Source organism: Salarias fasciatus, chromosome 8, assembly GCF_902148845.1.
Source record: "Salarias fasciatus chromosome 8, fSalaFa1.1, whole genome shotgun sequence".
In the NCBI taxonomy this organism is placed as follows: domain Eukaryota; kingdom Metazoa; phylum Chordata; class Actinopteri; order Blenniiformes; family Blenniidae; genus Salarias; species Salarias fasciatus.
This window is the reverse complement of record NC_043752.1, coordinates 10,111,895-10,168,252: the sequence shown is the minus strand read 5'-3', so window position 1 is coordinate 10,168,252 and position 56,358 is coordinate 10,111,895. Positions and strand designations below refer to the sequence as shown.

The following is a 56,358-nucleotide window of genomic DNA, read 5'->3' as shown; positions in this document are numbered from 1 at the left end:
GCACAAAGAATGGAAGCGCCATTAGATTATCATACGATGTGGTCTGTAAAATGTGTTGTGCTGCCTTCTTCTGTGCAGTATTTATTCGACTTGTTCAGAGCAAATGTATTTGATGGCCTTAAAATTCCGTCATGTGGTTTACACATAGTGTCATTGTGTGCAGCTTAAATAAACCATTACATTTTCCCCTGTGTATATTTGTATATGTGCATAATCAATGTGTGAGAAAAAAAAATCATATACAATAACCTGCATGCACCCAACACTCTATGGACATCAGGCCTGTGGCGAGGCTTCCTTCTGAAATCTATGACAGGTTTGATGTCGGTGTCGATTTGTTGTGCAGCAAAACCTGGTGGAGCATGAAAATCCAGCAAACATCAAGCATGTCAAACATAAGCAGCCACATATTCAGTACAGATTCAAAGTAAGATATAAAAAAATTGTTAATAAAATAATGTCTTTACAGAATATGTAATAAAATCCTCTTCTGAGATTAATAAAGGATTTTCAACTTTCAGTAGCCCCACTGGTCCACCCTGCCACGGAGCAGGAGTGAAATTTTAATGCACAGACGCACACTCATCACTGGAGCGGCTGCTGCTTCGCACTGCTCAGAGGCAGGTGTCTCTGCCTTGGCCATGCAGTTTGATGCAATATTGCGTTGGTCAATGAAATGTCTTTGATATGCCAGCGCCATGAGATGACCCGATGTCCAGGGAACCAGCAGAGTCTCCACTGGGGGCTTTACGTAGAGAGAGGAACTGATGAAACACTTCTGAAAAGTAAAGTTTACTCTGAAGTTAGCAATTAGTCTAATTAATCATGTAATGCAAGTGATAGCATAATGGCTATGAGTAGCATGTTGGAGATAGGATGCAGGAAGAGACATGGACAGCTCTTGTCAAAATAAGGGTTTACTGCTTTAAACCTGAACATTCATCAGTAAAATGTTGTCTTTCCTTCATCCGTGTATGCCAAAGAACTATTTTCCAGTTTGACAGAGCACTCATCACTCAAGGTGGAGATTGATTCCCTGGAAAGTTCGAGCTTCGATGACTTTTCCTCACTCATTGCATTGAATGGGTTTGTGCATTCATGGTTCCCAGTGATTAATTGAGCAAATAACTGTGAACAAGTGAGCATTGTTGGATGTATTAAAAACAGCCTCATGGTCTTGAAATTTCAAGAAGTGAATGATAGGGTTCCACTCTGATATTGTCATGGTTCTTGCCAGAGCACTCTTTCTTTTCGTATTACAAGCATTATTGGCAAGGACTTTGTAAACTGTCAGCTAAGGTATGGGAAACACTCTGATCTCCCGTCTTGGTCCACCGCTCCACAGTACCTCTTCCATTATAATATTAGTGTGATAAAATATTATTCATATGGTATTTCTTGAAAATTCTATGCACTTTTGAAGGTGCATGATGCATTATGTTTGCACTTTGTCGTGATTTATTTAAAAAAAGTATCCTAGGCCAGTCACGGTGCAAAAAACCCCACACACATATATTCCAGAAAAAACGTAAAATCTTCAAGTCTATCCATTCTTGGTTCTTGAAGTCTTCCATCGTAGTTCCTCCTCAGAAAAAATCAGGCAGAGGTCAGGAATGCAAAGGAGGACTTTATTCCCAAAACATCCTGGCAGCCAGGCCGACAAAGAACTGACGCGCCGATCGCTCTCCGCTCCATCTATTTATACTATTTCTTGGGAGTTTGTTGCTTCTCAATTGATTCTTCGTCAAAGACACAATTGTTCAAAACCATTCGTTGAGTCCTTCGTTGAGTCTTCATCAAGACACAATCACTCAAAACCATTCGTTGCTTCTCAGTTAACTCTTCCCCCCTCCCTACAAAGGTCAATGTCCGTGACCACCTTGGAGGCCCTCTCAGCCTCCATCAAGTCTCCATCAAGTCTCCATCAGTCTTCCCAAATGCCAGGTGTTGTGCAACAAATCATAGTGTCACATTGTCATGTCCAATGAGCCTCATTTGCACCAGAGGGAGACAGAGAGACAATGACCTGTAGTCTTAGATTTAAAAAAACAAACTGTCCAGCTGCCAAGAGGCTGCCGGAAAAATGAAAAATGGCAGGCTGGCGAACAGAAAAAGGATTACATGTCTTTTCTACGCCTGTGTCCACTGCATACTATACTAACAGAGACATGCATTACATGAACAATAGTAAATAACATAATATAATAAGCATGATGTAAAGGAATATTATAAAATTATTCTACAACTTCAACAGCTGAAAAACAACACAGATGGTTAATCATGTTGGTGAAGCCTTTCCTGAGTATTGTCAGAGACTTTAATGGAGCTCTGTTAGTGACTGAAGCATTTTATGCTGTTTGTGTGTGGTTTTTGTTGTTGTTGTTGTTATTGTTGTTGGGGTTTTTTTTTCAATTAGTTTTACTAGAAAATGAGGAGTCACCACTTAAAAGGCCTTGCTTTCCCCACATCCTGGCTTCACCAAACCTCAAAAGAAACATGCACAAATCTGCTAGATCCATTCGGACTGCAGTGTTTCAGCTTAAACCTGTTTTTAAGACATTGGCATGAATGTCAAAACACATCAAAACATTTTTAATTATTTTCAAAATACACTGGGTATCCACCCCCAACACTGAACAGAACAAGCAGTATAGTAGAAGGAAGGATGGATATATGGGTGGCCTTTATCAGGGTGTCAACACATTCGGTTATTGGGCATCACAAAATGCCAAAATTAAAATAGAAACAAAATTTCAAAGGAATCTTTTTTAATGTAACTAAATTAATGAATTTTGCATTGTTTTCTGCTTTTAACTGGTGTGCATCATATTGGATCCTGCTTACAGTTAATACAGAACCACCAGTTTACCCCACATGTATGTAAAAAACCCGTGCCAGCACAAGGAGGTGATGTGAACTCCACACAGCAATATTTACTTCCCACCATGTTTTTCTTTATTCCGTCCTTGCTTGTTTATTACATGTTAACGCTGTTTGTAGTGCGATCCATTCCACTCTGCATTATGCATACAGCTTGTGTGTATCCTGTATTAGCGGCCATTAGTGGTCTCACTGATGGTTGAAAGTTGCTTTGCTCAATTGCACTTTTTCATTAAACAATAAAGGGATTGGTCAGGACTGTTGTCCAGCCTCCTCCTAGTGAGAGGACTGTGATTTCACCATCAGAACATCTCCATGACAGGACAGAGAGAACAGGCAGAGGACTGATCAGTGATTTATTCTGACATGGAGCTTCCTTCATCATTAGTCATTCTGCTTCTCCTCACAGGTAGGTTAAGTTCTACCAATCTCTTTTCTCTTGAGACTGCAGTTTAGTTTGATGAAATGCCCGGGAATGCAATGCAGGTTGAGGTAAAGTGAATTTGTGGTTCAGCATGAAACCATGTTTTAATTGTTAGTAACGACATGTTTGAATGTTCACAATGTGGAATGTGGGTAGTGCAAAATATAATCAATAAAGGGACCGTCAAGAGTAGCAGAGAAAAAAAAACACACACAAAAACAAAACAAAAAAAAAAACAAAAAACAAATCTATGGTAGAACTCATTCAAAGTCTCTGTTTTGTGAATTGATTTACAGTAGTTTTCACCTTTTCTCCAAGAATTGGAGCTCAAAACTCTAATATCAATCGGAATCAGCTCATAAAATAAACAACAGTGTCTTTTAGTTGACTTCATGTAGATATTTTCTAAAACTCAATTAAGCCTTTCATCCAAATACCATATAGTGAAGCAATTCTACAATGATCCTTGTGTATTACCAGTGGTAGTGCAGTGGTGTTTCAGTAAGGGCCAGCAGGAACAAAATACCCCCCACCCACCCGCGGATAACCGAAAAAGTATTGCTTTGCACACTTATGCCCTGCAATATGTACACAATCTGAAATCAATATCACTCCAGTACTTAATAATACTTACACCAACATGACAGCTGACCTACAAGCACAAGGCATGGATACATCACCAGATCATCTTCTCTCGCTCCCCACTCTACAATGTACAAATCATAATGATACAACAACAATGGAGAGAGAGTTTTTGACCAGGAGCATCATCAAAAGCATATAATAGCTCACAGCAGCATCAGTCTGATCTAGAGGGAAATCCATCTAATGATCCTTGTTGATCAATCGATCTTTCACATCCTCGTAAAATGCCGCACAAAGCCTTGTTGTTTTAAGTTAGCACATTCATTTTAGGATATCTATCTGCTTAAAATGTCAATTTTTTGACTCTGAGTGGCCATAGACAAAAAAAAAAAGTTTATTCCTAATTTATTGACTTTCAGCTTTTTCCTTTTAATTCCTTTTAAGAACTACCCACATACATTGTCATTAATTTTAATTTTTAATCTGTTGGCCTCTGCATCTGAATCAACCTCGGTTCATCCTGTTCTGCTGTATTCTTAGTTGTAAACTCCACCTTCTATATCCACTGTACTCAAGCCGGAGCTGATATCAGAGAGAGGACATACTGTGAGGAGGTTGCCAGTCCACAACATCACCCACAGGAAACTTAGTTTCCCCAGCTAAACTAGCATACATGCCTCTGGCTTGTAAAAGGTCTAACTCATGCATGGACAGCGTGAGCATACAAAATTGACATGGCCAAACCAAATTTTGTTTTTCATTGCTGTGAGACAAGATGTGCTAACCGCTATTGCCAATAAAAGGCTTTGCTCTGCAGTTAAGTTATGAGGACAAATTAAAGAGAGAAAAAAAAAAAAAACAAAATAGTAATAACGCCGATAAAATCCATGGGCAGAGAGACAAAATCAAATGTTAACCTTGTGTCAGTAAGCGGACTGAACCAGAGTGACACGCTCAACCTAAATCATCACACTCCGATTGCTGACTTGATCACAGATTTGAAAAGCAGAAAGGGCAACACTTTATCATACAACATTTTAAGCTAAAATTATTTATGCATGGAAATGTATTAATGCAAAAACAAACAACTTGTGTACTCCATCAGGTGGAAGTGGCTCAGCATTTCAGGGGCTTGAAGAGGTTCCAGGCTTCAGTGGGAATGATGAAGAAATGTCAGGTATGAAAGAAACACTCCAAAACACACAGGGAAAGATATCCACATGAAAATGTTTGGTCAATAAAGCAGCTTGTATCTCCTGTAACTTCATGCCGAACTCCTCATTCTGTTCAAGAGGCTTTATTGTATATCAATGTTATCAAATCTGCCAACTGTATCACATTCAGCCGAAGACAGATGTCCATCCAGCAGAGAATGAATATTTATCATTTTCAATTCTATTTATTTCTTTTGTTTGTAAAGGTGTCACAGACACCAGCAGAACCAACGCAATGGTGCTGGGTTGTATAAGAAGCTATTTCTCATTGAATAGATAGATGGACAGATAGATAGATAGATAGATAGAACTTAGTGGTTGAGCACTGATGTCGCATCACTAGCGGATGCTGACATGTCTGTGAGACATGGCAGAGAAGCCAAGAAATAAAAAGTATTTAATCATGTTACTTAGCAGTGGCTCTTCACTGCAGTGCATTGAAAAAATGAGGAGAGGCATTCATTTGATTGGTCAAGATAACACTCAGATGGCTTAAACCCACTTTCTCGCCTTCTCTCCTCATTTATTGACACTTTTCCCAGTAGAAGGAACTGAAGTGTGGCTGCCCTACGCTGCCCTGGACTGTGCTGTGCGTACAAATTGCAAAATGCTCTGAACACGCCCCTTTTGGGAAGCACAGTTGCTCTGCACCGCACCTGTGCCTGGTCTATGAAAATAGAGCCTGCTATACTACTATAAAACTTACTTTAATCAACATTTCACTAATGATCTCTTTTTAACATTCTTAATGAACTTACAGCATTGATTCTATGACGTCTGTCAGCAGATGTGGGTGGAGTACATTCAGAGCACGAAACCATGTCTGGCTTTGTTTTCTTAACAACCAGGATGAACATTAACAGGAAGTGAAGTCATCAGCAACCAAATATCAAAATACATCATTCTTACACTTTCACAGTTACACTTTAAAAGATATACCGATACTCCATTTTAACGTACACAATTGGCAAAAAGTTGTTTAAAGGAGAGATTTGTACAAATGAGGAATGTCTTTGAGGCAACATAATGTATGCATTTAAATATTGTTGTATACATGTGCAAATAGCAAACTTGTGTACTCCATCAGGTGGAAGTGGCTCAGCATTTCAGGGGCTTGAAGAGGTTCCAGGCTTCAGTGGGAATGATGAAGAAATGTCAGGTATGAAAGAAAACACTCCAAAATACACAGGAAAGATATCCACATGAAAATTTTTGGTCAAGAAGCAGCTTGTATTTCCTGTAACTTCATGCCGAACTCCTCATTCTGTTCAAAGTCTTTATTGTATATCAGTGTTATCAAATCTGCCAACCATATCACATTCAGCCGAAGACAGATGTCCATCCCAGCAGAGAATGAATATTTATCCTTTTCAACTCTGTTTTATTCTTTTGTTTGTAGAAGGTGTCACAGACACCAGCAGAACCAACGCAATGGTGCTGGGTTGTATAAGAAGCTATTTCTCATTGAATAGACAGACAGACAGACAGACAGATAGATAGATAGATAGAACTTGTGGTTGAGCACTGATGTCGCATCACTAGCAGATGCTGACATATCTGTGAGACATAGCAGAGAAGCCAAGAAATAAAAAGCATTTAATCATGTTAACTTAGCAGTGCTCTTTACTGGAGTGCATTTAAAAATGAGGAGAGGCATTCATTTGATTGGTCAAGATAACACTCAGATGTTAACCCATCTGAATGTTAACCCACTTTCTTGCCTTCTCTCCTCCCTTTTTAACACTTCTCCCAGTAGAGGAACTGAAGTGTGGCTGCCCTACGCTGCCCTGGACTGTGCTGTGCGTAAAAATTGCAAAATGCTCTGAACACGCCCCTTTTGGGAAGCGCAGTTGCTCTGCACCACACCTGTGCCTGGTCTATGAAAATAGAGCCTGCTATACTACTATAAAACTTACTTTAATCAACATTTCACTAATGATCTCTTTTTAACATTCTTAATGAACTTACAGCATTGATTCTATGACGTCTGTCAGCAGATGTGGGTGGAGTACATTCAGAGCACGAAACCATGTCTGGCTTTGTTTTCTTAACAACCAGGATGAACATTAACAGGAAGTGAAGTCATCAGCAACCAAATATCAAAATACATCATTCTTACACTTTCACAGTTACACTTTAAAAGATATACCGATACTCCATTTTAACGTACACAATTGGCAAAAAGTTGTTTAAAGGAGAGATTTGAGGAATGTCTTTGAGGCAACATAATGTATGCTTAAAAATAGTGTTGTATACATGTGCAAATAACAAACTTGTGTACTTCATCAGGTGGAAGTGGCTCAGCATTTCAGGGGCTTGAAGAGGATCCAGGCTTCAGTGGGAATGATGAAGAAATGTCAGGTATGAAATAAAAAACTCCAAAATACACAGGAGAGAGATCCATGAGAATTTTGTCATACAATGGAAATTTCTGTTAATGAGCAGCTTGTATTTCCTTAAACTTCAAGCATAAATTCAGAAATCTATTCTATTATATACAAGTATATATTTACTTCAAATTCAAGCAGAACTCCACAGTTTATCCAAAGACTTCAATGCATTTCATTGTTATCAAGTAATATGCTGCATCTGCAACAATCTATTTTTGTATTCTGATCTTGCCTTTATACTTGAAAACAAATGAAGTGATCACAGTGCATATTGTGCATACATTTGAATAATACTTAAGGCAAAGTTGATGTTTGTGTTTGTTGTCCAGGTAAACCCAGCAGGTTAAAGCCACCTGTTGATCCACTACCATCGATTAGACTTAATTATGAAGCAAAACTGTGCTTGAACAGAGCTCAATATGTATTTTTCAATGGTTATTTTCCATCCATGTTTTTATTTGTTTATTTAACTTAACTTTGTTTGTCACAGATATATATCCACCCCAGTGGCGTTAAACTTGTCTTCTTTGGTTTGTAGGAAGGGAACACATTTATGGACCATATGAGGACACGATGTACATACCCTTCAAGGGTAAGAAAGAAAAAGACACATTTGAAAATACATGTGACTGTACATTTTCATTGATGGTAATTATTATCAGTGAGCAGCTAGTATTTACTTTAAATTCAAGTAGAACTCCATAATTTGTTCAGACTTCAATGCTGCAAATATGCTGCATCTGCAAACAAATGAAGTGAATCATTACTTGTTTATGCATGTGAATAATACTTTAGAAAATGTGGATGCATGTGTTTTTGTCCAGATCAACCCACCCCACCAAACATCTGACGTCAGGAAGACGTGCAGATCAGGTCATTTTTACGTCGGTCAGTCACCATATCTAAACGTCCACAGAACGTACAGAATGGATCCAAGACTCAGACGTCATTATTGGACCTTTTTTGACGTCATAATGACGTTCAGGATTTGGACGTCATCCAAAGACCAAATCTTGACGTCAGCAGAACGCCCACAATAGGTCCAAGATTCAGACGTCATCATTGGACCTCATTTAGACGTAATCCTGCCGTTCACATTTGCACCTGATCTGGACATCTGTGAAGGACCAACTCTACACTTCAGCAGAACGTACAAAATAGGTCCAAGATCCAGACGTCATTATTGGACCTCATTTAGACGTGATAGTTACGTTCACATTTGTACCTGATCTGGACATCTGTGAAGGACCAAATCTAGACGTCAGCAGAACGTGCAAAATAGGTCCAAGATTCAGACCAAGATTTATTGGACCTTTTTTTGACGTCATAATGACCCAGCTGGCATTCACCAACCTTAAACATTGACATTAGTTGAAATAATGTCAGTTGATGAAAAACGTTAATGCAATGTCAAAAAAAAGGTTGACACTACATGGTTGAAGTTGTGTCATTAACTCACTGTGGAATCAACATTGAAATATCACCATTTTTAGATGTATATGTAATCGTCAGAGTTTTTAAAATCATGACTTCTAAAAATTTTGGTGAAATATGTCAGTTGAAAAACGTTATTTCAACATCGAGACAGCGTTGATAAATTCATCATTGGAAAGGTGTTTATGTGAATGTTAATCCCCAACTTGTATTTATTTTTCTTTGAGTCTGTTTGTTTTCATTGTCTCGTAAAGATAGAATTATGTCTGATATAAGAGTCGCCCAAGTGGTTAAATTTAGTACGTAATTTCATCAGATTGTGAACTTTGGTGAAACACAAAACAAACATTTTTAAAACCACCACTTTGTCTCGTGTGTATTGCACTGTAATTCAGGATAAGTAGTTTTCTGCAAACTAGTGGTCACCCTCCCATTTACAGATGAAATACACAGTAAACTTATAGCTTAACAGGTAAGGCTGAGGATTGCTAAACAGTAAGTCCTAAGTTTGAATCCTGTGTTTCACCCATCTGTAATGAAATGCTGAGACGACTGAAAGAATATGCCTGAGCCTCAGACTACAAGCCCAGTGGTTAGAGTGTGGTCAATTTAATTTATAATTTTCTGCACTTTTGCTGCTATACTCCTGAAGACGTTGGGAAAAAGACGTCATGTGGGGTTACAGTCTGCACCTTCAGTGGACCAGTACTGGACGTACAAAAATGACCCTAAAAAGACGTTGTTTCAACGTGTCTTTGCGCAGTGGGACCTGGTTAAAGCCACCTGGTGACACACTGCCATTCAATTAGACTTTAAAGGATAAGTATGGTTTATACAGTTTTCACATTGTTTATAGAATGAAGTACAACAATATACTCACCCAGAAGGCTTTTCTGATCCGAACAGTGCATTGGAAGAAATTTAGATCCAAAATCAAGCGGCGCACGTCCGTATACTGCTAGCAGATGGGGCATCGGTAACGCAGCTCCTAAAACGGCTTTAATCGTCCAAAAACTCATTAGTTTCACCAATATTTCATTATGGTCCGCTCACGCCGCTCCTCCACGACAGCCCGGTGTCGCGAGATGTGTCATATATGCAGATATATGTTCGATTTGAATTTACTACTTGCCGTGCACACATATCTAGACACCTACATCTAGATATCTATGTCTATATGTGTAGGCGGTAGTGTGACGAGAACTACAGAAGCCGCCGTGTTACTGTGTGTGTGTTTCCTAGCGCATGTTTCTGATACCTGCTCTTGGAATAAACATCCTCACACTGCCGAACGCCTCTGGACTTCTTTCAAGCATATTACAGAGATAAATGTTTTGGTTGTTTTGTTGACCTCTGAACTGAAAGCTTTTTTTTCGGCTGCCGCCCGCATGTGTAGTATGGCTCATTGTTTCCGGGGCAACCTGAGGCTACACACGGTGCTTTTTTTTCCAGTTTAGTGTAAAATGGACAAATATCTGTCGGATGAAGATGTTGTGGATGAGCACTTTGAATGATTTTATCTTTAGCAAAAGAGAAACACACAACAACACTGCGGCTTCCGTAGCTCCCGCTTACGTCACACTACCACCTAGACATATAGACAGATATCTAGATGTAGGTGTCAAGATACGCGTGCTCATGCAAATTCAAATCGAACATATATCTGCATATATGACACATCTCACGACACCAGGTTGTCGTGGAGGAGTGGCGTGAGTGGACCATGATGAAATATTGGTGAAACTAATGAGTTTTTGGACGATTAAAGCCGTTTTAGGAGCGGTGTTACCGGTACCCCGTCTGCTAGCAGTATACGGATATGCGCCGCTCAATTTTGGATCTAAATGTCTCCCGAAGCACTGTTCGGATCAGAAAAGTCTTGTGGGTGAGTATATTGTTGTACTTCATTCTATAAACAACGTGAAAACTGTATAAACCGTACTTATGCTTTAATAGATATGTTCCGTCGTAGAAATGAAAGAAAAATCCTGTTGGTCAAATATGGACCGTGACCCAAATGTGGGCTTCTGGCCCATTTGCAAGATTAAAAATCAGCACAGTGTCAGCTGATCACTCTCCCAGTATGTGGTGATAATGCCTTGTAATGTCAGGTGCTGACATTACAGGACAGGAGATTTTTTATGAAAGATTAGGAAGGCAGTCACAGATACATCCAAGAGGCACAGGTTGTGGAATCCAAGATGGCGGCGCCAAGGGCACTGACAAAAATCGGGTGCTGCCATATTGAAATTGGCCAAAGTGGAAGCCTACTCACCTTAAAATGACATAGGTGGAAGCTCACTACCGGAAGTTGCATACATAGATATCCTATAGAACACTAGATGCCTCCATCTCCACCAGACTCCACGACGTCCACAGAGGTCGGCCATCTTAGTACGAGAAAGCTGTCAGAGTTTGTGTGGAACGCAACCTAAGGTTGGTGATCTGTGCAGACAGCCTGTATAAGGCAATAGACAGATACACGGATTGGCCTGTTATTTTAGGTTTTTAATGCTTCACGGCTAGGGTGGCTAGGGTAAACGCCTTGTCCGGCGTCCGGCGGAGCTTCAAGCAGAACGCACATTTGTCCTCCTTTTTAGAGTTGCACCTGAATGCAACACTGCATCTCGTCCAATGGTGTAAGACTTTAGTTTAAAAAAAGAAACGGGGTTAAAAATGATTGGCTAATAGCAGTGTCACTCAATTCTCTGGTTTCTCATTGGTTGAAAAAATGTAAACAAGCCGCCCCTGTTCCCATGTCTCATTGAATATCAACATGCCGAAAAGACAGACGTCATTCAAAGTGGTCAGAAGAGCATGCATTTATTAGCAAGAGCAGCAAAGGCAATTTACATGCTTATTGCACACTTTGTCAATGTGATGTTGACATTACCACCCAAGGAAAGGCGGACACTGAAAGGCACGCAGGCACAGAGAAGCACCAATGCAACAGAGGGGCTACAGGTGCCTCCTCCCTCCAGTTATTTTTTTCGGGAAGCAACATCACCTGAAGATGATAAGATATCTTCTGCACAACTTTGTGAAGTCTATCATGCACACTTGTTGTTTCCATAAAAAAAAGCTTGTCATCAAGCTCTGCAGAAGCCTGATAACAATCCTGATCATTTGAATCAGGCGTGTTGGAAAAGGGAAACATCCAAAACATGCAGGATAGCGTTCCCTGAGGACTAGGGTTGGGAAATCCTGTTTTAGATGATGTCTCTGTTAATTTTTTAAAATAATGTCAGTATGTAGAAGAAGAAATAGATTTATTTTTTTTTTTGGGGGGGGGGGGGGGGGAAACAACAACCTGAGGACAGTTGCGTAATTATGCTATTTCTATTCTGTGACCTCCCACCAACAGTGGCGCTGCGGTGGTGTTTCGGAATAAAAATGGCGGAACAACTTGGCAACGATCATGTTCCACCGGTAGTGGGCTGTTGTGCTTTTCAGGACCCCGCCATATTGGTAGAGAAATTCGGTGCAAAATCCAATATGGCGGTGCTCATAATGCCGCCATATTGGATTCCACACCTGCGGCCTCTCGATACAACACAGAATATAACATTGGAATTTTCTTATATTGAAGACAAAGGGAGGACTAACACTTTGTTTTGTACAGTGAGGTGTGAGCACTCTATCTCCAGTTCCTGGTACGTGCCATAAGTGATGCTGCCATAAGTTGAGCCTCCTCTCAGATTTTGCAGTTCCATTTAAACTGTGTTTAGCTCCTTAGCTGATTGTTTAATCTCAGGGGAAAAAAACCCAATGGCTTGTTGCTGTGTAACTTTGATCACTTTTTATGTCTTCTATCCTGTGTTCTTTGTCTCTGTCAGGTGTAAGACACAACTTGGTTTCTGGCACTACACTGAAAGATGTATTTGTGGGGAGAGGTAAATATAATCTATTCAAACGTAATAAAATGTACTTGGATTATTGTATAAAGGCAAAGAATTCTAGGCTGGCTAATGCCGCCTGAATCACAAGTGAGATTCAGGCTGGCAACCACTTGTTCACTTTCTTGTAGGGGAGGAGCAGTTTAAAATGTTCCACAGCTGTTGATTGGGGGCTGTGCATGTCTTTCAGTCTGGGACTGTTGGAACCCAGAGCCAATCGTGTCAGTTCTATTTTTTTTTTCCTTGTCCTGTTCGGCAGCTGGGGCATGCAATATTGTATGATTGTAGCCTTTCACTATCCGAACAGATTTTAATGTTAGCAGATTAATGTTAACAGATTTTAATTGTGTCAGTTCTAGCCGCTGACGTAACCGTAGAGCGACAGCAAAACCAGGAAGAAGAAGAAGCATTGCTGTGTTTACTTCTTTCGCAATGGCGCCGGACGAATATTGCCGTTTGTGTAAAGTAAACATGAGGGAAAGTGGACCCCGCGTTTATGCACACTCCACAGATATGTTTGTGACCAAAACAACGCCTAACATATCAGAGAGCTTAGCGATGATGGACCTGATAGTCGCCCCAGAACCGGAGCAGTCACACAGATGCTGCCAGCGTTTCGGCTCCACACTCGGTTGGCAGTCGCTTACTGCGCGTCATCGTCTAACTGTCCCTCCCCGTCCTGTGATTGGGTCCCAGACTTCAGGACAAATTCTCCTCTTGGTCACCAGACTGCCCTGAAAATCAAAATGAAATGAGGGCGCAGGCAGGATAGGAATTCCCAGGCTAAAAGAATTCTAAAGTGATGGGTAAATTTTACACGTACTACCTATTTGTTAACAGTAAAAACTGTTTCATGGAAAAATAGAGTAAACTATACCCCAAAGCTATGAGTCGTGTGCTTCAAACTGCTCACGCGTCAGACTGCTCATTTCAGTGAGCGGGACAGGAAGCTCATGGGACTTGGACTGCAGTCTTCCTCTTGCAACGGCTGCCGTTGAACTGCAGAAGTGAAGGTAGGCTATTTATATGGGGCTATTGATGTGTGTTGCGTGAATGCAAATGGTGATTTAAAAAATTATGAGGTATTCCCCTTCCCCTTCCCAAAGACTGAATCTGTTTCTTGCGTCACCGTGGCTGTTTTACCATCTCACTGCATGGAGAAAACAAACTGATAACTGATCCCAATATAAAGCAAAGAACTGCCAGTAAGTAGGATTTACAATGAAGTGTGGTCGCATTGTGGTTTTTACAAGATTAGTCAGCATGCATGACTGTGTCTGCCGCTCGTTTAGAAAGCAACAAGTTACAGTGCATCAGCTGGTTGGAAAAAACACCAAAATGTTGCCAACATCTGAAATGCCTTCCACGTGAATTTGCTTACCTGTTAGCTTCGTTAGTATGGCATCCGCGCTACAAATTACCTGCGTATTTGTGTACTTCGTAGGAGTGTCCCTGTTGTTAAAGTTTAGCATTCCTTCTCAGAGTTTGCTGTTTACAATTGGGTCTCGATAGACTCATGTGAACAGAGACATTCTACATGTAAACATGACGTACCACACATCTTTTCCAGTGATGGAAACAAGACGCTCTGGGTTTGGACCAGAGTGACAACAAACATGCTGTAAACAGAGCCGGCCTGAGCTTGTTAGGCATTCTAGACGAGCCCGAGACGAGCCCTGGCTGTAAAATGAACAAAGTATCACTCTATCCCAACAGTACGTGTGAAAACACCCGCTGTGACTGTACTTATTATGGGGTCAAGTCAAACATTTCAGAATATCAATGAGTACACCATCTTTTCAAAAAATTGTATCTCCCTACAGACACAGAAAAAAAAGGGATGCAGTTATCTGCTGCCTCACCTCGGTGAAAGACGAGAAGATCTTTTCCATGACTGCCAGGTATGCCATATTGATAACAGATGATAAACTCAAGAGATCCTCATCCTTTCCTCTGCTGTCCTGTCTTTTCCTCTCTTCTCCTTTCCTCGACTCTTGCCATGAAGCTTTGCTATCCATTGTCCCTTGTTGTCCCTCGCTGGACCCTCCACAGTGTCCCCTGTCATGTGTTCTCTCTGGATTCATATATGTGTAATGTGTTATTCTTAGTTGCAGCTATGACAGCGCTTGGTTTGCTCCATCAAGCTGTATGGTTCATCGACGTCTAGTGATTTTTTGTTGAGTCTTGTTCTGGTTCCTCTTGTAAATCATGGCTCCGTCCTCAATGTCAGTTGACTGTTGGCTCTTGTGATAATCCTCTGTGTTGTTCTCCTTCGATTAGTGATGGAGAGATGAAGCTTCATGAACCACTGTCTTTATTTTCTGAAGCCACTCGATGGTTGTAAGATTGAGGCTGAAGGACTGGCTATGAAATGTGCTCTGAAACATTAGTCGAACAGATAGCACCGTCTCATGGCTTCAGAAAATAAAGACACTGGTTCATGAGCTCACCTCTCCTTCACTACCTTAGATGTTCCATCCTTAAATGTGATTCATAATAAATTTCTACTGCAACGGAACAGGATCTTAAATAAATACCTAAATATGTTTTACTGTTTGTTTTGTTTTTAACATGTAGGAATGTGAGACAAAGCGATGAAGGTGATCGTGATGCCCAATGTCATGGCTGAGCAAGATCTATCAAAAGGAGTCCGTTGAGATTTGATTTCCCCTTCTATACTCTGCTCTTCCACTCGCGATTTCTTTTTCTTTTTTCTCATCCTGTCTCAGAGTGACATCAAACACAGAAACTAAAGAATATTGGCGTTATCTGTTATCCAAATTTCGATACCTGTAAATGTACAGGCCCGACCTTGTAGAGATTGCATGTGCTCATAAGTCAGTTACCAGGATTGGCAAGTGAAGCTGTTAGCTCAGTAAGTTGTATGTCTGTATACAGTATGTCTGTATTCTTGCTTGTGTTGTACGTCGGACAAAAGCGTCTGCTAAATGAAATTGTAGAATTGTAGAAGTTATAAAATGGGTTCGTTCCCTAAAATGCTGTGTGAAGATGTTGCATTGCACTTTATTACGTGTTTATGATTATTTGGTAGATCAATGCTACATGTAAATCAAGCAGTTCTACCTGAACTGCAGATTTGATCAGTAACTGTTGTGTAGAGTTTAAGAGTTTGGATACAAGAAAATCATGTGATTGGACGTCCCTTGAAGCTCTTCCTTCTCTCCTCACTTCTCTTTTCTCTCTGATGTCCTAACTACTTCTTTTTCTTATTGAGCAATCTGAGTGTCCTAAAACTGGAAGATATGTTTATTGTCTTGAAACAGCATTTGAAGCTGTTAGTTTAGTGAGCTATAAAACAGGTTTATTACTTCAAATGTGTGAATCTGTTGTATTGCACTTTACTCTGTGATTTTAATGATTTCATGGATTAAAAACATTGTGGTGATGACCATCTGAAAGTCTTTTTTGGGGTAAATCTTACCTTATCTGAATAAGTGATGGTTACTAAAATTAACTTTTATTAGTAATTATCAGGTATAACCTACTAGCATTCAAGAGATAATTTCACCCAATTTTATTAAGTAGCTGTTGAATATATACATAAATGTGGGGTAAATTTAACACAATATATTTAAGTATTTCATAGCTTCTGATTTCAGTTATTTTTTACTCAATGTATAGGATTAAATCTTCCCCCAATAAAGTCGATGCAAATTGTTACCTCAGATTTCTTGGGTAGATTCTATAGGTTAATTATTACAGTGCATAATGAAAGCTGTCTTGACTGCAACAGAAACAGGTACAAAAACCCCTTCACTGGGTTGTGATTGTGTGTATGAATGGGTGAATGTAAATTGCAAAGTAAAGCACTTTGGGCTCTGCTCAAGCACTATAAAAAGTGCTATACAAGTATAGTCCATTTACCATTATTTATATTACATAACTGCCAACAAACTAGTTTTCTACATGCATTTTCTATGTATTGTGAAAAAAAAAAATTTAGCTGACATGCACACTTGCCATCCAGTTTTCTATGCTATATTTGCAACATTAAAAAAACGTTAAATATAAAAAATAAAATTACTTTGCTGTATTTCACTAAATAACTTTGCTGTATTTCACTGAAACTTCTAATCAAGAAGTATCACACAGTTCAAGCATTCAAATAAGTCTCTCTGAATGGCTGAATACCAAGTCTTACTGTAAGTGCATATTATTCTACAATAGTTCAAACTTAAAAGAACAATGTTTTAATACTTTTTGTTGGGAACGACATGAAACAATAGTCTAATAAAAGTAGATATTTTTCCTGTGCAAATTGAAAATATGTCTTCGTTTATTATTATTATTATTATTATTATTATTATTATTATTATCCATCCATCCATCCATCCATCCATCCATCCATCCATCCATCTTCCACCGTTTATCCAGGACCGGGTTGCGGGAGCAGTAGTCTCAGCAGAGATGCCCAGACTTCCCTGTCCCCAGACACTTCCTCTCGCTCTTCCAGGAGGATCCCAAGGCGTTCCCAGGCCAGCCGAGAGACATAGACTCTCCAGCGTGTCGTGGGTCTTCCGTGGGGTCTCCTCCCGGTGGGACATGCCTGGAAAACCTCCCCAGGGAGGCATCCAGGAGGCATCCTAAAAAGGTGCCCAAGCGAACCTCAGCTGGTTCCTCTCGATGTAGAGGAGTAGCAGCTCTACTCCGAGCTCCTCCCTGGTGACTGAGCTCCTCACCCTATCTCTAAGGGAGTGCCCAGCCACCCTACGGAGGTAGCTCATTTAGTCACTTGTATCCGGATCTTGTCCTTTCGGTCATAACCCACAGCTCATGACCATAGATGAGGGTGGGAACGTAGATTGAACGTAGAATCGAGAGCTTCGCCTTTGGGCTCAGCTCCCTCTTCACCACAATGGACCGATACCACGACCGTATCACTGCAGCCGCTGCACCGATCCGCCTGTCAATCTCACGCTCCATCCGTTCCTCACTCGTGAACAAGACCCCAAGATACTTAAACTCCTCCATTTGGGCCAGAGTCTCTCCACTGACCTGGAGAGGACAAGCCACCCTGTTCCGGTCGAGGACCATGGCCTCGGATTTGGAGGTGCTGATCCTCATCCCTGTCGCTTCTCACTCGGCTGCGAACCGCCCCAGTGCATGCTGTAGGTCCGGGTTCGATGAAGCCAACAGGACAACATCATCTGCAAAAAGCAGAGATGAAATCCTGTGGTTCCCGAACCAGACCCCCTCCGGCCCCTGGCTGCACCTAGAAATTCTGTCCATAAAGATCATAAACAGAACCGGTGACAAAGGGCAGCCCTGCCGGAGTCCAACATGCACCGGGAACAGGTCCGACTTACTGCCGGCAATGCGGACCAGACTCCTACTCCGGTCATGCAAAGAGCGGACGGCCCTTAACAAGGGGCCCCGGACTCCGTATTCCCAGAGCACCCCCCACAAGACACCACGAGGGACGCGGTCGAACGCCTTCTCCAAGTCCACAAAACACATGTGGACTGGTTGGGCAAACTCCCACGAACCCTCGAGCCCCTATGGAAGGTATAGAGCTGGTCCACTGTTCCACGACCAGGATGAAAACCGCATTGTTCCTCCTGAATCTGAGGTTCGGCTATCGGTCGAATCCTCCTCTCCAGTATCCTGGAATAGACTTTCCCAGGGAGGCTGAGGAGTGTGATCCCCCTATAGTTGGAGCACACCCTCCGATCCCCCTTTTTAAACAGGGGGACCATCACCCCGGTCTGCCAATCCAGAGGCACCATCCCTGACCGCCACGCGATGTTGTAGAGACGTGTCAACCAAGACAGTTGCTGCACATCCAAAGACTTAAGGTATTCGGGTCGAATCTCATCCACGCCCGGTGCCTTGCCACCGAGGAGCTTACCAACCACCTCGGTGACTTCAGCTTGGGTGATGGACGAGTCCACCTCTGAGACGTCAGCCTCTGCTTCCTCCACGGAAGATGTGGTGACGGGATTGAGGAGGTCCTCGAAGTATTCCTTCCACCGTCCTATGATATCCCCAGTTGAGGTCAGCAACTCCCCACCTCCACTATAAACAGTATTAGTGGAGACCTGCTTTCCCCTCCTGAGGCGCCGGACGGTTTGCCAGAATTTCTTCGAGGTTGACCGGTAGTCCTCCTCCATGGCCTCCCTGAACTCCTCCCAGACCCGAGTTTTTGCCTCCACAACCACTTGGGCTGCAGTTCGCTTGGCCTGCCGGTACCTGTCAGCTGCTTCAGGAGTCCCATGAGCCAACAGGGCTCGATAGGACTCCTTCAGCTTGACGGCAGCCCTTACTTCCGGTGTCCACAACCGGGTTCGGGGGTTGCCGCCACGACAGGCACCGGAGACCTTACGACCACAGCTCCGGGCAGCTGCTTCGACAATGGAGGTGGAGAACATGGTCCACCAGCCTCCCTCAGGACATGAGAGAAGCTCTCCCGGAGGTGGGAGTTGAAAACCATGCTGACAGAGTGTTCCACCAGACGTTCCCAACAGACCCTCACAACACGTTTGGGTCTGCCAAGTCTGTCTGGTTTCCTCCTCCACCAGCAAATCCAACTCACCACCAGGTGGTGATCGGTCAACAGCTTGGCTCCTCTCTTCACCCAAGTGTCCAAAACTCGCGGCCGGAGGTCACATGACATGACAACAAAGTCGATCATCAACCTCTGACCAAGGGTGTCCTGGTGCCAAGTGCACTTATGGACACCCCTGTGCTCAAACATGGTGTCCGTTGTGGACAACTGTGATTAGCACAAAAGTCCAATAACAGAACACCACTCGGATTCAGATCAGAGAGGCCGTGCTTCCCAGTCACGTCCCTCCAAGTCTCACTGTCGCTCCCTATTCCCTCGGCGGGTGGTGGGTCCACCGGAGGGTCAGCCCACGTCGCCCTTCAGGCTGAGCCCAGCCGGGCCCCGAATATTATTATTATTATTATTATTATTATTATTATTATTATTATTATTATTGCTGTTGTTGTTGTTGTTAGTATCATGTCATTAGTATGCTTTGGTTTCCTGAAATTCGTATTACTTGATTGTTGGAACATCATGTTTTAAATGCAATTCAATATTAAAACTTTTCCAAATTATAAATAATTCTGGTTTATTTTCTGTCCAGAATTTTTTCCAAGGGTTGTGCTAAGGCGTCATGATCGCTGTCGTTATCAGGATGTTTTGAACTACCTGAATCTGAGCAAAAGCAATGATCTGTTCAGTATGAGCCGGCCCGTTGAAAACCACAAATCGACAACAAAAGTGACACTGATTGTGGCAATCTCCGCCATCCTTGATGTGGTAAGTTTTCCATTTGTGTGAAAGTTTACTTTGAAAAGGCAAATGTGAGTTTTGAATTTGTGTTTGAAAACTCAATGTTTGTCAGGGCTTTGTTGTGGAAAGGTGATGTTTTTGCCATTGTGGGTCTGTTTGGCTGCCCCCTTATTCTGAAACCCGCAACGTAGAAAATGCTACTCCTGCTGTAAATAGGTTTGAAATCAGATTCTTAAAAGAAAAAAAAAAAGCACTATGGGCATCGATTCCACACAAAAATTGTTTGTAATTCATTTCAAACAGGACTGATAGTGGTTCTTTATTTGGTGACTTTTTTCTGTATTTTCTTCACATTACACACAGCAGAGTTAAAGTTATTACTTCCTATGTAAATCCAATAAAACCTCACCAAAATCTTTTTTGTTTAATTTCACACATTTGCTTTTTTTTCTACCATTCCATTAAAAAAGTACAGTCTACACACAGGTTTTTCATTACTTGACAAAGTAATTCCACAAAGTCAACATCATGATCACAGTAAGTTAAAACTGCAACCTTTCGTTAGTATCAGTATTATGAACAACACATACAAACTATTTTGCAGAAGTGCTTCTACTTGTTGCAAGAAGGCATCAGTTATTGGTTCTCACTGTTTTCGTTTTCAACTTTCAGTTGGTGGCACATCAGCTGGAGTCTGCAACTTGACTTTGTTTACATCGAGTATAAGAAAATAATCTATCTTCAACTTTGCAGTGACTTGCTGTGGCACTGATTTAACCTGCAACTAAAATTCTTTTATGACTTTCAACACATTTTGAATTGATAAAATGTTTCTGAAATATTTAACATTTGTTTTGGTTTTTTTGACAGAGAGAAACAGATCAGACTTTTGTTCCTTACATTTGGATTCATATGGTGAGTTTCCCTGAATATAAACAAGTAGTTACAATTTCTTCCACAGTCCCTCCTCTCTTTTATCTCAAAACCAAAAACCCATCGTGAACCCCCAATTGACCCTCTTTTTTTCCTGTGCAGATTTGGAAAAATGAATACATTCACTGGAATCCAGCAGATTTTTGCGAGATTGAGCATGTGTTGGTTCCCACTGATGTTTTATGGAAACCAGACATAATTATTGAAGAGATGTAAGTTTACAAACACTCCACAAAAGTGATGCTTAGTTTCTGTATAATTTAAAAAAAAATAGCAATTGCTGATGCAGAGATGAAGCTCAGCATGAGTTTGTGGATAAATTGTTCCGTGTGATTGTGTCGTCATGCAGGATAGAGAAGGACAAAGCTCCTCCGAGTGACTTCCTCAAAATAAGATCAAATGGTAATGTTGAGTATCGGAACGACCAGGTGGTGATCAGCAGCTGTAAGATGAGAGTTTATAAATTCCCCTTCGACGTTCAGAGCTGCAACCTCTCCATCAAGTCTCTCATGCACTCTGGTGAGTTCGTCACACGTCTGATTCTCCTGTCCTGCATTCATCTTCATCATTCATGTTCCTTTCTTCCTAATCTGCCTAAATTGTCTCTGATGCACCTTCTCAGATGAGGAATTATATTTTTCATTTGACTCAAACTCAACGGTGCTCACCGAGTTGTCCCGCATGGTGATGCAGACCCAGTACGAGTGGCTGTTCATCAAGATGACAGTCACCTCCAAAACTGATAATATTAGCATCGATATGAATCAAACCTCCGTCATTCACACTGTAAGTATTACATGAAGTAATTCCCATGCTGCGTTATGTCGTTGTTGTTTAAAAAAATATCTCACCATGTTTATTTCACATGTGATCAGCAATCGCAATAAAGATTTGGAAATTGTGTCCACTAGTCAGAAATATTGGCAGAAAGTTCTCGTTATCAGGGTGTCTCAGCTGTTTCCAACAAATTCTTTTTGAATGTGTGTGTCTGTCCCGATTTATTTCACATTCAAGCATAGAGGAAAAAACTGAGTACCTGGTTGTTATGAGGTGGTAATGCTAACCATTACAGATTGAGTGAGTGGGATCCTGGTGCTTTAATGAGTTTCAGTGTAAAGATTAGCAGTGTACAGTACAGGTCGTAGAAAAACGCAATAACTTGCTATGATGATAATCCGTTATTGTTCACTATTTTAAATACCAGAAGATGAAATATTAATGTTTCAAAATTTTATTGAATTGCTTTGATACATTCTAGAATCAGCACAATTTCTGCAATCACCAAAATCAATAATGTGACACACAGTCTCTGGTCTCTGAAACTCATTCCAGATCTACATGAGGAGGAGGTCTCTCCTCTACATTGCCAACTTTCTGATGCCGATCGTCTTCTTCTTGTGTCTGGACTTGAGCTCTTTTCTGATCTCAGAAAGTGGAGGAGAGAAACTCGGTTTTAAAGTCACTGTGCTGCTCGCCGTCACAGTGATGCAACTCATTCTCAATGAAATTCTGCCGTGCTCATCAGAGAGGATCCCACTGATAGGTAAAAAGAAATACTAACAATGCTAACCAATACGGTTTGGCTCGTGGGGTCCAGCCCCCCCTCCCTGGCCAGACCACAAGATCATATCTGGCTTCACTCTGGGTCGCGGGCTGCTCCTTGGTGGGGCGGGGGTTCCTGGGCAGGGGGGGGGGGGGGGGGGGGGGGGGGGGGGGGGGTGCCTGGATGGGACTCCGGGGGACGGGGATCTCTGGTGGCCCTTTGCTTCGGGTTGGGCTGGGGTGTTGGGGTCGGCCCGCTGGCCCCGGGTACCTGTGGTGTGGATGCAGGTCGGCCCTGTGGGGGGTGCTTGTCTGGTGTGGGACTGGGGGGGGGGCCTGGGTGTCCTGGCGGCGGGCCTGCTGTGTCTTCTGGGCCCCCGCCGTGTGTGGGGTGCACCCTCTGTTCTTTTGTTTTTTTTGTTTTTTTTTGTTTTGGGGGGGGCAGGATTTTATCTGGGCGTGTCCCTGGTCCCCAGCGCTGGAGAGACCCCGACTGGGTCCTGGTGGCATTCCCTCCTGGCCCTCTTGGGGGCGCTGGGCCCCAGAGACATGACCAGCATTAGGGTGGATTTCCCCCGGGCTGGTGTCGCTGCTGCTCATTGGGTGTCGCCTGTGCCCCCGGCTGCCCCAGTGGGTCCTGGTTGGCCCCTGGCGCCCCGGGGGCGGGACGGGTGGGTTTTTTTTTTTTTTTTGGGGGGGGGGGGGGTGCGCAGCGGGCTCGCCCTGTTTCCTTGCCTCCCTTGGGGGCGGCCCTGGGGGATCTGGGGCAGGTGCCTGCATGCCTCCGGGCCTCCGGGGTGGCGGCCTTTCCCGGTTTCCCCCCTGGGTCGCGAGGCGTGGCATTACGGGGGCTCCGGTGGCGTGGATTGGTGTCGACTGGGTAACATCACATGCACGTCTATATGATCATTCCAGCCTCTGCTTAGACTCACTGTGCAGTATAGAACTTACCTGAACACACCGGTTGTTCCCCTTCAGCGCCCAGACACTGGTTGGTGTCCTCTATCATCGGTACCCTCAGCTCTATCATCTCCATCTAGTCAGTCCCCCCTCACCCTTTTCCCTCACCCTCACAACGTTTCACAACCCTCACGTGGTGTTACACTGCCCTCTATCATAGGTATGAGGGCTGGTGATGGTCACTAAATTGCAAAAAGAATAAAATTGCAAAGTGATCTTAGAAGTTGACAGCAGGTGTTGACTTCGAGATGAATGCAGACAAAAAAAAAAAAAAAAAGAAATACTAACAAACAAATAAAAAAATGGTTAGTAAAATTACACAATAACAAAGAGGTGTATTTTTACCAGATTGATGATGGTGTCTTCTCTTCTCAGCTGTCTACTGCATTGGGATTTTTACTCTCATGATGCTGAGTCTCCTGGAAACTATCTTGGTGATGCATCTGATGGAGAAAGACGCTGCTTCACCTCAAGACAGTGATACAAACAGAGACCATAAGCTGACGAAGCACAAACTTAGCAAATCCAGCATCCACCACTGTTTTAAAGGTGAGTTTAATCAAAGATTCAGCAAAACCTCTGGACATCACAAAATTGCTACTTTTGCAGTTTTGCAGTCATTTGTATCCTGAAAAACACCGGATGCACTGGATTCATATTTGTGTCCAATATCTCCTTCCAGAATTATGCAGTAACTGTTTGGCTATCAGGGGTGTACAAGTGGACCAAACACCGTGTGTGATCAAAGAGGTCAGAGTTATAATGCATATTTCACTTCTTTATGAACACAGTGACTTTGTTTTGATTTCATGACTGTAGAATTATGTGCAACAGGTGAGTGGTTTTCTACTTTTTTCATGGGGACTTTAATACCCTCTGTGTTTATGATGACCCTAAAATCTCACGCTGAACGATAGATGCATGATAAATGCATTCATTTTCCCCATGAAGACATTGCCAAACTCAGAGTGCCTTCAGTCTGTTCTCTGGTCTTGGGGTTATGGTCTCAGTCGCTACATGATTAGAGAAAGGTGTTAACTGGATATGTTCAAAACAAACACAAAGCACGCTTACCATTTGTCGTCCTTTTATTCTTTTGTCAGTGAGTAAAAAAATCTCAGACTGTTGAATGTAGCAGCTTAACAGTATCACGTGATTCCTGATCTTTTTTCTGCAGGATAGCACCAGCCAGCTGGTAGAGGTGTCCCTGGCTTTGGGAAAAGTGTCAGATGAGCTGGAGCAGATTGAGAAAACAATGTCAGCACTGAGTGAAGAGAAAGAAGAGAAGAAACCAGGCGACTGGACCAGGGTGGCTAAAAAAATCAACAAGGCCTTCATGATTTTCTATTTCTCAGCAGTCACTGTGTTTTTAGCTATTATCTTTACATTGTGGAGCCGTTCAGAGGAGGAACAGTGAAAACATTTTAAATATACTGACATAACTCAACCTTTAACATGAATCAATATGTCAAATCACTATAAATGAAATATTTTAATCTCTCAAGAAAGCTCTCCAACTTCTTACGCTCTAAGCAGAAGCGAGCCAGCTCTACGCTGGGCCAACAGGAGGCGGTGGACAAAAATTTCTACAGTAGCTGAATAATCTGCTCAAATGAAATAACAGGTTTAATCTCTTCTTCAGTCTTTCCCTTCATGCTCTGTCCAGCACTGCTTGCTCATACAGCACTCAGCAGAGATCGCCTGCTCCCCCTCCATTAGCTGAGCAGCCAATCAGTCCGTAAACGTTGACTACATGGAGAGGGCTTACTTTATTTTCAGACAGCAAAGTCATTTGAGAATTCGGTCATATTGCTGACTGCTATGTTATATTATTATTTTTTTGTACCTATGTAGAGAAATGTTATACTGTTCATTGTTGTATTCTGATGTGTAATATTGTTCTTTTTTTTTGGGGGGGGGGGGTTAATTTTACATTTTATGTGATTCCCCCCACTGCACTCTCCCACCCTATGGAAGTTTCAAACATCCAGTTCCTGTTTGAAGTGGAATAGGAATCTAAATTAATGGATTTGCTGTGCAAGGATTTAAAAAGTTGTTGTGTTTTTTGTTTTTTTTCAGACTATCCTAGCTATAGCATATGAAGTATGTCAATCATTTATCTGTATAATATCTGGCGTTTCCCAGCATGTTTTGTGTCTGCTGTATAGATGTACATTAATCCCTCAAATACCAAGATAAATGTGTATTAAAATGCATGTTGGACATAAATGTAAACGTTTAGTGGCATACTGGAAATGAGGTGGGTATTTTTAGATTATCTTGTTATACAGTCTGTTAAACGAGTTGTTAACCTCTACTGTGCAGAACTATATTCAAAGTGTACAGAGTAAGATATTTGATGGCATGAAAAATCTATCATCTGGTTATAAAACCTTAGTAGTGACACTGTGTGCAGCTTAAAGAAATCATCAATCTATGCCTTTGTGTATTTCTGCATTTGTGCAACCTTTAGGTTCACAAACATCAACAAAAGAGTGGAATGGAAAGCACTGCACAGTAATTCACATGGGGTTTGGGAGGAGCAGCTCGAATTGAGGAATCTGCTGCCCCCAGCAGTCGAGCATCCAGTATGATAGAATAAAACTAATTCATAGACAAATACCTACATCAGGTGTCTCCAATCCTTGGCGGAGGGTTGGTGTTTAGTTTAGTTTAGTTTAGTTTATTAAGATCCCCATTAGCCCCTGATATCTCAGTAGCTATTCTTCCTGGGGTCTTTTCAAATTCATTACGTACATTTTATTATAATATAGGCACACACATACACACACACACACACACACACACACACACACACACACACACACACACACACACACACACACAGTCCTGCATGTTTCTTCATCCATGTCCCGAGGGAGGCTGGGGACATTGAGTCCGACTGGACCATGTTCTCCACCTCCATTGTCGAAGCAGCTGCCCAGAGCTGTGGTCGTAAGGTCTCCGGTGCCTGTCGTGGCGGCAACCCCCGAACCCAGTTGTGGACACCGGAGGTGAGGGCTGCCGTCAAGCTGAAGAAGGAGTCCTATCGAGCCTTGCTGGCTCATGTGACTCCCGAAGCAGCTGATGGGTACCGGCAGGCCAAGCGAACTGCAGCCCGAGCGGTTGTAGAGGCAAAAACTCGGGTCTGGGAGGAGTTCGGGGAGGCCATGGTGGAGGACTATCGGTCAGCCTCGAAGAAATTCTGGAAAACCGTCCGGCGCCTCAGGAGGGGAAAGCAGGTCTCCACTAACACTGTTTATAGTGGAGGTGGGGAGTTGCTGACCTCAACTGGGGATATCATAGGACGGTGGAAGGAATACTTCGAGGACCTCCTCAATCCCGTCGCCACGTCTTCCGTGGAGGAAGCAGAGGCTGAGGTCTCAGAGGTGGACTCGTCCATCACCCAAGCTGAAGTCACTGAGGTGGTTGGCAAGCTCCTCGGTGGCAAGGCGTGGACGGGGTGGACGAGATTTGGCCTCAGTACCTTAAGTCTCTGGATGTGCAGGGACTGTCTTGGTTGACACGTCTCTGCAACATCGCGTGGCGGTCGGGGACGGTGCCTCTGGATTGGCAGACCGGGGTGGTGGTCCCCCTGTTTAAAAAGGGGGACCGGAGGGTGTGCTCCAACTATAGGGGGATTACACTCCTCAGCCTCCCCGGGAAAGTCTATTCCAGGGTACTGGAGAGGAGGAGCCGACCGATAGTCGAACCTCGGATCCAGGAGGAACAATGCGGTTTTCGTCCTGGTCGTGGAACAGTGGAACAGCTCTATACCCTCTATAGGGTGCTCGAGGGTTCGTGGGAGTTTGCCCAACCAGTCCACATGTGTTTTGTGGATTTGGAGAAGGCATTCGACCGTGTCCCTCGTGGTGTCTTGTGGGGGGTGCTCCGGGAATACGGAGTCCGGGGCCCCTTGTTAAGGGCCGTCCGGTCTTTGTATGACCCGAGTAGGAGTCTGGTCCGCATTGCCGGCAGTAAGTCAGACCTGTTCCCGGTGCATGTTGGACTCCGGCAGGGCTGCCCTTTGTCACCGGTTCTGTTCATAATCTTCATGGACAGAATTTCTAGGTGCAGCCAGGGGCCGGAGGGGGTCCGGTTCGGGAACCACAGGATTTCATCTCTGCTTTTTGCAGATGATGTTGTCCTGTTGGCTTCATCGAACCTGGACCTACAGCATGCACTGGGGCGGTTCGCAGCCGAGTGTGAAGTGGCAGGGATGAGGATCAGCACCTCCAAATCCCAGGCCATGGTCCTCGACCGGAGGAAGGTGGCTTGCCCCCTCCAGGTTGGTGGAGAGACCCTAGTCCAAGTGGAGGAGTTCAAGTATCTTGGGGTCTTGTTCACGAGTGGGGGACAGATGGAGCGTGAGATTGACAGGCGGATCGGTGCAGCGGCTGCAGTGATGCAGTCGTTGTATCGGTCCGTCGTGGTGAAGAAGGAGCTGAGCCGAAAGGCGAAGCTCTCGATTTACCGGTCAATCTACGTTCCCACCCTCACCTATGGTCATGAGCTTTGGGTCATGACCGAAAGGACAAGATCCCGGATACAAGCGGCCGAAATGAGTTTCCTTCGTAGGGTGGCTGGGCACTCCCTTAGAGATAGGGTGAGGAGCTCAGTCACCATGGGAGGAGCTCAGAGTAGAGCTGCTACTCCTCCACATCGAGAGGAACCAGCTGAGGTGGCTCGGACATCTGTTTAGGATGCCTCCTGGACGCCTCCCTAGGGAGGTGTTCCGGGCATGTCCCACTGGGAGGAGACCCCGGGGAAGACCAAGGACACGCTGGAGAGACCATGTCTCTCGGCTGGCCTGGGAACGCCTTGGGATCCTCCCAGAGGAGCTGGAGGAAGTGTCTGGGGACAGGGAAGTCTGGGCATCCCTGCTGAGACTGCTGCCCCCGGGACCCGGCCCCGGATAAGCGGTAGAAAATGGATGGATGGATGGATATACAGATTGAATAATTTTGACCCAATATGGAACCCTGCGGTACTCCACATGTAATGTATTTGTGTGTTGATTTGTACTTACCCATCTTTACAAACTGTTGTCTCTCTGTTAAGTAACTCTTTATCCACTCCCAAGCCACTCCTCATATACCATACCTGTCCAATTTTTCAAGTAAAATAGAGTGATTAATCGTGTCAAATGCCTTCTTCAATGAATATTCCAATTGTGAATTTTTTCTTATCGAAGGATTTTGAAATTTCCTGTACTGCATCAATAATGGCCATAGATGTAGATCTACCAGGTCCAAAACCATAATGGCCTTCATTCAACAATCCGTGTTTTTCTATAAACTGATCAAGTCTATTACTAAAGAGCTTCTCAAGCACCTTTGAAAATTGGGAGAGGAGAGAGACAGGACGATAGTTTGTAAAGATGTGTTTGTTACCTGTTTTAAAAATTGTAATTACCTTTGCAGTTTTCATTTTGTTAGGGAATTTCCCACTTTGCAGAGATATATTACAAATATAAGTAAATGGTTTTAAGATACTGTCCATGACTTTTTTAACAACTCTCATGTCTATATCAAACCAATCAGTAGAACATTTATGACACTTATTGACTGTTATTTGCTCTCCTCTTCGTTAACGCCAGACAACAAAACACTGTTAGGATTTCTTTCAATTAATGGGTGAGTGAATTCCTTCCTATCCTGGATTCTGGCTGCTGGGTCAGGCCCAACATTTACAAAGAACTCATTGAAATTATTTACAACACTTTGCATATTATAATTTTCATTACTATCTTCAATAAAATATTCTGGGTATGTATCACCTTTATACCTATTATCCTTGAGTAGTCCATTCATTATATTCCAGATTCCTTTGATGTTGTTTTTATTTCTATTTAGAATCTGTTCATAATACATTTTTTTACTACTCCTTAGAGCAACACTAAGGAACTTTCAGTTTTCGTTGATTTTGGCGGCGCCAGTGGACAAAAGCGGTAGTGTTTTGCTTGACCGAATACTACAGTTCCCATGAGGACTAGCGCGTGGCGTCATAAAATGCTGCTCCCGGTGGCATGCTGTCGGACTGAGCTCGCCTTCATTTGTTTCCAGTGGCTGTGTGAAGGACGGATAGCGACGAGGTAATGAATCTAATGGTGGCTGAACAATGTTATATCATGATGTGACGCATGCCGTAAAGCAGTCCGCACATTTGGAGTTTTTTAGTGTGCAGGGTTCCTACCACCCTCCTCACAGCTGCTCAGTCCAAGTGAAAGCAATACTGATGCCCTCAGCCCGTGACAGAGGGTCATTCAACTAGTTGTAAGTCGATGTATCATCACAAAAGATATTAAAATGTTTTATTAAGGTTGAAAAGTTCCTTAGTGTCGCTTTAAAATGTCAGTTATTTTATTTTTGTATGTTTTATATTTCCTTTCAGCTTCCTCTGATCTTACTTTCAAGAACTGTTTATGTATGTATATATATATATATATATATATATATATATATATATATATATATATATATATATATATACACACATTTTTTTTTTCTTTTTCTTACAAGCATTTTGCAGACCCTTGCTCATCCAGGGACGTTTTTCACGTTTGTTGTTTATTTTGTGTTTTTGGACAGGGCAATGTTTATTATATAAGTTACAAAATGTGTCCAAGAATAAGTTATAAGCACTGTCCACATCCTTTTCTCTCATCACAGTGTTCCAGTCTTGGATTTATAGGTCCTGTTTAAAGGCTTCAATACTTCTCACTGATAATATTCTTCTGTAAATGTGATTTAGTATTTCCCCTCTCTTCCTGTAGTCATCATTACAAACAGTAAAAACACGTAGATGGTTAAGTCACAAATCATTAATCCACTTAATCTGATTCTTTCAATGTCATTTGTGACAATATTGTTGATAAGAGTTGCACTCTGCGCTGTTATTCTGCTAAGCCTCGTTATTGCAGGAAATATTCCTATACTGCACATGTGACTGATAAAATCGTCAGTTATTTTATGTCTATTGTGATTAATTAAATCTATATTGAAATCACCAGTGATTATATATATAATATTTTTTGTGTGCTCAAAAACAGTTTTCCTATCCAATCCATAAATAATTCAATACTTGACCCTGGTGTTCTGTATAAGCAAGTAACTATAATTTTTTTTTTCCTTTCACAGTTTATCTCAATTGAAATACATTCCAGTAGTCCCTCAATGGCATAAGCCCTTTTGCAAACAATTTTATAATTTATTTCCTTATTTACATAAATCACTACTCCTCCTCCAATTTTATTATCTCTGTTTCTGTAGCTGAGCTCATATCCATCCAGTTTAAAATCTATACCCTTGTCTGGATTAAACCACGTTTCCGAAATTGTAACAATGCTGGAAGGGAATTTAAATTTTTGCAGGTATTCTTTAATGCTGCCAAAATGTTTGTACATGCTCCTACTATTGACGTGTATAATTGATAAATTACTTTCAGTATTCATAGAGTTATAATCGTCATCTGTTTAATATTTATTACCGTTGATATTTATATTTGAGTAAAAAGTGTTGTCTGGCTCAATGTCATTTTCTGGATCATGGTCTTTATGCTCTGTAACGTCAAAAGGATTCAACTCATAGAAATTATTGTCCAGCATTCGATCTCTCCAACGTTGATATTCAATTGTTGAGTTCATATGCGCCATGGCTTGAGAAGAAGTTCTTTACCTTGCTGGGTCAGACACCTGCATCATACTTGTCCAACTCCTCCAGACTCCTGATAATCAGAACCCTGGCATTCTCTGATGACCCATTCAGTTTGATGTATTTGCAGTTACTTCCCCATGTGTGTTGTACTTTGTTTTGTTTTTTCAAGAACCTTGCTTTGCGGGCTATTTCACCATTCCTTCTTGGCAGATGAACATTCATAAATACATAGGATCATTTTAGTTTTTTTCCTTGCTTTAACAGCTCTACCCAAATCTCATGATCACTGCTGGCATCATGTTGTCCTTTCTGCTGGGGAGAGGGTGGCAGGCCTCCAGGGAGAATACCCCCCCCCCCCCCCCCCCCCCCCCCCGGACTCTAGAAAAGCAGCAACCTGCTTTTCGGTGTTTAAAATCCTTAGCTGTCTCACTTCCTCCATCAGCTGAAGATTTTTGTTTTGCTGTCACTGTGGTCTCCTCCTTCAAAGTGACGAGCGTCTTTCTGATTTCTCCAGCATCCACGTCAGCTTTTGATTGTTTTTGCCAGTCTGTTATTGTCGCCACTGCCTCCGTAAGTGTATCGATCGCTTTTCTCAGGTCTTCGACGTCCTCCGAGGCAGGGTTTTTTTTTTCAGCGGCATTGTGTTTGTGAGTCACTTCACACGCACAGATCATAAAGTTCACAACAAAGTTAGCTTTTAGAGAGCGAGAGGGGGAGGGGGAGAGAGAGAGAGAGAGAAAATAGTGTGCTCTCCATGGTGCTGAAATGACACACCACACTCATTTCATAAGGACACATCCCCACGCAGGCACACATGCATGCACACATACACAGTTAACATAGTACTTTGCTTGACACACACACACACACACACACACACACACACACACACACACACACGCACGCACATACGAGTACGCTTGCACACAGTGACATCAGTCTGAATCTAGGAGTCCCACTGGATCATGACTTTTTTGTTCCCCAGCTCTTTCATGGGTGTGCTCTATCTAGACTGTGGGGTCTCCCGTCTGTACTTGACACAAATGTTTCTGTATACTATACCTGGTTATGGTGTTCCATGTGTGCCTTTCCTGCCAGCATCTTGCTGACCTCAAGGCTGCTTCATCGTGGTTGTCATTTGCCTGAGGTATTTGTAGCTGTCTTCCACATTGCTTACTTTGCCTTCAGGCAGTTCAACCTCTTCAGTAGTGATCATCTTCCCTCTTTGTGATACCATCCGCCCACACTTATCTAGTCTGAATGACATCCCGATGTCATCGCTGTATATCCTGGTGAGGGGAATTAGGGAGTCAATGTTCCCCTCACTCTTGGCATACAACTTGATGTCATCCATGTAGAGGAGGTGGCAGATGATTGTTTCACTGCGGAATCGGAACCTGTATCCACTCTTGGTGATGATCTGTTCAGGCCTATGCAGAACAGCAGTGGGGGAACAGGGCGTCTCCTTGGTATAGGCCACATTTGATGCTCACCTCTGCCACTGGCTCCGAGTTAGCTTCCAGAGTTGTCTTCCATAGCCTCACTGAGTTTCCCAGTGACGGGTCTCGGTTCCCTGTTGATCTTGTATAGTTTCAGGCATTCCGGTATCCATATGTGTGGCATGGAGTCATAGGCTTTCTTGCAATCAATCCAGACAGTGCACAGGTTGATGTTTTTGGTCTGACAGTCTTGTGCAATCGCCCTGTCGCCCAGTAACTGGTGCTTGCCACTTTGTACAAATTTCTGTAGTACTTTGTTCCTCTGCTCAGAGACAGAGGAAGCAGACATTAGAACAGCAGCTTTAAGACTGATGTTCACATTATTATATTGAAAAAACCTGAGAAAACATATTTTAGTGAAACTATTACATAACATAATGTCATCATTCAAACTAAATGTTTTCAGTTCAGTATTTAATTTTGATTTTTGTCTTCTTTTGTCATATAAACATTTTAAAGGTTTTTACAAGTATTAAAGGGGCTGTATCATGCTTTTTTAGCTAGTCCAAACCCTAGAAATGGCATTAACATGGTAATAGTTTATTTTTTAATAGTTTATATAATGGCAAAGGAAAAGTCATTTTGTGTGAAATAAAAGATTTTCTGGGGCTAATTCTGAAACCCGGAAGAGAAAACGCTCAGTTTCACTGAAAATCCCGCCTCTCCCCCTGTGGACTTTGACTGACAGCGTACTTCAACCAATCAGCACTTCGTTAGTGTCTCTAAGGGTTAGCTTTAGCTCTAGCTTCTCTACACGGAAATACACGCGAAAACATCTTTTCCTGTTAGAAACTCACCAAGCGCAGACCCTTCAGACTCTTGCTCTTGCTTGACTGTTGCTTTCAGACGATGGTTAAAGTTTATCTCTGTAATCAGAGTTAGAAAAAAGCAGCAACGCTGATTGCCGAGGGCCTGCGGGAGGGGGGCTCAGGGGAGCCATCTTCTCCGTGTGATGTGAACGTGGGAAAACAGAGCGTTTTCATGGGTACGGGAGGGGCTGCCTCTCTGAGCAGCACCACAACGAGGAAAGCTCAAACACGCAGGCGCGAAGGAAAAAAAACCCTTTGGGGGTGTTTTTGGTGAGTACATAACTATATAACAAGGTTAAAACATACAAAAAGTGAATTTTGCATGATACGGCCCCTTTAATACATTTTTTGGTTTACCCCCATATACCCCCCTATACAAGATATAATCAGACTTGTCCTTCAAGTTGCAAAGAGCTGTTTACCTGCAAGGCAGATGAAAAACATTTTCTGGCTTGAATGTATTGAGAGAGTAAGACTGAAAAAGAGAGCTGTTATTTTGTTGCGTTTTGGTTTTCAACAGATGTTCCTTTTTTTAGCAAAGCATATTGTGTAGTACAACAGTGGTATTCAACAATGTGAAGCCTTTGTTTCTTGCAAAAATCCAGTAAGATCATTTTTTAATGCAAAAAAATGTTGTGTGTCACATTTTAATCACTTCAATGCTTTTCAGACAGGATTTAATGAGAATTTGAGGCAGAAAATACATTTGTAAAATGCAATTACTTCAGAGCCCCGAACAATCGAACAATACATTTGTGTATATTATGTTGAGGCCACATCAAACTACCAGCCATATCTGTTTGTCTTGCTGTACTGTCATTGTGCACGTTTCCCGTTTTGTTTGAAAGTCTCCCATTGTCACGCTTTCTCATTGTAGCTGGATATTAACCCTTATCACCAGATCGAAACCTCGTGTGCATGGCTACTTATACTTCACCTCCTCTTTTCCCTGATCCAAAGTAAAGACAGCTCTTGTCTTGCCATCTGTGGTGTCCTGTCTTTTGAATGCTCACGTCAACCCAGGACATAAATGTCTGTCTGCACATCTGTTTCTATGTCTACATCTGTACACCTAATATGTGCAGATATTACACCAAATAAACATTGACAAATCAACATTTACACAGCACAGTTCAATAACTTTAATACAGTATTGACCAAATGAGTATATGGCATATCAAAGTCGCAGTAAATTTCATGCATACCGCTCCTACTTTTAGTTTAATGGATAATAAGTGCTTAGAGAATATTTAAATGCTGCAGAGGGACTTAAGTTGTCATTGTGAAAAACAGGGACATCAGACAACCACCTACTACACCTGCACAGAGATACAACATAGAATATCCTATGGGCTTTTGTGAGGAAATATCGTTGATGTGCAGGATGTGCAGGCTGAGGATATACGAGGATGTACCAGTATATATATATATATATATATATATATATATATATATATATATATATATATATATATATATATATATATATATACACACAATTAAATACCAGAACACCAGCAGAGACCCAACACATGCAGCCATTAGTCTAACACCCCACAAGATGACACAGTGAGTCCACATGCAGATGATGAAGAGTGCAGAGTGTAAAGATGAGTGTGCTCATACAAATGTCTATGTCCTCTCTGTTTATACATGAATTATATAGATATAAGAAATGTACCTATCTTTCTCTTTCTATCCCCTCAGCCCAACCGGAATAGCAGAAAGCCGCCACCTCTGAGCCTGGTTCTGCAAAGGTTTCTTCCTGTTAAAAGGGAGTGTTTCGTTTCCACAGTTGCTTATGTAACTGGCACTTTATAAATAAAACTGAATTGAACTGAATCGAAATGTTACTGTGATCATGCAAAAAAGACCTTTGACCTCTGAGAAGATCAGAAGTCGGCCAGAGAAGCCCCCCAGGCAGCAATCCCAGAGCACAGATCTCATACCACCCCAGGAAGACGTCCACACACTGGTCCAGAAGGGGTCAGAGGAAGGCTTCAGCCGAGACACCCAGCAGTCAGGGGGCCTGGTCCCAGGGAACCAAGACTGGTAGGCAGGCACCAACCCCGTTGGGCACTGGACATCCAGGGCAGGCAGAGCAGAGGGTCTAAGAGCCCAAGAGCTGACCCTGCTCACTCAGGTAGAGGGCCATGGCCATGAGAACCAGTCCCCACAGATGGCCACCATGTATGGGTCAGTGCACCTCACGGGTGCTGCAGCCATGAACCCTGGGAGCCAGGGTATCTCTGCCACCCTCCCTCCAGCTCACATCCCCCCTCTCCTCCCATCCTCCTCTACCCTCCCTCCCTACTCCCTCCACTCATCCCACTTCCCCAGTCCCCTCCCACACCCCCTCCACCCTGACCCAGATTTGTGTGTGTTGTATATTTTGCAGCATTTAATGACTAGGTGTAATTAAAACTGGGAGGCGAGCCACCAAAGAGTGCTGTAAATGAGACCACTTAGATGGCACCCTCCACCACACCTGGCATTATAAACATGCCGCCCAAAACCCTACATGTGTGTGAAAGAGAGCTGGGAAAGAAAGGGGTCCAGGGATAATGTCGAGAGGGAAGAGAACATCCATCCACAGAGATGTACCACTGGTGGAAGTAAGTACTTCCATTCCCCAGGAACCCCCAGCTGTCCCCCAGACCAGGGCACACAGAAACCGCAGCCAGAGAATCACTGACCCGAAAAAGCACCCACCCATCCCGTATCGAGATTGGGGAAGGCGAGGACAGACAGGGGGTAATGAAAGAACCCAGACCCAAGAACACCAAGGCCACCCATTAAAGAGCACAACATTCTCTCCTCACATATATACCTATCCAATAGTACACACAAGTACACACAAGTACACACACACACACACACACACACACACACACACACACGTTTGTACTTATATCGTTGTGAGGACACTCATTGACATAATGCATTTCCTAGCCCCTTACCCTAACCCTAACCATCAAAAATAAATGCCTAACCCTAACCTATGCCCTAAACCAGGGGTGGGGAACCCTGGTCCTGGAGGGCCGCAGCCCTGCATGTTTTCCATGTCTCCCTGCTTCAACACAGCTCCATCCGTCCCCCACTCGTGAACAAGACCCCAAGATACTTGAACTCCTCCACTTGCAATGAGGCTCGTTATCTGGCTTTCTGCTGGACTTGGCCATGAATCTTGATTCAATTCAGGTGTGTTGAAGCAGGGAGACATGGAAAACATGCAGGTTGGCGGCCCTCCAGGACCAGGATTCCCCAACCCTGCCCTAAACCTAACCTAAATGCAATTGTAACCCTAAATCAAAAACCAAGTCTTAACCCTCAAAAAGGCCAATAAAGGCCTTTTCAAAAGTGAGGACCGGCAAAAATGTCCTCACTTTGCAAAAATGTCCTCACTCTGTTGGTGAAATACGAATTTTGGTCCTTACTTTTGGGTATGTACAAGAACACACACACACACACGTTTGTACTTATATCGTTGTGAGGACACTCATTAACATAATGCATTTCCTAGCCCATTACGCTAACCCTAACCATCAAAAATAAATGCCTAACTGTAACCTATACCCTAAAGCTAACCTAAACCAAACTGTAACCCTAAATCAAAAACCAAGTCTTAACCCTCAAAAAGGTCAAGAAAGACCTGTCGAAAAGTGAGGACCGGCAAAAATGTCCTCACTTTGCAAAAATGTCCTCACTCTGTTGGTGAAAAAATGAATTTAGGTCCTTACTTTTGGGTATGTACAAGAACACACACACAGGATCCTGACTTGAAGTCATCCATTTCTTGTGCAATTAGGCAGCTCAACACAGGCAGACTACCTCAATCAACTCATATTACACATTAAAGCACTGACCATGGATGTGAAATCGGTCCTAATCGGAAGAAACAAAAGTGCTCATAACTCCATCAGAGGCTCTTTCATTCATGAGTGTGATTCCACAGGAAATACATAATCAATAGAAACAGAGAAGAAGCTGTAAAATAGAAAATGAAAAAGACTGTGTTGATTTTTTTCGCCACTTTGCGCCAGTATCCGGGCTTGCTGCCTTCCTTTTGGCTGTTGAGGAGCAGAGTCAATGTTTTCACCAGGTCCTTCATCATCTCATCTATACATTTTTCAGAGTCATTTGGTTCTCCAGACAGTTGGCGGCAGCGAACCTGCAAAAATGACGAACACTTTGGCTTCTGGTCCCACAGTGGTGTACAGATACAGTGCAATTTCACTGCTTGAGCGGCGTCAAAGTCCTTTACACTCACATTGTCCCATTTACACAATTAAAGCAACCAACAACATATACGGCTTATTCACAGCAAGAGCACCAACCAGTGCACCACCATGTGACCCTAATTAAATTATTTGCTGGTGTAAATTTATGTGGGTAATTGTCTATGTCAACAGGTCAACTCAATATCATCTGGCCTTTATAATCAAACCTTGGATATGATCAGTTTTCTGGGTGAAGTGCTCTGAGTGTTACCAGCCTTTATACTTTATCAATGGTCACATTCTTGGTTGAATCCCTTTCCATTTGAAAGGGGCTCACTCCAATTGCATGACATGCACAGATTTGCAAATTTACTACATGAAAACAGGATAAGATTCCAACCTTTTTCAGCTTCATAGATGACTGATCTGTGGATGCATCAGTGATGCATGCATCTTGAGTCAATTTCTTCCTCTCTGCAAAAACATATTGATTAGATGTGATTTCAAAGAAGCAGTTTGGTACTGAAGTAACTGATTTGTGGTTTGTGACAGCTGGACTATCCAGGATGTGGTTTCACCCATCGGCTGCTCTCATGTGGCAGCACTTTATTTTCATTTTAAAATGCATTTCCTTTTTCATTTTTTTTCAACTCCTCAGTTTCATGACTCTAAATTGTATGTCAGTGCAGGATGTGATCATAGAATTTACAGGAGAAAAATACAAAACACAAGGACAGATGACAACACAGTGCAAGAACTATCCTGACATATATTAAAAAGACAAACATACCAGCCCTATTATACAGTATGCTGATGGAGAGTTTGTGAGCTTCTGTGTGTAAACTAAACCAAAAACATCCACCGATACAGAGCAGTCCAGAGTAAAGCAGAGTCAATAAAAAGGAAAAACGTCAGTTAAAAAGGTGTAGTGTTGTCTTCAAATATTTTGTGAATTTTTTTTTTTTTTTTCAGGCACAGCGCACATGTTAGCATTCATCAGACAAACATTCACGGGAAAGAGTGTATTCGTCAGCGTCTGCGCACAAAAAAAAAGTTTGAAAAGCTGAGACAAACCAAAGGGGCAGGAAGGAAGCAGGTGTAGCATCTTTCCTAGATCCATTATTTCCAACCCAAATGGAAAAAGAATATCATGTGTTTTGCACTATGTTTTGGTGAAGTACCATGAATCATGAGGGACACATACATTTTGTATCATAAATCTGAATTGATTCTTACCTCTTTCACAGCTGCGTTGCTTGGTTTTGCTCCGTTTGTTCTCACAGTCCTCACTCAGGAGTTTATCACAGTCTTTGTCCTCCAATGGTGATGAGGAGTCTTTTTCAAGTAGATTTGCCACCACAATCGCCTCAAGCAGACTGAGCATCATTAGAGCAAAGATCCCAATGTAGTACACCGCTGACGGAATGATTTAAAGAACAAACAATAGTCGTCTCAGTTAGTTTAGATATCTAAAACTGTCATTTCAATGCTTTGTGTCTTTATGTTTTTACCTATAAGTGGGATCTTGTTTGATGAGGCTGGCAAAAACTCATGGAGAATAAGTTGCATCACTGTAATGGCGAGCATCAACGTGACCTTAAAGCTCAGCTTCTCGCCACCGGTGTCAGAGATCAGGAAGGAGGCCAGATCCAGGGCCAAGAAGAGGAGGACAGGCAGCAAGAAGTTGATGATGTAGAGGACAGCCCTCCTCTTCATGAAGATCTACGAAGTAACGACATGTTAGATGATGGAAATATTCCTTTGCTCTCCAGGATTACCTGAAATCCAGGTTTGTTGACTCCTCATTCAGAAATAATGACAGTGTTTTATAACCCACCAACATGAAAACAAAATCTTAAATGAGACAGACAGGATGATTCTATCTTTTCATGTCTCATTTCATGTAATCTGATCTGGTCTGGATTCTCAGCCTTTTCTTCTGGAATGTTGAGGTGTTAGTGTCTTAGTGTTACAATTACTCACAGTGTAAGTGACATCGTCCATGCCAGTGAGCTCATCAGTTGCATTCGTGACTGATATGCTGATGAACAACCATTCATACTGGATCTTCATCAGCATGCGTGAGAGATCATTTGCCTCATCCGTGTCAATCATGGGAATAAGTTTCATTTCTTCAGCTTAAGTGTGGAGTGCAAAGAAAAAAAGAATCCATTAGAAAAAATTTAGAGCACAAAATAACAGTTTAAAAAAACAGCTTTGAAGTTTTACATGTTCAACATAGCAGCTCTGCTTCATTCTGACAATTTTCTGTCAAACTGGTATTCAGTCTACCATCCGGATGCTAGAGCTCAACTGTGTGATATTGTGAGCACTGAAGTGACTAAAATCTGAAGAAAATCCAAAAATGTTTTTTAAATGGACCCTGATTATTATTTTTTTCACATTGAAAACAACACCAACATGGAGAAAGTAAATATTAAAATTAAAAATCACTAACTTAGGATTGAATCATATGGTGAGTCTCATGAAGCTTTAATAGGCATATCCAAGTCATTTTTTTTTTTACACAGTATCCATATTTTTTTTTATGAAGAAAATGAAATATCCTTTTTTAAATATTTTATTATCGTTTTTGTAGTTATTTCACAAACTGTCAGATAAATTCTAAAACTGCTGAAAAATTCTAAAACTATATGATAATTCCCAAACTGCACCTGGATTCTTTTCAGTTCCACTTGGAGCCTGTCCTTCAAAATTCTGTTTGCGTCTCTTTTTTCACAAGATAAAAGATTAATCAAATCAGGCTTTTTATGTTACTTGGGCAGTGTTGGTGAGAACGACCCAACACTAAACACAATGCAAAGCCTTTCGCAAACATTTCCACAGGCCTCACAGGAAGACGGCAGGAAACAGACTCACCATCATGAGTCTGAGATCTCAAGGTGAGCGTGCACATCTGAATGTCAAAGGGGAATTTATACACTTTCATTTTGCAGGTGGTGGTGAGGACCTGGAAATTCACAAGACGCACTGTGCCTTGGTAGAATATCGTGATGCGAGAACTTTGCAGGGTATTGTCTATTTCTGACCTGTAAAGATAAACAGACACATTAACAAGTATTGTTACTTCTGTGTAAGTAAAGATGCTGAGTGCTTTTGTCACTTCTGCCTTTAATACATCAGTTTTCTGGTCTGTGGGCATTAGTATTCGATGGTTACACTTACGCCTCTACTATAGTCAGATCTGGTTTCCATAACATTTCAGCAGGAAGTGTAACATGATCAATATTACAGAAGTCGTCACGGTCCCACTCAATGTAATCGTTTTGCCATTTCTACAAAAGAAAATAATCACGATGAAAATTTAATTTGCAAAAAAATGGGGACAACAACAGAGAGACAGAGAGGTGTAGGAACATGTTTGTGGTGCTCTTTTGGTACAAATGTGTTATTATTGTTTTTAAAAACTCACCAACTCCATCCTGACATAAGGAACAAACTGCTGCTCAGTCTCTTTCTGGTAAATAGAGAAAAAAATTGAGAGAGAACATGTCACCGCCAATGAGTGAGTTGACCTTTGACAGTGAAAAATAATGGAAACATTTCCTCTAAAAATGTGGTCATTGAGCTTCAGGGCGACCGAGAAGCTGCAATGTGGTTTTTGTTATCTGGGGGGAAACTTTGAGAACCTCTTCAGTATTTAAACACACAGACACACAAATAGATTAACAGCAGTAAGTGAAATTAACACCACCACATTTAAAAACTTATATCTGTTCCGAAGTTTTAAATGTTCTGCCCAACAAACAATTAAAAAATAAATAATGAAGAATAATGAAGGCTTTGACCACTCACCACATCCAGAATCGCTTGCAGCAGAAGCTCTACGCGCACCTCAGTGGTCTTTTTGTGGTTCTTTACAGGTCGAGTCACGAAGTACAGCTCATTGTTTTTGGACAAGTTTAAATGGTTTAACACTTGTTGATAGGTGCACCCTTCTGCAGAGGATATCAATTCCACAGGCACCACTACAAATCAAGCACAATTATGTCAGGCACAGAAGAGACCCAGAGTTGGCTTTTCAGTGAGTTTGCTGCTTACTACTCTGGTCTAATTCACTCCAATCAACACAACTCAAAAACCCTGTTCTCTCTTCTCAACAAAATCACAAAACCCCCTGACTCTCTCCCCCAGTACATGCAATCTACTGATTTCTGTAACTTCCTCATGTCCTTTTTTGTTTCCAAAATCTCTGATATCCACCAGCAATTGTCTACATGTGGTACTGCAGCCTCTGGAGTCTCTAGGATCCCCATCTTGCCCATCGTAACCCCACTTTCTAGCTTTGCCCTCCCCTCAATCCAAGTCATTTCTGAATTCATTCTTAAAGCCAAACCCTCCACCTCCAACATCATTCATTCCTCTCTTATTTCTGGCACTGTCCCTCACTCATTCAAAACCACTACTGTGACCCCTATTCTGAAAAAACCCGGCTTGGACTCATCGAATTTCAATAACTTTTGTCCTATTTCCAACTTACCCTTCCTCTCCAAAATCCTTGAAAAATCTGTAGCCTCTCAACTCCACAATCATCTCATCACCAATGACATCTACGAGCAGTTTCAATCAGGCTTCCGTCCCCTACACAGTACTGAAACAGCACTCCTCAAAATCACCAACAACCTCCTTTTAGCCTCAGACTCTGGTTTACTTTCCATTCTCATCCTCCTTGATCTCTCAGCAGCATTCGACACCATTTCTCATAGCACTCTGCTTCTCAGACTTTCATCCATTGGCATCTCCCAAATACCCCTCGCTTGGTTCACCTCCTATCTTTCTGACCGCACACAATTCATCCAACTCAAATCTCATAAGTCCAACACCTTCTCTGTCTCTGCCGGCGTGCCCCAGGGTTCTGTCCTGGGTCCCCTTCTCTTCATCATTTACATTCTCCCGTTTGGTCACATCTTCCGTCGACACAATATAAATGTCCACTGCTACGCGGATGACACCCAGCTCTACCTCTCTACCAAGCCATCTTCGTTATTTCCTCCAGCCTCCCTTTCCCTCTGCCTACAAGAAATTCACTCCTGGTTCACTCTCAATTTCCTGAAACTAAATAGTTCTAAAACCGAAGTCCTCCTTGTAGGCACCCCCTCCACTCTCTTCAAATCTAACAGTTTTTCCATTTCCATCCACAAATCGACTGTCCCTCCCTCCCCTCAGGTCAAGAGCTTGGGTGTCATCCTTGATAGTACACTCTCTTACCACTCCCACATCAACAACATTACTCGGTCTGCATACTTTCACCTGCGCAACATCTCTCGTCTCCGACCCCTCCTCACTTCTCAAACCACTGCCATCCTCGTCCACAGCCTTGTCACCTCCCGGATTGATTACTGCAATGCACTTCTCCTTGGTCTCCCCAACAAATCCCTCCAGAAACTGCAGCTCCTCCAAAACTCTGCAGCTCGCCTCATCACCCGGACTCCCGCCATTCACCACATCACCCCCATCTTACAACAACTCCACTGGCTTCCAATAAAACAGAAAATTAACTATAAGACACTTCTCCTTACATTCAAAGCACTCCATAACCTGCCCCACCTTACATATCTGACCTCCTCCACATCGCCACTCCTGTCCGTTCACTCCGCTCTTCCTCCAGCCTCCAGCTTTATGTTCCCCCTGCCCGCCTCGTCTCCATGGGGCACAGAGCATTCAGTCGCTCTGCTCCCCAGCTCTGGAACGCTCTCCCTCCCGACCTCCGCACCATTGACTTCCTGCCACTGTTTAAAACCCGACTCAAAACTCACCTCTTCAGACAGTCGTACTTCAACAATGGCTCATAGTCGCACTCACCATTCAATGTTGTTGCCTTTTGTTTATGTTGTTAAAACTGCTTTTAATTTTTTTCGGTGTTTTAATGTTCAGCGTCCTTGGGTGTTGTGAAAGGCGCTTTTAAATTGAATAAATTATTATTATTATTATTAGTTTATTCTTAAACCACTGCTGCAGGGGAACAAATCCAGTAGGGAACAAGTGAAAAACAGGGAACACAAGGGAAGAACACCAGGAACTGCTGGATGTCTGCAAGAACGAGCAAAACCATCTGGGAATGGCAAATAGGTGCAGGAGGAGGAGGAGCTGGCAAGGGACAGGTAAACAACAATTTATTCAACATTATCTGTTATTTTGCCACATGATGGGTTTACTCTTTTGTGACATTATATCATGTGACATCATGTTGAAGAAGTATCTATTAAAACATGTATGAAGTTGATTTTAGTTATTAGTAGATTATTGCAATAATGCTTCTTGGAAAATAAGCTTCATATTAATGGTGAACATGTTTGTATCCCTTGACATTGATGCATATTCTTCAGAAACATGCACGTCGAAAGGTTTTCCAAATCAAAACTATCCATGGGATTTCAACAGTCACCTCAAAACATAATCCTTTTGAAATCAGACCATCGTTGACACTATGCGCAATATTTAAAGGTAAATAAGAATAGTAAACAAATATCTCTGTTCTTGCATATTGTGAATCCATCTTTGCAACCCACGCTTACTCTGAATTCTGAATTCGTCTCTTCTTTCTACCTTGTAATTAATATTATAATCAGAGAACAAAACATTGGTATTATTTTGAATCCAGCATAAGGTTAGACTTTAAGACATGTTCCATAAAGGCCTGTAGCATTGCCACGGCAATCACAACATAACAACACAGAGGTAAAATCCATAATTAACATTGTCACATTATAAGGAGGAAGCACCTGTGGATGTAAACCATCACCAGTAAGGTAAAAAAAGAGAAGAAAGATTGAAAAAAAAAAAGTTTAAAAGGAGGTTCAACAAATAAAAGAGTGTCCAAACACTACAACCAACACAAATTAAACAGATAAAAAAATGCTTGTGGTGACTGAACGTCTGGATGTCCATCCATACAGGCTGGTTAATGACTGCAATGTTATGAATTGGGCAGCTTGATTTAAAAACAAAAATTTAACCAAGGATTATTGACTTTTTGTGTGGCATTATGTGTCATGTGTTTATCTCTGTTAACCACCCCTAACCAGGTTGTTGTGACTTGTTTAGATTACTCAATGATTTGCTAAATTTCAGAAAAATTCGGCTCCAAATACTCAGAATTCTAATCTTAAAAAAATAAACAACAGCTTAGACAGAAATGACTTGCTAAGTTCCATCATTGCCTATTCTTTCAACATATTGCACAGAATAAACATCATAAACATAAACATCAGTCATTACCGCTGAGGAGAAGCAGAGAGAGGAGACCAGTGAGCATCGTGAGAGCAAGTCAGAGACAATCCAGTCCAGGTGAAGCGTGTGCAGCAAGTGAGCACATTTATTCAGGCAAATTTACACTGCTGTAAAAATGCCACTTCCTCCCATTGGAAGTGGGATGGGCATTTCATGAATGGCTAATTACTTTCCTTTGTTTCCTTTCTTTTTGTTTGTATGTTCGATGATTTCTTCTCTCTGCGCCTGTTTGAAAATCATCCATAACGAGCGGATTTCTGCCAGTCCTTTTAAACGATTGGCAGCACCTGTTTTCCGTCTACAATTTATCAGCATTTTCCTGCATTTTGTTCATGATTTACATTCAGTGACAGATGAGAAAAAAAAAAAACATTTTGAGTGTTAATATTTTAATGTCCAAGCTGATGCACAACAGTTAAAAAGCAGTAACAGCAATTAATTATTAAATATCATTTAAGGTTAAGCATAAAGTGATATACTCAATTAGTTTTCAGTTAATGCAGACCTGCAGACTTTAGACTGTGAGAGCCATGTTTGCAGAGGAGGTTGTGAGTAATGAAGATAAGACAAATTAAGATGCTTTCGTTTTTGTTTGACTGTATACTTCGATGTACCAGTAAAGGAACTTAGGGAGTTGTGATTTAGGGGAGAGACCAAGAACAAACTGACCATTTGGACCAGTCATCTGGAGGGCAGAGGAACTACGATCATTAGCTGACGAAGTGAACCGATAAGAAGAGGAGCAAATGAAAAAGAAAAAAGGACAATAACACTATACATGATTCCCAGGAAGAAAAGGGGTCTTGAAGGGAGTCTCTCGGGTTCTCTGAGGGGAAGCCATGATGGCTCTCTGCTTTTGACTGTTGTTGTAGTTCTGTAGCTGAATAAATGTAATATATTGAATGTTGATCTGCTGCTGTCTAGCTTTACCAACTTTAAGAATGTTCAGGCATAAGAAAGAGAAGTCAAACACAATGTAACACATAATTCCAAATTTCTATGGAATTAGAGGGATTCCTGCTAAGCTCTGGTGAATTTTAGTGTGTTTTGTGATAACCAGTAGCTGTGTTGTCCCGGATAAAGTTGCTCAGCACATTTTTAGCATAATTTGAATTATGCACATGTTTTGCTACTGATACTCTATGTACAATGTGGACAGGCTTAAGCTGAAAGTGAGTGGATATGTGAAATTACTAAATGTTTACTTGTGAGGTTTGTTAAAGCCAGGATGTGGGAAATCCAGACATTTAAATGGGTGTTTCTTGATTTCCCAGCAGAACTAATTGAAAAGTAAAAAGCAAACACTATAAAATGCTGCAGGCACTGAGAGATTCATTAAAGCCTCTCCTACTGTTTGGAAAAGGCTTTACCAGCAATATCAACAATCAGTGTTGTTTTTCTTCTGCTGAATTGCAAATGTGACGCATCATGGAACATCAGATTGGACGAGCATTTCCAAACAAATCATATTTTTCCACAGTATAAATCTAATGGTCTTCCTATAGCCTCTAATGTTTTCCTTGATGTGATTGCTTTGGAAGAATATTCTCAAAGGAAATAACCTAAAGCATACAACAAATGAAGAAATCAGAGTTGTGGTCACCGTACAGATATCTGTGCCTAAAGGGCTCGCTTTGCCCTCCGCTAATAGACATTAATAACAAGAAGATCATTCAGTGATTGTTGCTGTTACTTCATGATGTGATCAGGTACTTCTACACAGCTGCCAAAAGAAGTGGCCTCTTCTAACACATTACTCAAATATGCATTATTGAGTCTTCCTGGGAGAATTTCGAATCTTTGTTAGAGATAGAAAACCCATACAAATGTCTATTTTACTTTTTTATTCACACCTTTTAGAATGCATTTTCACAAGAGCGGAGACAAGAGAGTTGGACAAGAGCGGAAAAAGGATATTGAGAAAGTCATATATTTAATAAGTACAGTTTAATATGTGTTTTCAGTACTGCATGATTATTTCATTACGCGTCTATATCAATAACTATACTGAATAAGTTCCCATACTTCTCAGCGCATTTTTTTTTTTGTCTGTGCTGTATTGAAACATTATCTAAACACAGTTGTCAAATAGTTTTTTGTCTTACATCAATTAAAAAAACAAACAAAAAAAAAACAGATTTTACATCAGGAAAACTGTGTGTTGAATGAGCAACAACCTTTTTTATTAATCCTCATCTGGCATTTTCCACAAAGAAAAGATGACAGTTAAAAACACACTGGCACTTATCACATAAAAAACTATGAAGACCTTGTTGATTTTCTTTGCCACAGCGGTCCAGTAACCAGGTATCTTCTCCTCCTTTTCTCCCTCCATGGCTGACATTGTTTTCCCAATCTGCTCCAACTCATTTGAGATTTTTTCCAAAGTGAAGGACGCCTCCCTCAGTGGGCTGCTGCTGTCCTGCAGAAAAAATGATCATCAGCTTACGAAACACTCATGTAATGTTGTACTGTTATTTTTGTTGATGGTGTTTGTAATGAGATTAGAATATTGACTTTCTTTTCTTTAAAGGAAGAATAATTAGAAAATCTAAAATTTGTTCTTTGATATATTTTTTTAATTCATATGTTTAAGTTAGTTCTCACCTCTTTGCTGTTTGATGATGTTTGATCAGTAGAGACATCACTGATCGATGCACAGTTTCCACATTTCTTCACTTTTGGGAGGATACATCAGGAACAACAATTACCCAACAGTTTGATCAGTATTGAGCATTTCACAGTTATTATAAATACCATACCTTTAAAACAACTTTGTTTGTTCTTGTTCAGGTTTGAGTCTTTGTTTGTCTCGTTGTTTTGGGATGCAGCATCTTTCTCCATTAAATACATCACAAAGATTGTCTCCAGGAGGCTCAACATCATCAAACCAAAAATCCCAATGCAGAAGAGCGCTGAAGGGAGGAGACAGCATCATGAATGTAGAGAAGTGACAAGTGACACATATGAGATACAATCCTATTTGGAAAAAAGTCTCTGCTTGTTTACCTATAAGAGGGATCTTGTCTGACGAGGAAGGCAGAATGTCATTGAGAATGAGCTGCATCACTGTGACGGCGAGCATCACAGTGACCTTGAAGCTGAGCTTCTCTCCCCCACTGTCTGATATCAGGAAAGAGCTCAAGTCCAGACAGAAGAATAGGAGGACAGGCAGCAAGAAGTTAGCGATGTAGAGGACTGACCTCCTCTTCATGTGAATCTGTGGAAAAAGTTATAAAGGTCCATTATGCTTCTGTTTTCCTCCAAGAAGACATGAACGAATAATGAATCTGTCACAGTAAAGTTATATTCATGTCATTCTTCAGATGTTTCTCTTATCTTGTGCATGTCCAAAGTAAATCACATCAATTGAAAATCTGATGACTTTGTGGCTTGTTGTGGCTGTCTCACAGCTGAGAGGTTATCAGTTTGACTTACTGGATCTCCCACTGTCCATATGTTGATGTGTCCTTGAGCAAGACACTGAAGCCCAAACTGCACACAGTGGATGGATTGACCACCTTGCATCGCAGATGCCTCCAATGGTGAATAGGTGAATGTGACTGACAGTGTAAAGTGCTTTGAAGTCTGCTAAAACAGTGCATAAAATGGTATGTAAGAGCAATCCATTTAACACTCCTGTTTATTGGAGTCCATTGATTCCACAAGTTCTTTTACAAGACTAAATGGCTCCAAAGAACTTCATGTGTGTTTCACACGACCAGTGAGGTTCTCCTAATGCACCCAGAACATCTTACCACCATCCCACCAGTACAGCAGCAACAACTTAAATACAGTTGAGACAAAAGGCATAAATATCAGAAATTACATGGATTTTATATTCATAAGTTGGTTCACACAAATATTTCAGGTTTCAGATTTTGAATCTTCAATCAAAATGTAATCTCCTGGAATGTACTTAAGAAATTTGGCATAAAAAGTTTCCTCTACAAACTGTTGTTACTGCTCTGTGATGGAAAACTTTAATCAGATCATTTATTAAGAGCTTGAAAACACAACTGTTGACTGTTGATTATCAGTAAAGTTGAAAATTATATTTTTGTTAGGATCCTCTGAAGCCATAGTTTTTATTTTATTTTTCTACTCTGCTTCATGATTGTTTATAAAATTAAATTTATGTAATCTTTGTTACCAATCATCTTGCTTTCATTGTTATTGTTTAATTTAAAAAAAAGAAAAAGAAAAAACATTCATCGCACTCTGTCTTGCAGGGCGTTGTAACCTGTCCCTGCTGACAATGGAAAATGCTGACGAACACACACTCACATTCCCACCTATAGGCAATTCGAAGTCACCAATTAACCTCAAATATAGAAGTTTTGGGACTATGGAGGGAACTTGAGTACTTGGAGGGGTCCACACACATTCATCAACAACAAGCTGACTTTACACCCTCTCACTATAAAGTTGCTGGGCTAACCAAGACGGCACCGTGCCACAATTTGGTTTTAATGTATTTAAATTTTTAATTTTTCAGGTATTTCTCAGTTCTCGCTCTGGTAAAGGACTTGGAGTATAGTAAGAGGTGCAGTATAAATAAACCTGCTTTGCCTTGACTGCTGGGGGGAAACAATTCAATTCAATTCTGCTCTGTGGAAAGGAAAAACTCTCTTTCAAAAGTTTAGGATTAAGGCTAATGTCAAGCTGTTTACAGAATAACACATTAGCACAACACAGTGACATAAATTGACACCCCTGGTGAGAAATCTGTCAAAGCAGGCGCTGCCTTCCATGGGACTGACTTGCAGTCCAATGTCTTGCCCAATCACAAGCACAACCTTGTCTATCACCTGAGCCACAGCTACCAGAACTTCCATTATTGTGTGACTGAATCCACAAATACTTACAGTGTAAAAGACGATCGTTTGGTTTTCCCCGATGTACTTGTGGTCAGTTGTTTTGTTAACGGTCAGCTCCAAGAACAACCACTCATACTGCGTGTGCATCAAGTTGAGGGACCAGTTGGTGATTGCTGAATTGTTGTCGGTAAAATCTAAAACTAATTCTTCGTCTGGAGAGAAAAACAAAACTGTTGTGAAGTTCTGTCAAAGATCAAAAAGACAAAAATAACAAAAACACACATATCAAACAGTGTGCATCAGTTGGATTTACGTAGCTTGTTATGTGGCTCACCACTGTGAATAAGAGACATGAAGGAGAGGTTGCACTTCTGAACGTCAAAGGGGAATCTGTAAACGTGCATCTTACAGGAGCTGACCACCACCTGCTCATTAGAATATTCCACAGAGCCTTCAAAATCTACTTTAAGATAAGGACTCATAGGGGTCTTGTCCTTCTCCACCCTGTAGATGAATAAAGCACACAAAGCAGATTGAGTTTCTCAGTCTGACCTACTAAAGCTTTGCAAGTATAAATTGGGACGCAAACATCATGCTGCGCTGAGAATTGCATGCAAAATGAGCAACATATCAAACAATATACATAAAGTTTGATTTAGAGAATATAGGGTTGTGTTTCTTTTGGGGATGAAATTCAATCACATTTGCTGATGATGGGGAGGCTCCATCCAGTCACTCCATGATAATTGTAGGTGTGATGCCCACTAATGTTTTTGATTCTGTTATTAAACCACCCAAGAATGCTTCCTGAAAGCAGTACACTGTAATCATATAACAAAACTGTCTTACTTTACTGTATTGGCCCACTCAGTATCTGGTGTGCGGAGAAAAAAAATCTTCACATGTAATCAAAATGAAGGTGTAGTGAATGTATTCTCTATTGAAGAAGTGCTGTTAAATTCAGAGTGAAAGGATATCACGGGAGTTATCCACACTAAAGGTGCAGAAAAACGACTTCCTGTTTCTGTGAATATGTTTAGTGTGAGTGTTTTAAATTTGACTTGATCAACTGATTTCTCTTTGAGGAAATAATTTTGTTTCCATCCCAAAACTATGATGCAACTTGAATCTTCATTGCTAATGATAAAGTTTGTGTTTTCACACCGACATGTGCTGCTTTCACAACAGTCTTAAATCATGTCTGTGCTCATGTTCATGTACACCTTTCGGGATTCCACAGACAAAGACGATCTTCACTTGTCATGATATTAAAATTATACATGTGACTCTCAACCATCTGACCTCAAGAGGATAAGTGTGTGTGTGTGTGTGTGTGTGTGTGTGTTTGCGTGTGCGTGTGTGTGTGTGTGTGTGTGTGTGTGTGTGTGTGTGTGTGTGTGTGTGTGTGTGTGTGTGTGAGCTTCCAGTAGTGTGTGCATAGCTCATCAAGCGAGATGAAACCAATCTTGTCTTGGGATTCATGGTATGTCAAGAAACTTTGCATTTGCCAGGATTTAAAATCGCATCTGTGAGTGTCTCCCAGCAGAGGCTCACAGCAGGGGGGTCAGCCCTTCCCCTCTGCCTCTGAAAACATACTCCCTGGCCACGCCCCTGAAATACAACTTCAGGCAAAACCAAAAGGGTGAGACTCAGTACCCAGTGTCTGGACCCTGAACACAAGGAAAGACCCAGAAGGACCCTGTTCTCCCTGAGACCAAATCAAGGAGGCCATAGCTCACTATTTTTGCTTTCTCCAACAAGCAGAATCAAAACTCCAACAATGAGCCCATGATGTCATGGAGCAGAACCAGGCCAAGCTCCTCCATAGAGTCAGCCCCCAGCATCTGACTGCAAGAATGGGCCTAGGATCCACAACTGCTTGGCAGAACTGGAGCCGTCATCAGATCCACCTCAGGATAGTTCTTCAAACCTTCAACTCCTTCAACTACTTCTGCACCATTAACAGACAACATTGGCAGGGACCTAGTAACTTTGAATAAGGAAACAGCCACATGGCTAGCTGATGATTTAATTGTGATTAACACATCATGAAATTGAGCCGTTTTACACTTGGCAAACTTGTTCTATGCTAATGCCCAGATGTGTTGATTTTTAATTGTGATTGTTTTCCTGGTGGGGCAGTGATTAGCACTCTGGCCTCACAGCAAGAAGGTCATATTGGCCGGGGCTTGGGGCCTTTGTGTGGAGTTTGCATGTTCTCCCCGTGTTTGCGTGGGTTCCCTCCGGGTTCTCTGGCTTCCTTCCATCGTCCAAAAACATGCATATGAGGTTAATTGGTAACTCCAATTTGCCCCAAGATGTGAATGTGAGAGTGAATGTTTGTTCGTCTATATGTGTTTGCCCTGCAACAGACTGGCAACCTGTCCAGGGTAGACCCCGCCCTCGCCAACAGGAGCTGGGATTGTGAGCAGGACCAAACGGGTTAGATAATGCATGGATGGATGAATGTGTTCCTGGTTGAAGAACTTCAGATTCATCTAACAGGCTGACACACACACACACACACACACACACACACACACACACACACACACACACACACACACACACACACACACACTAATTACCATTGATATTCATTAATTATTACTGATAGCCAAATTGACTAAGTTGAAATCCCAACAGGTGGATGAGCACGCACACGTGATTCCTTAAATAGATACATCATGAATACATCATGAATTCACTATGGCAACCAGAGTGGGGTCCTTCTCTTCACTGGAACAGGAAACTGTCATGGAGGCATATGAGGAGGCCAGACCCCTCGTGCTGGTTTAATCTCTTATTGTGGTTTTGTGCTACTGGCCCTTGGACAGGTCCTGTTTTCCCTTGGACCCAAAACAGGAAGGCCACAACTCACAAGAAGATCTCACAGCTTCTGTCGAGAGTACAGAGAAGCTCCCTATGGATCCCGACCAGGCCAAACTTCACCAAAGAGCTTGCACCCTGTACCTGGCTCTGCACAGGCCCAGCAACCAGCATTTTGTGGCCTGCGCTGAAGGAGAAGATACTGCACAGGAGAACCATGACCACTCCAAGGAGATTTCTGAACTACAGCTCTTTCCAGCCTCTTCTACTAACCCGCCAGCAAATGACCAGAGTTAAACATGGAGCTGCTGATTGCAAACAACAAGCAACACAGCCAACTTGTACAGACATGCTAAGTGCTAAAGAAGGAGCAACCAGCTTGGACAACAAAGCGACTCCTTCTTCCATCCATTCAAGGACTGTTAACTACATTGGCCTGAACACTAAGTTAAGCTGCAATGCATAACATTGTTTTGACTTTTAGGAACATTTGTTGATTTAACTCCCGTAGTTGACTTGCTAGCTCGCGATCCTATGTATTATACCAAAGATGACTCCAGACATTTTTCAATAGAGATTGCTTCCACATTGACACACATGGCTTTAATGAAGAGCAGATGCTTGCTTCATCGGCTCGACCATGCAATCTGAGAGCAGAGGCAGATTGCATGGTCATGGAGGCAGATTCTTTGGTTGGCATATGAATATGATAATACCCATTACCTCCAAAAAAAGAGGTTTGAGGATGCATTAAAATCGACAAAGCTAAAAAAATTGTTCCTGTTGCACTTGAATTTGTAAACCAACACATTTATATTTTTAAAATAAAAGCTACAGTATCAAAAGCAGTATTAGAGTTGAAGTGCTAATTTCACTTTTACAACAAGAAGTTTTGCTTGTATTCAAGCAAAGAATCTGTCTCTTTGTCCTTTTTTGCTTAAAGCACTTTCATCTTGCAAAAGTGAAATGTGGCAAACAAATTGTAACATGCAACAGGTGAAACAGGGTATTGTTGTGCCTTGTGTGAATGCATGCACATGAAAAAACAATTAAAAAAGAAACACAAAACTTACATCTCTTTTATAATTAAATCTGGCTTCCACAAAGTCTCCGTGGGAATTTTAATACTATTAAGTCCACAAAAGTTCTTCGGTTCCCAACAAATATGATCATTGTTCCAGGACTAGACAAGAAAATTCAGACAATCAGAAGAATAGAGGGAGAGAGACAGAAAAAAAAATTGAATCAGTTCATTTTTCCACAATGTAGTAGTTTGCAGAAACTTGGAGAAAACTCACCGTATAAATCTGAATATGTGAAATGAAAGTCTGGTCAACTTCTCTCTGAGAACAAAGAAATGCAATTGCATCAAACGGCTAATAGCAAAATTACAAATATTTCAACATTGCACAGTGGAAAAGGTTTAACTATGACTAACAGTAGGAGTATCGAACAGAGAGACAACCAGAGGTCCACTTCAAGCAGGTTGAAAAACTCTGAGTGAAATTCTGAACTCTGTGTTGATCTCCTCTGAAAGGGAAAACGCTGGGTTTTCGGTTACACAACAGCTGATTTGGGCTGGATTACTCAACTTCAAGTCGCTTCACCTGGAGCTTAGCACATGCACGACAACTATAAAAAGCCACCACCAATGGAGCACCGATTCGACGAGTCACCATGGCAACAGAGAAGCGGAGAGCGACATATAGAAGCTGGAACACATTTTTCGAAAAAAATGCAACACCGCTGCAGCAGTGAAGGAGAGGGAGATGCCGTGGCAGAAAATTGCTGCCCGTGTCAATGCGTAAGTTTAAATGTAGGCCTTTATATCAGAATATTATTAGATATTAAATATTATTACAGGGAAACTGTTTGAATGGTTACCAATTAAGGTATTTCATTTAGCTGTAATCCCGCGGGGAAGAAGCGCACATAGCAGCAGCTAAAGATGAAAAATGAAAACATTGTTCAAACAGGTAAGACCTCAGCATAATCCCATTGAGGTACATCATTTTAAGCATGTTTTACATTGTAAAGTAGCATAAATACTAAGTGGCTGATGGACTGTGCAGTTGTTCTATGTCACAAATCTATATCATGTTATGTTAAATAATTAATCCTATTTAATCTAATGTTATTATCTATTATTTGAGTATAATATTTTAAAAATGTTATTGATACAAATATTTATTTTGTCTTTCATGTCCTTTTCTTCTTTTTGCCCAGATTGTGAAGGTTCCATCTGCCTGCTGGAGCCCCTTCATGCTGCCACCAACCTGAAACTGTCAGTAGGAAATACTCAGAATAGTTTTGCCAAATGTTAGTTTGGAAAAATATATGCAAATATACTGAAAGATGTCATTTATCTAGGATGAGGAGGATGAAACCGTGTCTGCTGCCTTCACAGAGGATCCAGAAAGTCATATCGAGGTACGTTACCAGACCTGCCAACCTGTACGCATTTTGCGTAGCAGCTACGCAATTTGACATCAAAACACGCTGGTACGCGCCGCCTCATTAAACTACGCAAAAAGCTGCAGACGTCTGTGAGCGCTGTTATAAATGCGGACCGTGGACGTTCTCATGTCTGACAACACGATGCAGCAGCAGGGCTCTGAAGTGTCACGCATTTCGGTGTGTTGTCACACATTCACGGCACACATTGTATTTGTCACGCTGGAAAAAAATACCGGTAAATTAGGCTGGTGCGCCGCAGCTATGGAACCGGGAGGAAACACATGTGCTCCCCTCGTAGTGCTGCGACGTTCAATGAACGAGTCGTTCGTTTGAACGGCTCTTTCAAGTGAACGACGAGAGCCGGTTCACAGCTGTCTGAGAGCCGTTCCTTTGTGCAAATTGTCCACGCTTCCTTCACGTGTCTCCTGAGTGTCTCCTGAGTCCAGCTGTCATGCTGCCTTCATGTGAACGACCGAGTTTCACTTTTCCGCAGCAGCTCTAATCACCTGAACGCAGCAGCTAACTAGCGGAGGAGGAGTGTCGCGAAACCGGAGCGGAGCCGGTGTTTTGGAATAACTGAGTCCCTTTTAACTGGCGACTGGGTTTCTTTCACGTCCCTTGTTGCTGATAGATATTAAAAACCAGACAAAAAGTCTCGTCAGACCTTTTATTAGTCTGATTTCAACATCTGCGGCTACTAGCAGCAGCAGCAGGAAGTGCTAAAGGAAGTCAGTCACCAGGTAACAAGGACACCAGTTAATTTGAAACACCGTATTCACGGCTTTATAAAGGTTTTAGTAATGGAACACACGCGCACGCATGCGCACACACACAGCAAAAAATGCTTAGTTAAAGGACATGTAGCAGCATTTTGAAGCTCTTTTCTGGGGACAACGTGCACGGTCAGCCGCAATGTAATGTGTATCAGAAAAACATCTGTTAAATGTTTGCCAATAAACAAATTAAAGAACCACATGAGAACTTAAAACTGACAGCCCCCGCCCCCCAGGCCGACAACTGTTCCGGCAAGTGGTACTCAAAAAATTTCACCAAGGTTGGCAGGTCTGCGTTACTAATAGTTCTTGTCCCATTAAAATTCTGAATACTCCTGTGGAACATAGAGCTTGACATTTAACCGACACTGAAATATTCAACAATTGTCATCCTTTGTAACAGATCATGGCTGGTCAGCAGCAGGATGGTCCCTCAACTTCCACATCACAGATCAACACTGTGAGATGATGTTCAGTAAACATGTGCAGCTGTATAATTTAATGTCTTTTATGTATTCCCAGTTAC

General features: G+C 41.9%; 3 protein-coding genes across 3 annotated transcripts in view; 1 reads left to right on the top strand and 2 right to left on the bottom strand.

Annotated features, from left to right (window-relative positions):
• Positions 1 to 8,035: 8,035 nt before the first annotated feature.
• Positions 8,036 to 24,936, top strand: LOC115393761 (5-hydroxytryptamine receptor 3A-like). The gene is made up of 10 exons (XM_030098867.1): positions 8,036 to 8,085; positions 12,764 to 12,820; positions 19,936 to 20,111; positions 20,955 to 20,999; positions 21,120 to 21,229; positions 21,367 to 21,536; positions 21,640 to 21,803; positions 22,350 to 22,560; positions 23,895 to 24,115; positions 24,697 to 24,936. Exons 1-10 carry the CDS (start codon positions 8,067 to 8,069, stop codon positions 24,934 to 24,936), a joined length of 1,413 nt encoding a protein of 470 aa, XP_029954727.1. The 5' UTR covers positions 8,036 to 8,066.
• A 10,566-nt stretch (positions 24,937 to 35,502) lies between these two features.
• On the bottom strand, positions 35,503 to 41,988 carry LOC115393759 (5-hydroxytryptamine receptor 3A-like). Its single transcript, XM_030098866.1, has 9 exons — positions 41,985 to 41,988; positions 41,515 to 41,691; positions 41,136 to 41,176; positions 40,889 to 40,998; positions 40,583 to 40,752; positions 39,686 to 39,840; positions 39,214 to 39,424; positions 38,939 to 39,118; positions 35,503 to 35,561 (listed from the first exon to the last, which is right to left on the bottom strand). The coding sequence occupies exons 1-9, from the start codon at positions 41,986 to 41,988 to the stop codon at positions 35,503 to 35,505; spliced, it is 1,107 nt and encodes a 368-aa protein (XP_029954726.1).
• Positions 41,989 to 47,319: 5,331 nt separating this feature from the next.
• The window catches only part of LOC115393758 (5-hydroxytryptamine receptor 3A-like), a 12,751-nt gene continuing 3,712 nt past the window's right edge, over positions 47,320 to 56,358 (bottom strand). The window contains exons 3-9 of the mRNA XM_030098865.1: positions 53,901 to 53,945; positions 53,676 to 53,785; positions 50,108 to 50,277; positions 49,822 to 49,985; positions 47,963 to 48,173; positions 47,716 to 47,868; positions 47,320 to 47,375 (exon numbers count right to left, since the gene is read on the bottom strand). Of these exons, the coding sequence (XP_029954725.1) occupies positions 47,320 to 47,375; positions 47,716 to 47,868; positions 47,963 to 48,173; positions 49,822 to 49,985; positions 50,108 to 50,277; positions 53,676 to 53,785; positions 53,901 to 53,945 (909 nt within the window). The remainder of the gene's footprint in view (positions 47,376 to 47,715; positions 47,869 to 47,962; positions 48,174 to 49,821; positions 49,986 to 50,107; positions 50,278 to 53,675; positions 53,786 to 53,900; positions 53,946 to 56,358) is intronic.

Excerpts from the sequence above, each read along its gene's own strand:
- LOC115393761 (XM_030098867.1), top strand. Across the intron at positions 20,112-20,954 it reads TCTCCGCCATCCTTGATGTG|AGAGAAACAGATCAGACTTT; the intron begins GTAAGTTTTCCA and ends TTTTTTTGACAG. Across the intron at positions 21,000-21,119 it reads CTTACATTTGGATTCATATG|ATTTGGAAAAATGAATACAT; the intron begins GTGAGTTTCCCT and ends TTTCCTGTGCAG.
- LOC115393759 (XM_030098866.1), bottom strand. Across the intron at positions 41,177-41,514 it reads AGCGATTCTGGATGTGGTGA|AGACTGAGCAGCAGTTTGTT; the intron begins GTGGTCAAAGCC and ends TTTACCAGAAAG. Across the intron at positions 39,425-39,685 it reads TGGACGATGTCACTTACACT|ATCTTCATGAAGAGGAGGGC; the intron begins GTGAGTAATTGT and ends GTTACTTCGTAG.